The sequence below is a fragment of the Rhinopithecus roxellana genome, chromosome 7, assembly GCF_007565055.1.
Source record: "Rhinopithecus roxellana isolate Shanxi Qingling chromosome 7, ASM756505v1, whole genome shotgun sequence".
Taxonomy (NCBI): domain Eukaryota; kingdom Metazoa; phylum Chordata; class Mammalia; order Primates; family Cercopithecidae; genus Rhinopithecus; species Rhinopithecus roxellana.
In genome coordinates, this window is record NC_044555.1 from 66866454 (window position 1) to 66937181 (window position 70728).

At 46.1% G+C, this 70728-nt stretch overlaps 2 protein-coding genes and 1 long non-coding RNA gene across 4 annotated transcripts; all 3 read left to right on the top strand.

Annotated features, from left to right (window-relative positions):
* Positions 1 to 1215: 1215 nt before the first annotated feature.
* DDX3X (DEAD-box helicase 3 X-linked) lies at positions 1216 to 19106 on the top strand. 2 transcript variants are annotated; one of them, XM_030933565.1, is made up of 17 exons: positions 1216 to 1986; positions 5051 to 5108; positions 6890 to 6937; positions 9411 to 9543; positions 10402 to 10560; positions 10639 to 10738; positions 11422 to 11557; positions 11936 to 12021; positions 12232 to 12330; positions 12440 to 12600; positions 13354 to 13498; positions 13578 to 13722; positions 15065 to 15246; positions 15338 to 15455; positions 15691 to 15844; positions 16142 to 16278; positions 16466 to 19047. In XM_030933565.1, exons 1-17 carry the CDS (start codon positions 1942 to 1944, stop codon positions 16543 to 16545), a joined length of 1986 nt encoding a protein of 661 aa, XP_030789425.1. In that variant the 5' UTR covers positions 1216 to 1941; the 3' UTR covers positions 16546 to 19047. The 2 variants fall into 2 exon arrangements, with proteins under 2 accessions (XP_030789425.1, XP_030789424.1); XM_030933564.1 differs by having other exon boundaries at positions 1632 to 1986; positions 16139 to 16278; positions 16466 to 19106.
* LOC115898602 lies at positions 1993 to 4444 on the top strand. Its single transcript, XM_030933566.1, has one exon. The coding sequence runs from the start codon at positions 2282 to 2284 to the stop codon at positions 3032 to 3034; it is 753 nt and encodes a 250-aa protein (XP_030789426.1). The 5' UTR covers positions 1993 to 2281; the 3' UTR covers positions 3035 to 4444.
* Positions 19107 to 27263: 8157 nt separating the features above from the next.
* Positions 27264 to 38130, top strand: LOC115898603. Its single transcript, XR_004058281.1, has 3 exons — positions 27264 to 27626; positions 29754 to 29800; positions 37936 to 38130. It is a non-coding gene; the product is annotated as an uncharacterized LOC115898603 (long non-coding RNA).
* Positions 38131 to 70728: the final 32598 nt, after the last annotated feature.

Here is a 70728-nt window from a genome sequence, read left to right on the forward strand (position 1 = left end):
TGCTTCCGTTTGTTAATAGGTCATGTTTTTTGAAATTGTGTTTGTAGGTTTACATAGTATTACCTATGATTTGTTATTTCAGTATACGTAAAAGGGGCGTTAGAAAATACTAGTTATGAAAAGGAGTTGGGTTTTTCACAGGGTTATGGAATGTAGCAGACTCCTTTTATAGATGAGGAAATTGAGACCCAAAGCCGTTAAACCACTTGCCCCCGACAGTGTGATATTCTCTCCCTATCTCGTTCGAATTTCCATTTCGATTTTAAAAATTGGGAAGGGAGAGAAGTTTTGTGTATGGTAAATTATGTGATGAGCACGAACTATTTGAATCCTGGCAGCAGAAGACCCTTTGGGGGGTGGTGGAAACCACTGCGTTTTATTTAATTCCGTTGGGCTGAGGGTCAGGAGAGAGGGGAAAGCGGTCATAAGAAACCACGGATGTGCGTGCGCCTGCTCAAAGCCAGGAATCCACTAGTAAACACATCTTCTTGTATTTAAGGGCCTGCGGCACCGAAGCCGGGACTTGGGGTGGCCTGCCTGGGAGGGGGCCACAGGAAGAGGTTCCTCCGACGGCAGAAACCTGGTTCCTCCCGTTTCTCATCCACTGCAGCGGCCTGAGGGTCACCCCGAGCCCAGGCCGGTAACCCCGCTGCAGCCACTCCGGCAGGCCCAGGTTGCACCGGCTACAAACATTCCCGACACCCTCGGGCCCCAGAAGAGCCGTTCGCCACCCGCGGGCTCCCCGCAACGCCGGTGTTCACCTGCCCTAAGCAGCTGGGTGCCCCGCGGGAAGAAGCTAGGGGCAAATGCAGCCCGCATTCCTGCGGAGGGCAGGGGTCCCGGGAGGGCGCGCCAGCGGCGGCTCTGGATCAGCGCGTGACTGTCTCATTGTTCCCTCACCGCGGGGGGCGGGGACGCGCGCGCACACGTCGGGGGGTTGGCCGGGAGGGGCCATTGTGTGTTTCTAGGCGGCGCCCCCGCTGCCTAGGCAACCGCGCAGGGAGGTGTCGGGCCACCAACGCGCCGCGGGCTCCCCTCCATTTCCCCCCGACTCCCGTCCCGGTCGCCATCCTACCCTCCTCCCTCCTCCTTTCCCCTTCCTCCGCTCCCCTCTTTTCCCTCCCCCTCCTCCCCTTCCCTCTGTTCTCTCCTCCTCTTCCCCGCCCCCCCGTCCCGAGCACTCTATATTCAAGCCACCGTCTCCTGCTTCACAAAATGGCCACCGCACGCGACACCTGCGGTCACGTGGCCTGCCGCCCTCTCGGTTTCGGGACTGTCTGCCTAGCTCCGACTTCGGGGAGGCAACACGCGAAAGACCGAGGGCAGATTAGACCGGAGAAATCCCACCACATCTCCAAGCCCGGGAACTGAGAGGGGAAGAAGAGTGAAGGCCAGTGTTGGAAAAAAAAAAAAAAACACAAAAAACAAAAAAAGCCCAAGAAAAAAAAACGAAAAACGAAAGCTGAGTGCATAGGGTTGGAAAGGGGAGCGAAGAGGCCTAGGTTAACATTTCCAGGCCTCTTAGCTGGTGGTAAGCGGGAGACGTAAGTTCTCGCGAGATCTCGAGACCTCCGAGGCTGAGACTAGGGTTTTAGCGGAGAGCACGGGAAGTGTAGCTCGGGAGAACTGGGACAGCATTTGGCGCCCTAAGCTCCAAGGCAGGACTGCTAGGGGCGACGGGACTAAGTAGGAAATCCCGTGAGGTTAGACCTGAGGGAGCGCGCAGTAGCCGGGCATTTGTCGCCGCGACGGGGGATTGCGGTGTGAGAGGGAGGGCACACGTTGTACGTGCTGACGTAGCGGGCTTTCAAGCGGGTATATTAGATCCGTGGCCGCGCGGTGCGCTCCAGAGCCGCAGTTCTCCCGTGAGAGGGCCTTCGCGGTGGAACAGACACACTCGCTTAGCAGCGGAAGACTCCGAGTTCTCGGTACTCTTCAGGGATGAGTCATGTGGCGGTGGAAAATGCGCTCGGGCTGGACCAGCAGGTGAGCCGCAAGGACCCCACCGGGCTGGCTGCTGCGTGAATCCCTCCTCTGACCTAACCTGGCTAATGGCGCAGCGCTAACCGGGACCCTTACTTTTCATTTCCTGGGTGCCCCGGGCTGGCGGGTGTGAGTGCCCCGGGGCTATGGAGGGACAGGAACGTTGGTTGGGGCTGTCGCCCGGGCCCGGTCTCGGCCCGCTGTATTGTCCCCGGGACGAGCACAATGGCGGCTTTTGTGTGTGCGTGCGCAGGCGGGCGGAGGGGGAGGGAGTGCGCGCGCTCTCGCGGGGACGCGCATGCGCGAACCCCGACTGATTAGTGACGGGGGCGGGGGGAGTTTTGCGGGAGTGCGCAGCGCGGCGGGACGCGACTGGAGACCCTTTTGGCCTGGAGGGTTTCGGCCTTCACGGCTGGCGCAGCCTGGATTCCCGTCTGGAGGACCCGGCGGCATCTGGTGTTTGCGTGCCTGCGAGCAAGGGGTGGAACGCGGCCCAGGAATGTGGGAGGGGGCGGCGCGGCGGGGAGGGGGTGGCCTTCGCTCGGGGTTATGGCGGCGGCCTCTTTTGTGTGGTGCGGGGAGGCGCTGTGGCTCACTCCCGGGAGACGGCGGGTCCGGGGCGGGCGAGGGCCTGGAAAGGAGGATGGAATGGGCGTCTTGTTTTTCTCCGGTTCCTTCCGCAGACCTTTTCGCTTCAGCCCAGGGTCCGCAGGGTCCGCAGGCCCGGCGCCGCGGCCGGGGAGGCTGCGTTTCCGGAGTGGAAAGTTTTGTGACGCAGAAGATTGGGGAGGAGTGGGGGTGGGGAGGGGAGGCAGGAATGGGTCGCTGGGCTCTGGAGATAGAGGTTAGACGCGGCGGGGAGGTTAGGGAGCCAGCGAGGCCCTTTCTCCTACTTGCTTGGCCCAGGTTGTCCCTGTGTGGCGAGTTAGCCGGGAGCCCCGCGTTTTTCTGGAGTAGAGGGGTCATCGCGGGTTGTGGGAGTGTCTTCATGTTAGTGACTTTGATCCAGGAATCCGCCATTGGAAAAACACCCAGCTTGGGGGGGAAGTAAACAGTTTTGTTGTTGACTTGTTGCTGCCTGTGGAGTAGAATCTCGCAATGGGTCCGAGGCCCCCGAGTCTTTTAGACAGAATCCCCTTCTAAGGGTTTAGGGGCAGAGGAGAGGAGAACGTGTGATCTGAGAGATGGTTTTGGGCTTTGGTGGCAGGAAGTCTGCATCCCGCCGCAACAGTGGCACCACGTTTCAGATAAGCTCTTGTGTGGGTTATGCGGAGCCTTTAAATACACTTACGATTAGGAGTTGATTTCACAACTCCGGAATAATCCTGAGACGAAGTTTAGTGGCACAAATTAATTGAATACATATTTTAATGTAGTCATATGTAATATTTTTTAGGAATTGATCTGTTCCTTTGGGAGCATTTTCCTTGTTAATGAACCAATTATATTAAATCCTCTAATTGCTGACACTTCATATGTTGAATTGAACACAGACATTTTAACAATCTACCAGCAGCACAGAGTATTCCCAGTTTTACCATTTTCCATTTAGCTATAGTGTCCTTTTAAGGATTCTAGGCAGCAGTGAACCTTATTTAAAAAGCAAAATTGTACTATAACAAGTGCAAAAGGAAAGTTTGTGGTTCTGCCGTGCTTTAAAGTATTAACGGTAGCAAGAGAAAGCGCGGTGGTGTTTTTGCTCATAGAAATTCTGGAAATTGGGTGCCTGAAGTCTTACACTCCCCATCTGCTTCCAGTTTTCAGTGACTCCATTGATGATGCATGCAGTTTGGCAGTATCATACTGAGCTTTAAGCACAAGATTTGTAAACATGGTATATAGTGTATCTTTTGCAAACAGGTTGGCAACGGTACTGTGTGACTTGGTCTTTTGTGGCTTTTTTGAGAAAAATGAAACACTTCGCATGTACAGTTTTTTTCCACCAACTACTTGTGAGTAGTTTCTGGTTATACAACGTTACGAAGGTAGCATATAACCCTTTTCTAGAATGTTGAGGCTTATGAGATACCAGTGTAAGGGGGATGGGTAGAAATAGAGATGAAAGGCACTAAAATGTCCTACTCTCTAAGAGCATTGAATGCCAGTTGTACCATTTATTCAAAGTCATTTTTGAACTTCTGTTAAAATGGGGTAATAAACAGGTAACTACTTCAAGCCGGGCTAATGCTTGTAATCCCAGCGCTTTGGGAGGCCAAGGCAGGTGGATCACCTGACCTGAGGTCAGGAGGCCAGCCTGGCCAACATGGCGAAACCCCGTCTCTACTAAAAATACAAAAAGCCTAGCGTGGTGGCGCACCCCTGTAATACCAGCTACTAGAGGAGGCGGAGATTGCAGTGAGCCGAGATCACACCACTGAATTCCAGCCTGGGTGACAGAGGGAGACTCAAAAAAAAAAAACCAAACGAATTATCAGTCAAACTACTTCAGAGTTGTGCTTAACATAGTGTTCTGTAAGTGGTTGGTATATTGCTTTTTTGTTGTTGTTCTTAAGAGTACTACCCGACTAAAAAATACGTGGGCAATATTTGGGGATGAAGGAACTAAAGAACGGCCAATTCAAAATTTGTCCTGACATTTTTCAGGTGTGCTTTTTAGGTTTAAAATACCAGGTATTACAGAAAGTTGGCGTTGGAAATGTTTATGACTGGCGCTAAAACGAATCCCTTATCTGACATTGAAGAATAGTTTTGAGAGATTCAGTGTAAGCTTTAGTTTGGTGATTAGGGAGCCTGTGCTATGGAACATGTTGCAGTGAAAATTTGTTTTGAATGAATGAATGAAATTTGGACAGTTTCTAAATAGCACAAGCATCTTGGTGTGTCGTCTTCTGTAGTATATACAATAGTAATATTTTGCATTTGCTTTGAGCATTACAGACTTGAAAGCATTCTTAGTCACTTTCTCATTAAGAGTTGGTATCAGCCCTGTGAGGTGGACTGGCCAACTATTTGAATGCAGTGCTAGCAAATGCTAGAGGGCAGGACTAGTTTTCTCTTAATACAGTATTTAAGCACATGGGGTGCTAACCATCTCACTCTCTTCTAGTTTGCTGGCCTAGACCTGAACTCTTCAGATAATCAGAGTGGAGGAAGTACAGCCAGCAGTAAGTAAAACATCTTATGAATTTATTGAATATTAGAGCTTAATGTCTTAAGATTTCATTGGGCTTATTTAAAATTTAAGAAATTTGCTTTTCAGTTTTTACTGCTTAAAGAATTATGTAGTCTTTGTGTTACAGAATTATGTAGTACTTAGTGGTCAATCTAAAGCATTGTTGCTTTTTTTTTTTTTTTTTTTTTTTTTTTTTTTTTTTTGAGATGGAGCTTCGCTCTTGTTGCCCAGGTTGGAGTGCAATGGTGTGATCTCGGCTCACTGCAGTCTCTGCCTCCGGGTTCAAGCGATTCTCCTGCCTCAGCCTCCCGAGTAGCTGAGATTACAGGCATGCACCACCACACCTAGCTCATTTTGTATTTTTAGTGGAGATGGGGTTTCTCCATGTTGGTCAGGCTGGTCTCGAACTCCCTACCTCAGGTGATCTGCCTGCCTTGGCCTCCCAAAGTGCTGGGATTACAGGCATGAGCCACCGCGCCTGGCCAGTGTTGTTGCCTTTCTAGCTGGCTCTCTTGAGTAAAAGCAGTTAACCATTGAAAGGAACCTTATTATATCAAATTATCTCTAGAAGAGTTTTCGTCCATTATAAATCCTGAGCCCAGTTTAGAGGTGATGGGGATGTGTCCCTGTTAACTGACTATATTTATTAAATTGAAATAAGGGAACATGCACTTCATCGGTTATAGCTGCTCCTTTCTCCTGAAGAACAGAAGACTATACTGAATTCTGGATTGGTGGTTAGGTTAGATTTTCAAATGTGTCATTTCTTTTAAAAAGGCATTAGAAAAGTTGCTTTTCTTCTTTAAGGGGGGTTGTTTAGAGACTTGTTAGAGGTTAGTGTTAAGGTAGGGGATCTTGTTGGTTTATTATAAGGTAATAAGGCAATAGACCCTTATTTAGCTCAGATCTCTTTCTACTTATTAAAACAAACGTGGGTATGGGCTGTGATGTGTCCTCATTTTTAGGCAAGAACAACCTCACTGGGCACAAAATTGGTGTTTGCTTTAACTTTCACCTTATTTGTCATACTAAGAATCTTTTAGGAACTGATTGTCCTAATGGAGATTTTTAAAAACGTTTAATTCAGTCTAGAAAAAGAAAGTTAAATGACATGTTTACTAGTTATAAAGCAAATTGACTTTATTTGGGTTTATATTATTTGCTTTTTTTGCTTATCCATAGTTCAGGCTGTATTCCTGCCTGCATACAGAGCAGCCATCAACTTAAACTCAGCAAGCCCCAAATTAAAACCTGCAATTCCTTGAAATTAACTCCCCTTTGCAGCTTTTCCTTGTATGTTTATTGTATGTTTTGCAACTTACTGGCATAGAAACAAAAGATTGTGAGATTTATTACATGAGTAATCTTAAATTGTTACAGTAATGCTTAATGCTGTAAGGGATCCTCTTAGTTTTTATGACAGTTCTCTTAAATCTAGTAGGCCTTTAAAAAAAAATCACATTAAATGACCACTAGTGACTAAATGTGCTCAATTTGTGGATTTCAACTATTAGGTTCCAAATCAGCTTTTTTTTTAATCAAACTCAGAGTTCTTATGAAGCAATAACCCATTTAAAATTAGATTCTTTTTTCCTCCCCTCTCAATGTCCAGGTAGGTAATCAGACTGGAAGGCTGGAGATTTTAATTTCCCAGAATCAGTTTTTAGTAACAGAAATTTAAATGGAAGGGTTTTTGGCATTTAATTATATATATATATATATATATATATATATATATATATATTTTTTTTTTTTTTTTTTTTTTTTTTTTAGAAGGGCGCTATATTCCTCCTCATTTAAGGAACCGAGAAGCTACTAAAGGTAGGTCCCCACAAGTAACTTCGTTGGTCTAATTTTTTGCCTCCTTTAGAAGTTAGTCAAAGCCTAAGGAAAATGAGGCATTTGGGGGAAGTCTAAACATTGTGTTCTTCTATGCTTCTGTCAACCTTGGTTCAAATATTAGAGCTTAATAACGTTGGAAAAACTCATCTAATGTTACACAGTGGGAAATTCGGCATTCCTGTGTCAAACTGTTCTGACGCCAAGGGCATGGTTTTGTACAGTTTCGCTAGTCTTGTGCTGAATCTGTTTGTAATCATTCACAGCATGGTTTTAGTTTGGAAGAGGTGGGTGCCCCTACTGTGTAAACCAAGCTGCATAATGATAACAACCTGGTTATTTCTGTCTTGGCACAGTTGCCAGAAATGAAGATGGGCTTATCATAGAATAGTTAACAAGTTACAGCGTTGGGAGTGATTCTCTGGTTTCATCTCCTTGCCTTGCTGCTTTTGAAGGGTTTTGTCCAAAATGTATTACACTATCTGGCGTCTTTCCCATTGCGGTTGTAATGTAGCGATAGATAACAGCTAGTGTATGTTTCATATTATGAGACAGCTGTTCGGGTGCTTTATATTCTGTAAAATTAGACCATCCAAAATTTGGAGGAAAAGGGGAAAGTCAGGAAAACTAAAGATGAGGAGGGAAGATACTGTATGAAGAAGGCAGATAGGAAGAGTGGAGAGTCCACAGGGGAGCACATGGTTTGCTGCTGTTCCTCCATCTCCATATGTAGTCTGTTACCTTCACTGTCCTGGCGATGCATGTATATAAAGTCTGTGTTATTTCTATGGGAAGATCACTTTGGCATTATATTCTTTATTATTATTATTATTATTATTTATTTATTTATTTATTTATTTATTTATTTTTGAGACAGAGCCTCGCTCTGTTGCCCAGGCTGGAGTGCAGTGGCGTGGGCTCACTGCAATCTCCACCTCCTGGATTCAGGTGATTCTCCTGCCTCAGCCTCCCAAGTAGCTGGGATCACAGGCATGCGCCACCACGCCTGGCTAATTTTTGTGTTTTAGTATTTAGGGGTTTTGCCTTGTTGCCCAGGCTTGTCTGGAACTCCTGACCTCGAGTGATCCGCCCGCCTCAGCCTCCCAAAGTGCTGCGATTACAGGCGTGAGCCCCTGTGCCAGCTGGCATTACATTCTTTTTAGGGGAGGTTACTGTGGAATTTGTCTTTATCATCATGGATGTTTTCAGTATTCCTAGTATACTAGCTAGAATTGACCCTCGTGTATATGGCAGTATCATAGAGGTTTTAGAGCTGGAAGAGATCTCACACTCTAACTCAACTATTTCTTGTTAGCAAAGGCTGTTGGTCACCTGACTGGCCTAACAGTAGGAGGTAGAAGGCAGAAGGAAAGTAACTGAATTCAGAAACTGTTTCTGACTAATAAGGTGTTGCTGAAGCTAGTTAAACACTCTACTTGTGTTTAAACCCTCTATCTGTCTTTGGGCTAATTTACATGTTTGTCATCCCCTTACCTGGATATTTATAGCTGTACCCAGGAACCTTGTCTATACTGAGAATATATAGTGATGAGGGTTTTTCTTTTTCCCAGGTATTCCTGCTTGTCATCAAGCTTATAGTAGATGAACCACTAAAATGATAGTACCATTTGACAGTAGTGTTCTTGTGCTTTATGCTATTGAAACTGAAAAATACTGTATTAAACCAAGTAATCTGACAGCCTAAGAATGTTCTAAATGAATACCACCTCCAAGAAACATGGAAACAATAGTAACTCTTTCCTAGTATACCCATTCACACCTATAAAATGAATGGAAATTAAATTGTGATGGTCATACAACAGTATCATAATCAATGTGTTATAGGCAAAGCTATTGACCACTTAGAGGTAGTATTCATTCAAAAAAACAAGTCAGATTGCTTGATTTAGTGTAGAGTAAAATTTTTTTTTTTTTTTTTGAGACAAGAGTTTCACTCGTTTCCCGTGCTGGAGTGCAATGGCGCGATCTTGGCTCACTGCAAGCTCCGCCTCCCGGGTTCAAGTGATTCTCCTGCCTCATCCTCCTGAGTGGCTGGGATTGCAGACATGTGCCACTACACCCGGCTAATTTTGTATTTTTAGAGAGAGGGGATTTCTCCACGTTGGTCAGGCTAGTCTCGAACTCCTGACCTCAAGTGACCTGCCCGCCTTGGCCTCCCAAAGTGCTGGGATTACAGGCGTGAGCCACCATTCCTGGCCAGTGGACAATATTTTCTGGTGGGGAAAATTAAAGAAAAACTTTGTCCTGGTGTAAGCCAGCTCTAAATCTTGGTTCTCTTATAGGGCCATGGTGGGAATATCTTGAGATTGAACCTCGAGCCCACAGAGATAAGATAGTCAGTGGAGGCCTTCAAATTGAGAAAGATTGATAATACCTTAACATGGTTCCTATTTCTAATTAATAATAAAATGGATTTGTGCTCTTTTAATCAAAGGTTTCTACGATAAAGACAGTTCAGGGTGGAGTTCTAGCAAAGATAAGGATGCGTATAGCAGTTTTGGATCTCGTAGTGATTCAAGAGGGAAGTCTAGCTTCTTCAGTGATCGTGGAAGTGGATCAAGGGGAAGGTAAGTGATTTCTTGTCTTACCACCTTATGTGTATGTGTAATAACAGTTTAGTAAGTCCTTATCCTGACCACCCATTTGGATGTCAAGCATTATGTCTGTTTAGTCATTGTATTTGCTTAGCTGTAAGAGGCTTTTACTAAATTGAACCTCCTCTTAGAAATTAGATGAAAATAGGAACATACTTATTGGCATAATGAAATGAGTTATTCCTTTTCTCGAGTTTTATATGTTCCACTTAAAACACAACCTAATTTGGTTGGGATTTTTGTGGACTCTATAACAATTTCTAAATACCTTGTATTTTTGATTACACAAGTATGGTGAACTGACCCCATGTGCCTAATGGCTGTCGTTAGTCCTGTGTCCTGATTTTTCGCAAACAGGCCTAACATTCTAATAACATCTTAGTTCAGGTAAGGATTATTTTTTACCTTTTATCCAAAGTCACACAGGTGAATTGTCCTTTAAGTGACATCCTATTATAACTAGGACGATTGATATTTGGTGTGCTATTTTTTTCTTTTCCCTACCATTAAATATATTTGGATGAGCACTTTAAATGAAGGTTGTGAGCTGTTTGCCAGTTTCAAATAAAATCTTCATTCTTAATTTTGTCATCTGTGAGGCTTTTTAGGCTATACGACTTTATAGAAATACAAAAATTACTGATTTTAGAAAATGAGGTTATGTAAATGATGCTGGTTAGAGAGCCTTATTTGTCAAATAACTCAGAATTGGATTGTTGACATCCTTATAGTTAGCCATAACTTAAGTCTCCAGATACAGTTCTAGAGTAGGGATAAGAATCTGATAATGGTTAAATGATATGATTCTGATTAATTGCTTGTGCCGTTCAGGTTTGATGATCGTGGACGGAGTGATTATGACGGCATTGGCAGCCGTGGTGACAGAAGTGGCTTTGGCAAATTTGAACGTGGTGGAAACAGTCGTTGGTGTGACAAATCAGATGAAGATGATTGGTCAAAACCACTCCCACCAAGTGAACGCTTGGAACAGTAAGTTTTTGAAGTGTATGTTACTTGTGATGAAGCATTATAGTATAACAAATGAACTTATCCATCTTTTGATTTGAGGGAACTCTTTTCTGGAGGCAACACTGGGATTAATTTTGAGAAATATGATGACATTCCAGTTGAGGCAACAGGCAACAACTGTCCTCCACATATTGAAAGTGTAAGTATTTTTACTTGACTTTTCAAGACACAGGGAGGTGTAAATGTTTTCATGGTACATTAGAATGTGAGATGAGCTTCATAAAGTCATGTAGACCAGAGGCTTCATGGATTTGTGGAAAAGGAGTTGAGTTCAGTGTCACCATTATCAATAATTTATTACCTAAAATAGAAAATGGGTCAAACATAGGAACAACCCAAAGTCTTCTCCAATGTGCAGTAAGCCTGGGGGTTGTTTTTTCTCAAAATATAATATGGTAATTTTCTTAAACTATAAGCTGAGTTACAAATCAGCTGTTGGTTGTTTCCATTATTAGTATAAAACAGAAATAGCTTTAGATAGCATTTCTTTTTTTTTTTTTTTTGAGACGGAGTCTTGCTCTGCCACCCAGACTGGAGTGCAGTGGCCGGCTCTCAGCTCACTGCAAGCTCCGCCTCCCGGGTTCACGCCATTCTCCTGTCTCAGCCTCCCGAGTAGCTGGGACTACAGGCGCCCGCCTCGTCGCCCGGCTAGTTTTTTGTATTTTTTAGTAGAGACGGGGTTTCACCGTATTAGCCAGGATGGTCTCGATCTCCTGACCTCGTGATCCGCCCGTCTCGGCCTCCCAAAGTGCTGGGATTACAGGCTTGAGCCACCGCGCCCGGCCTAGATAGCATTTCTAACTCCATTGAATTTCTTCACAGTTCAGTGATGTTGAGATGGGAGAAATTATCATGGGAAACATTGAGCTTACTCGTTATACTCGCCCAACTCCAGTGCAAAAGCATGCTATTCCTATTATCAAAGAGAAAAGAGACTTGATGGCTTGTGCCCAAACAGGTAAGCTCAGCTCGTAAGAGTAAAACATCATATTTCTTCTGTAAAGGACTAGACAATGTATTGTTTTTTTATGGGCCATGCAGTTTTGCAGCTGCTCAGCGCTGCTATTGGACTATGAGAGAAGCCATAAATGATACATAAATTATTGGGTATGGCTGTATTCCGTAAGAGCTTTATTTATAAAAATAGCAGGCTTTATTTACAAAAATAGTCTCAGGTTGCTGACTCCTCTTAGAGATGGACCAAAGAAGCCACTTTTTGGAAAACTTAATCATAAACTAAAAGTACTAATTACTAGTAATAGGGCAGTTAAAAAACACTGTCATCTACCACTGTCTGTTTAAAATTAATGAGCAGGATTTGTTTGTTTTTGAACAGGGTCTGGAAAAACTGCAGCATTTCTCTTGCCCATCTTGAGTCAGATTTATTCAGATGGTCCAGGCGAGGCTTTGAGGGCCATGAAGGTAGATGTTTCTTTATAAAATGGGAAATTATTGTAGAACTTTTTAGGGGGCCATTGAGAGGGCTTTCTAAATGATGCTAAGACTTAAGTTGAATGAAAAACAGTTTTCAAGTGTAATCTGTAATCTATAAATTACGCAAGGGAATTATGTTGTGATGAACTTTTCAAATAGGGTAGGTAGAGTTAACTTAAAAATTAATTTATTTCTTAGGAAAATGGAAGGTATGGGCGCCGCAAACAGTACCCAATCTCCTTGGTATTAGCACCAACGAGAGAGTTGGCAGTACAGATCTACGAGGAAGCCAGAAAAGTAAGTATGAGTTCCAGTGATTATTAGCTTTTTCATTGATTCTAATTAAATGTTTTATGAACATGTAAAAATTTTGATCTTGAAGTTCATAACGTTTTTTTGCTTACAGTTTTCATACCGATCTAGAGTTCGTCCTTGCGTGGTTTATGGTGGTGCCGATATTGGTCAGCAGATTCGAGACTTGGAACGTGGATGCCATTTGTTAGTAGCCACTCCAGGACGTCTAGTGGATATGATGGAAAGAGGAAAGATTGGATTAGACTTTTGCAAGTATGTTTTTTTTGTTTTGTTTTGTTTCGTTTTTTTTGGCGGAGTTTCACTCTTGTTGCCCAGGCTTGGAGTGCCATGGCGCGATCTTGGCTCACTGCAACCTCACCTCCCGGGTTCAAGTGGCTCTCCTGTCTCAGCCTCCCAAGTAGCTGGGATTACAGGCATGTGCCACCATGCCCAACTAATTTTTGTATTTTTAGTAGTGACGGGGTTTCTCCATGTTGGTCAGGCTGGTCACAAACTCCCAACCTCAGGTGATCCACCTGCCTTGGCCTCCCAAAGTGCTGGGATTACAGGCATGAGCCATTAGCGCTTGGCTAACTACGTTAATTTTTAAATGTATGGGATGCAGTATTAAAGTTACTGGCCATTAGGTTTGTGGTGGTGTTAACATTGTCTAAATTTTAAGATTGAGAAGTGATGTATTTCAGACATCTAACTTTCACAAAAAGCTTGTTCATGGTAATTTTAATGTTGAAAAATCAGTAGTAACATCTTGGTGTGGAGGCTTAGAATGATCAGCTCGTGGGACAATCAACTAGGATGGGCTAATTTGGCTGTGTAATTTTGAATGACTTATGTAGTGACAAGAATCCTGTGCTGTGTCTAAAATTACGCAGTGTGAGGCACCACCTTAATGAATATATAATTGTAATAACATACAATTGTAATTATACTAACAGCCATACTAAAACCATGTTGATTTCTCCTCATTCTAAACTCAAGTTTGTTTTTTTTTTCATGACATGACAGATACTTGGTGTTAGATGAAGCTGATCGGATGTTGGATATGGGGTTTGAGCCTCAGATTCGTAGAATAGTTGAACAAGATACTATGCCTCCAAAGGGTGTCCGCCACACTATGATGTTTAGTGCTACTTTTCCTAAGGAAATACAGGTACTGTTGGATGTTGCAAATTTTATTTATTTAGAAATTTGTTTATCTCAGGTAATAAAAAAAATTTTTTTTCTTTCAGATGCTGGCTCGTGATTTCTTAGATGAATATATCTTCTTGGCTGTAGGAAGAGTTGGCTCTACCTCTGAAAACATCACACAGAAAGTAGTTTGGGTGGAAGAATCAGACAAACGGTCATTTCTGCTTGACCTCCTAAATGCAACAGGTAACATCATGATTTTTTGTTTTGTTTTTTTTTTTTTTTGAGACGGAGTCTCGCTCCGTTGCCCAGGCTGGAGTGCAGTGGCGCAATCTCGGCTCACTGCAAGCTCCACCTCCTGGGTTCACGCCATTCTCCTGCCTCAGCCTCCCATGCTCCCGTGTAGCTGGGACTACAGGTGCCCACTACTGCACCCGGCTAATTTTTTGTATTTTTAGTAGAGACAGGGTTTCACCATGTTAGCCAGGATGGTCTCGATCTCCTGACCTCGTGATCTGCCCGTCTCGGCCTCCCAAAGTGCTGGGATTACAGGCGTGAGCCGCCGCGCCCGGCCAACATTATGAATTTATTTTTTTTAGAGATGGGGGTTTCTCTGTGTTGCCCAGGCTGGAGTGCAGGGTTTATTCACAGGCGCGATTCCATTACTGATTAGCATGGGAGTATTGACCTGCTCTGTTTCTGACCTGGGCTGGTTCACCCCTCCTTAGACAACCTGGTGCTCCCTTGCTTCCGGGAGGTTATCATGTTGAAGCCAAACTTAATGTGGACACCTGATAGGCATAGTACACTACAGCCCAGAACTTGTAGACTTAGACAATCCTCTTGCCTCAGCCTCCAGAGTAGCTGGGACTACAGGCACGTACCACTGCACCCAGCTAAAATTATGAATAATTTTCATTGCTCTGGTGGTGATCTATTTGACCTGGGTGCAGTGGTACATGCAAGTAGTCCCAGCTACTTGGCAGGCTGAGGCTGTAGTATGCCATGATTGCACCTGTGAATGGCCAGTGTACTCCCAGCCTGGGCAATATAGTGAGACTCCCATCTCTTAAATGTATTTGGATTGCCTTTATTATTTTTCCTCTTCAATTCAAAACATGCTGTTAAAAGCCCATTTTTAAAAAGATATAGGCCGGGCGCGGTGGCTCAAGCCTGTAATCCCAGCACTTTGGGAGGCCGAGACGGGCGGATCATGAGGTCAGGAGATCGAGACCATCCTGGCTAATACGGTGAAACCCCGTCTCTACTAAAAAATACAAAAAACTAGCCGGGCGATGAGGCGGGCGCCTGTAGTCCCAGCTACTCGGGAGGCTGAGACAGGAGAATGGCGTGAACCCGGGAGGCGGAGCTTGCAGTGAGCTGAGATCCGGCCACTGCACTCCAGCCTGGGTGGCAGAGCAAGACTCCGTCTCAAAAAAAAAAAAAAAAAAAAAAAAAAAAAAAAAAAAAAAAAAAAAAAAAAAAAGATATATATGTATTTTAATTGACACATGAAAATTGTGCATACATAAGTGCAAAGAGAACTAAGCCATATTAGTGACAAAAACCTGTAATTTTTCAACGACAGGCAAGGATTCACTGACCTTAGTGTTTGTGGAGACCAAAAAGGGTGCAGATTCTCTGGAGGATTTCTTATACCATGAAGGATACGCATGTACCAGTATCCATGGAGACCGTTCTCAGAGGGATAGGGAAGAGGCCCTTCACCAGTTCCGCTCAGGAAAAAGCCCAATTCTAGTGGCTACAGCAGTATGTATAAACATCTTTCTTTTATTCAAGTTGAGCATGTTCAAGTATTTTTCTTTTAAGTGGGCCATATCTCATATAAGTTATTTTCCAGGTAGCAGCAAGAGGACTGGACATTTCAAATGTGAAACATGTTATCAATTTTGACTTGCCAAGTGATATTGAAGAATACGTACATCGCATTGGTCGTACAGGACGTGTAGGAAACCTTGGTAAGTATTTGATTACTTGATGGTTTCATGTTTTTAGCTGTGACGCGTGCAGCAAAGAACTTGCTAGGATCTAAAATACATTTTTTAACAATGAAAGTGACAAAGATTTTGCTCTAAGCACTTGTTTAAATACTAGATTGTAATATTTTAAATATTTCTGCATAGGAAAGTAAGAACGGTAGCAAGTTACTTTGTGGAAGACTTTGTTTATATATTGTTTTGGGAACTCTTTTAGGCCTGGCAACCTCATTCTTTAACGAGAGGAACATAAATATTACTAAGGATTTGTTGGATCTTCTTGTTGAAGCTAAACAGGAAGTGCCATCTTGGTTAGAAAACATGGCTTATGAACACCACTACAAGGGTAGCAGTCGTGGACGTTCTAAGAGGTGAGGTATAGATGGTATAATAGGTGTTCACTTACAATTTCTGGTGTTTGCATGCATAATGTCCACGGTTAACTTCAGTATTTAAAAAGCTTAATCATCTTAGGCTTTCTAGATTCTTTGGTAAGGGGTTATGTTAGAATGGATGACACTCCATTCTAATGTTGGAAAATATGGCTGGATGGGGAATTGTTTGAATGGAAAAATCAGAAATTGGTCATTGGGAAGTATGTAAGAGTTAGGTTACTTCAGTGGAATTTCATCTTCATGTGAACCAACATAAATTTTTTCTTATAGTAGCAGATTTAGTGGAGGGTTTGGTGCCAGAGACTACCGACAAAGTAGTGGTGCCAGCAGTTCCAGCTTCAGCAGCAGCCGCGCAAGCAGCAGCCGCAGTGGCGGAGGTGGCCACGGTAGCAGCAGAGGATTCGGTGGAGGTAGTGTTAATCTGTAACTTCATAGCTTTGGGAAGGGTTTTTTTCTGTTTAGTCATCTTTTTCAAAGCCTAATTAAACCATTTAAGATCAGCACTATAGAAACTTGATGGCAAAGTACTTAAGGGAAGGATTGTATTTAATGATGGATAACCTCATTAATTTATCTCTCTTTTAAATCTCTCATTAGGTGGCTATGGAGGCTTTTACAACAGTGATGGATATGGAGGAAATTATAACTCCCAGGGGGTTGACTGGTGGGGTAACTGAGCCTGCTTTGCAGTAGGTCACCCTGCCAAACAAGCTAATATGGAAACCACATGTAACTTAGCCAGACTATACCTTGTGTAGCTTCAAGAACTCGCAGTACATTACCAGCTGTGATTCTCCACTGAAATTTTTTTTTTAAGGGAGCTCAAGGTCACAAGAAGAAATGAAAGTAACAATCAGCAGCCCTGTTCAGAAGGTGGTTTGAAGACTTCATTGCTGTAGTTTGGATTAACTCCCCTCCCGCCTACCCCCATCCCAAACTGCATTTATAATTTTGTGACTGAGGATCATTTGTTTGTTAATGTACTGTGCCTTTAACTTTAGACAACTTTTTATTTTGATGTCCTGTTGGCTCAGTAATGCTCAAGATACCAATTGTTTTGACAAAATAAATTTACTGAACTTGGGCTAAAATCAAACCTTGGCACACAGGTGTGATACAACTTAACAGGAATCATCGATTCATCCATAAATAATATAAGGAAAAACTTATGCGGTAGCCTGCATTAGGGCTTTTTTTGATACTTGCAGATTGGGGGAAAACAAACAACAAATGTCTTGAAGCATATTAATGGAATTAGTTTCTAATGTGGCAAACTGTATTAAGTTAAAGTTCTGATTTGCTCACTCTATCCTGGATAGGTATTTAGAACCTGATAGTCTTTAAGCCATTCCAGTCATGATAAGGTGATGTATGAATACATGCATACATTCAAAGCACTGTTTTCAAAGTTAATGCAAGTAAATACAGCAATTCCTCTTTCAACGTTTAGGCAGATCATTAATTAATGAGCTAGCCAAATGTGGGCATACTATTACAGGGAAAGTTTAAAGGTCTGATAACTTGAAATAGGTTTTTAGGAGAATTCATCTACTTAGACTTTTTAAATGCCTGCCATAAATGAAATTGAAATGGTAGAATGGCTGACCACAGCAATGACCAGCCCTCATTAGGGCCTTGGATGATTTTTGGTCTAATAACGCATGCTAGTGTTGATGTTTTTTGGTCAAGAGGGTATGAACAGGAAGAATTAAATGCAGCAGGCTTTATTTTAAATGCCGATTCACATTACTCTGTTCAAGCTGCGTTGAGATGTTAAACTGGCTTACTATAGACTTTGTAAAATGGCTCCAGAAGAGTAACAAACTGAAATCTTTGAGATCACACAGGTTGGAAATATGTACATAACTGCACAAGGTGTCAATTCTGCTCTACAGTGCAGTTTTAGTCAGTTTTAGTTGCATAGGTTTCCATTGTATTTATAGTCTGTTTATGCTAAATCTGGCCAAAGATGAGCATTGTCCACCACTAAAATGCCTCTGCCACTTTGAATTCTGTGCTAATTTTGTGGCCAGAATGCAGTGATGAAAACCCTCCATCTTTTTACAGTGGCATAGGAAGACGGCAAAAATTTCCTAAAGTGCAATAGATTTTCAAGTGTATTGTGCCTTGTTCTAAAACTTTTATTAAGTAGGTGCACTTGACAGTATTGAGGTCATTTGTTATGGTGCTATTTCAATTAGTCTAGGTTTAGGCCCTTGTACATTTTGCCCATAACTTTTTACAAAGTACTTCTTTTATTGCACATTCAGAGAATTTTATATATATGTCTTGTGTGCGTGTCCTTAAACTTCCAATCTTACTTTGTCTCTTGGAGATTGTTGAACGCAGCTTGTCTAGGAAGGGGATGGGACTAGATTCTAAAATTTATTTGGGACCATGGGAATGATAGTTGAGAAGAAAACTATTTGCACACGACAGATTTCTAGATACTTTTTGCTGCTAGTTTTATGTAATATTTATTGAACATTTTGACAAATATTTATTTTTGTAAGCCTAAAAGTGATTCTTTGAAAGTTTAAAGAAACTTGACCAAAAGACAGTACAAAAACACTGGCACTTGAATGTTGAATGTCACCGTATGCGTGAAATTATATATTTCGGGGTAGTGTGAGCTTTTAATGTTAAGTCATATTAAACTCTTAAGTCAAATTAAGCAGACCCGGCGTTGGCAGTGTAGCCATAACTTTCTGATGTTAGTAAAAACAAAATTGGCGACTTGAAATTAAATCATGCCAAGGTTTTGATACACTTGTCTTAAGATATTAATGAAACACTTCAAAACACTGATGTGAAGTGTCCAGATTCTCAGATGTTTGTTGCGTGAATTTTGTTTAGTTGTGTGTTTTTTTTGTTTGTTTGTTTTTTTTCAGTGAATGTCTGGCACATTGCAATCCTCAAACATGTGGTTATCTTTGTTGTATTGGCATAATCAGTGACTTGTACATTCAGCAATAGCATTTGAGCAAGTTTTATCAGCAAGCAATATTTTCAGTTCATAAGGTTTCAAAAATGTAAGGATTTAAACTTGCTGAATGTAAAGATTGAACCTCAAGTCACTGTAGCTTTAGTAATTGCTTATTGTATTAGTTTAGATGCTAGCACTGCATGTGCTGTGCATATTCTGATTTTATTAAAATAAAAAGTTGAACTGCACAGTCTCCTTTGTTGTTGTCAATTGTGGTTTATTTTCAGAGGTGAAAATAAAGTGCTCTTGCCTGAAAAATTGTAAAATGTTATTTTTTTGGTTGTCATCCAGTGCTGTTTTTTTGAGATGCCTCTTAGATACAGAATGACTCTCATAAGTATTTGCAATGAAAGATGAAGATGGTGTTAGCTTGAAATACAGTGAAACAGGATTTTTGTAATAGATGGAAATCTAAAAGGCCCTTACTGATGTACAGCATGTACTAGAAATTGGCTTATACTTTCAACAATTTTACATGGGTGAGAGTCTCGCCGTTCGTCAAGTATCCGATATGAAGGATGGTTGAACAGTGAAAGAATGAGCACGATAAAAGTCAAGTGTGTCAGTAGTCCAAGTGATGGTAAGTATGTACTTAGGGAAGGAATCAAGGATGTATTTGGGCCAGGTGTGATGATGGCATGGTCCTATAGTGAGTGCTAGCTTACTTGGAACCTGAGGGGCAGGAGGATTGCTTGAACCCAGGAGTTCAAGTCCAGCCTGGACAACATATAGCAAGACCTTACCTCTAAAAAAAGAAAAAACAAGTAATAGACATTTATGCTTACCATACACAATGCTGCAATAGGCTGCCACCTCAATTGCGTAGGTGTTTGATTAGATTGTCGTACTAGCAGTTTGGTATGTTTCAACCTAAGGAATACATGTATTCAGCTTTTGTTTCACTGTAGTTGAAGGTTTGCAGTATGATTAAGAATTTTTTGCATTGTAAGGAAATACGGTTCCGGATGGTTAACCTTTTTCTGGTCATGAACTCAAGCCTAAGTTTTTGGAGCAGAATTTTGAGATATGGCCATGTGTATTTTGAAGATAGAAAAGATGATCATACTTGGGTCTCAATTTAGTCAAACATGGAAAGGTTTAGGATGGCTCTATTGAATAGTCAATGGCTGAAAGTGACTCGTGGAGTGAAATTGGATGCTAAAGAAGAGTTCAAGTTCCCCTTTATGATGTGAATGATGGAGTGAACATGACAATCTGCTTTGGGGGAACTGCCAAAATTTGAGATTATTTCTAGTCTAGCATGGTTAGGATTATGGTGACACATCAGTACGTTTACATACTACATTAATCTGGTTTAATTTTAATTACACTTAAATGCAGTTGTCACTCCTGTGCACTGTTTGTGTTTTCTGGATTCTTGGCTGAATTTCAAGATTTTTAAAATGGCTTTGTAGGAGCTATGTCTAACCTTCATGCTTAAAATGTTTCCCTTGCACCTATGCTCTAAGTGACCTGCTTGAATGGCCACAGGCTTGCTCTTTGGAGCGCAGTGACTAATACATTGTTGATAGGGCCTCACTACTCCCAGAATGCAGAGGTATCTACTTACTGTAGGTACAGGGCATTGAAAGTTACAAGACTAGGGCCGGGCGCGGTGGCTCAAGCCTGTAATCCCAGCACTTTGGGAGGCCGAGACGGGCGGATCACGAGGTCAGGAGATCGAGACCATCCTGGCTAATACGCTGAAACCCCGTCTCTACTAAAAAATACAAAAAAACTAGTCGGGCGACGAGGCGGGCGCCTGTAGTCCCAGCTACTCGGGAGGCTGAGACAGGAGAATGGCGTGAACCCGGGAGGCGGAGCTTGCAGTGAGCTGAGAGCCGGCCACAGCACTCCAGCCTGGGCGGCAGAGCAAGACTCCGTCTCAAAAAAAAAAAAAAAAAAAAAAAAAAAAAAAAAAAAAAAAGAAAGTTACAAGACTAAGGCCGGGCGCGGTGGCTCAAGACTGTCATCCCAGCGCTTTGGGAGGCCGAGACGGGCGGATCACGGGGTCAGGAGATCGAGACCATCCTGGCTAACCCGGTGAAACCCCGTCTCTACTAAAAAATACAAAAAACTAGCCGGGCGAGGTGGCGGGCGCCTGTAGTCCCAGCTGCTCGGGAGGCCGAGGCAGGAGAGTGGCGTAAACCTGGGAGGCGGAGCTTGCAGTGAGCGGAGATCTGGCCACTGCACTCCAGCCTGGGTGACAGAGCAAGACTCCGTCTCAAAAAAAAAAAAGTTATAAGACTATTTTTGGGTTTTGCTTTCTTCTGTTCTATTCTACTTTTAATACAATTATGGGTATATTTAAACCTGCTTTGCTTTATGTCTTCATTTCAGTTTATGATCTATTTTTCAGCATGTTTAGTGTCATTGTTTCCAATGTGGCTGTCCCTTCTATAATGACTACTTTTTAATTTCCTCTTTTGTTTTTTTTTGAGATGGAGTCTTGCTCTGTTGCCCAGGCTGGAGTGCAGTGGCACGATCCCAGCTCACTGCAAGCTCCGCCTCCCGGGTTCACGCCATTCTCCTGCCTCAGCCTCCCGAGTAGCTGGGACTACAGGGGCCTGCCACCACACTTGGCTAATTTTTTGTATTTTTAGTAGAGACAGGGTTTCATCGTGTTAGCCAGGATGGTCTCGATCTCCTGACCTCATGATCTGCCCGCCTTGGCCTCCCAAAGTGCTGGGATTACAGGTGTGAGCCACCGCGTCCAGCCTAATTTCCTCATTCTTCATTGATTTCTTTTTCCTCTGAGTTTTCTCTACATACACTTGACTGGGTTTTCTTTAGGATAATTCTGAGAAACGACTTTTTTGACAAAGCACTGTTTAATTATATTATGAAAGGGTATTTTGTGACTTGGAAAGATGTTTATTATGGGAGAAAACAAAACGGACCAATACGATTTAAGAGCAGGAAATAGGTGTCTCAAAACGAGATAAAGTCCGCAATTCCACTCTTAGGAGGATTCTATCCAGGAAAAATGAAAATGCTAAGTATGTGAATGTTTTGTAGCATTATTCATGGTAACCAAAAAGTGGAAACAAAAATGTCCATCAACTGGCAAATGGACAAACTAAATACATAAAATGAGGCACTGGTAATATCTCCTCTCTAGGGGACCAGCCACATCTCCAATTGCCTCCCCCGCCTTCAAAGGATCATTAGGCAAGCTATCAGTACTGTGGCACATCTATATTCTAAGGCATTCTGTGGATGTATATCTAGTTTTTGTCCTTATTTTACTGTGTGAAGCAGATAAATCATGGTTTATTGGATATTTACTGTCTTCCTTGTTACATTGAAGATGTTTCATTTTTGGAGAGAAGTAAAGCGCCTCCTATCTTTCGCTGGAAACCCTCCATTCACTTCCTTTTCCGCTCATTCTATTCACAACAGCCCATCTCATTTACCTAACAGTCAACATTAGTGGTATGCAGAATGGTCCCTGAACCTCTCCTCCAGACCTCAATCACCTGATGGGATCTTTTAGTGCAAGGCGAGGGTTGACTTAGGGTGCAATCAAAACCTGATTTGGTGTCTGCGTTTTGGCACTGGGAGATGTAGTGATTAATTTAGATTAGTCTTTCCTCTCTTGGAACCTAGCCATTTTCCTTTTGTGTTTCTCCAACTTGGTGTTGCAACATAAAGTACCTGGGAAATGATTCTAGGGCAACTCTTCTAACAGGATCCTCCACCTCTGGGGTTTTCTCAGGAATCTGTGGTTTTGGTTTTGGTTTTTGCCTGTGTTTTTATTCCTAAAGCTCCCCAGACAATTCTGATACAGCAGGCTTAGGTGTGGAGTCCACTGTTCTCTCACCTTCTTTTTGTCATCTGTTTCAAACTTAGCATTGCCGTGATCATGTTTCTGGTTCTTCATGGTGGAAGCATCTCTATATTCCAAATTAAAATATTGCAAACAAATTAATGGCATTCTATTACGTGGCCCCTATGGTGTGGTTCTAATCTACCATTGCAGCTTTAACTTGCTTCCCAGATCTTATCCTGTAGCTGAATGTCATGCTACTGTCTATACAAATCCTGTGCTTCTGCCTCTGCCTTAGTTTTCGCTCACCATGTTCCTTTTAACTAGAATTGGAGCTAAATTAATGTTTTAAAATATTATATTGTATTCAGAATATTAAGCTGCTGGCTGGACATGGTGGCTCACACCTGTGACCCCAGCACTTTGGGAGGTGGGTGGATTGCCTGAGGTCAGGAGTTCAAGACCAGCCTGGCCAACATGGTGAAACTCCGTCTCTACTAAAAATACAAAAAAAAAATTAGCTGGGCATGGTGGCAAGCGCTTATAGTCTCAGCTATTTGGGAGGCTGAGGCAGGAGAATCACTTGAACCTGGGATGTGGAGGTTGCAGTGAGCCAAGTTTGTGCCACTGTACTCCAGTGTGAGCAACAGAGTGAGGTTCCATCTCAAAAAAAAAAAAAAGTCTCTATACACACACACACACACACACACACACACACACACACATATATATATATAAAGCTGCCATTTACAATTACTAGTGACAGAAAATACTTGCTCTGGTGGGTAGAGAAAAAAGTAGGTTACATCTCAGTGCTCAGAATGATCTTAAGTATTTTGAAAATACGTAGAAGACCAGAAGGAAACCTGCTAAAATATTAATAATTTTTGCTTCTAGTTGAAATTATAAAGATTTTCTGCTGCTTTATCCTTTCCTGAGCAAATTTTATACAATTAAAATTATTTTCTAATAAAACTGTATAGATTCACAGGAAGTTTCAAAAACAGCACAGAGAGGTTCCACTGTACCCTTCACCCAGTTTCCCCCAATGGTAACATCTGGCATACTGTAGTACGAAACCAGGAAATTGCCATTGATAGAATTCACAGACACTGTTCCAATTTCACCAGTTTTACTCATTTGTATGCACTCGTGTATGTAGTTCTGTGCAGTTTTATCATATGTGTAGATTTGTGTAACCTCCACAGAACGGTTCCATCATGACAATGATCTCCCTTGTGCTACTTCTTTTTTTTTTTTTTTTGAGACAGGGTTGCCCAGGCTGGTTTGATCATGGCTCACAGCAGCCTCAACCTCCCGGGTTCAAGTAATCCTCCCACCTCAGCCTCCTGAGTAGCTGGGACTACAGGTGTGTGCCACCACCCCTGCCTAATTTTTAAATTATTTGTAGAGATGGGATCCCACTATATTGCCCAGGCTGGTCTTGAACTGAACTCCTCAAGTGATCCTCCTGCCTCGGCCTCCCAAAATGCTGGGATTACATGCATGAGCCACAGTGCTCAGCCTGCTACCTCTTTTTAAATCCTATCAGCCCCCTTCCTGCTTCCCTAACCTGTCCCTAACCCCTGACAACTACTTGTCTGTTTAACATCTCTAAAATGTAATTTAAAAATTGTTACATAAGGCCGGGCGCGGTGGCTCAAGCCTGTAATCCCAGCACTTTGGGAGGCCGAGACGGGCGGATCACGAGGTCAGGAGATCGAGACCATCCTGGCTAACATGGTGAAACCCCGTCTCTACTAAAAAATACAAAAAACTAGCCGGGCGAGGTGGCGGGCGCCTGTAGTCCCAGCTGCTCCGGAGGCTGAGGCAGGAGAATGGCGTAAACCCGGGAGGCAGAGCTTGCAGTGAGCTGAGATCCGGCCACTGCACTCCAGCCCGGGCGACAGAGCGAGACTCCGTCTCAAAAAAAAAAAAAAATTGTTACATAAATGCAGTATGTGACCTTTTGAGACTAGGTTATTTTGACTCTGATAAAAAAAAATGTTTTTTTTGAGATGGAGTCTCACTCTGTCACCCAGACTGGAGTGCAGTGGCACGATATCGGCTTGCTGCAACCTCTACCTCCAGGGTTCAAGCAATTCTCCCCAAGTAGCTGGGATTACAGGTGCACGACACCACACCCAGCTAATTTTTGTATTTTTAGTAGAGGCAGGGTTTCACCATGTTGGCCAGGCTGATCTCGAACTCCTGACCTCGGGTGATCCGTCCACCTCGGCCTCCCAAAGTGCTGGGATTATAGGTGTGAGCCACCATGCCCACCCAGTTTGTTCTTTTTTATTGCTGAATAGTATAGATATTCCGTAGTTTATCCCTTCAGCCATTGAAGGAGATTTGACTTGTTTCCAGTCTGTGACTTACAAATAAAGCTGCTATGAACATTCAGCTACATATGAACCTATATACAGGTTTTCATGTAGACATAAGTTTTCATTTATCTGGCATAAATGCCCAGGAGTACAATTTCTGGGTCCTATGTTAAGTATGTGTTAGTTTAAAATGCTGCCAAACCATTTTTCAGAGTGGCTGTACCATTTTACATTCCTACCAGCAATGCAGGGCAGATCCAATTTCTCTGCATGCTCACTAGCATTTAGTATTGTATTATTATTACTATTATTATTTTTTGAGACAGGATCCCACTCTGTTGCCCAGACTGGAGTGCAGTGGCCTTATCATGGCTCACTGCAGCCTTGATCTCCCAAGCTCAAGCCATCCTCCCACCCCAGCCTCCTGAGTAATTGGGACCACAGGTGTGTACCAACATGCCCGGCTAATTTTTTTTTTTTTTTAGAGATGTGGTCTCACTATGTTGCCCAGGCCAGTCTTGAATTTCTGGGCTCAAGTGATCCTCCCATCTCACCCAGCACTCTCAAAGTGCTGGGATTACAGGTATGAGCCACCACACCAGGACTGTCATTATTTTTAAATTTTGGCCGTTCTAATTGGTGTAAAGTAATATCTCATTGTCTTAACTTGCATTTCTCTAATGGCTGGTGATGTTGAATATCTTTTCATATGCTTATTTGCCATCCTTGTATTCTCTTTGGTAAAATATATATCTATGTCTTTTGCTCATTTTAAAATTGATAGTTTTTTACTGTTGAGTTTTGAGAGTTCTTTATTCTAAGTACAAGTCTTTGTCAATTTGCAAATATTTTCTCTCAATCTAACTTGTCTTTTCATCTTAACAAGGTCTTTTGCAGAGCAAATACTTTTAATTGCTCTCAAACCTTTAAAAGTTTGATGTAGGCCGGGCGCGGTGGCTCAAGCCTGTAATCCCAGCACTTTGGGAGGCCGAGATGGGCGGATCATGAGGTCAGGAGATCGAGACCATCCTGGCTAACACTGTGAAACCCCGTCTCTACTAAAAAATACAAAAAACTAGCCGGGCGAGGTGGCGGGCGCCTGTAGTCCCAGCTACTCGGGAGGCTGAGGCAGAAGAATGGTGTAAACCAAGGAGGCGGAGCTTGCAGTGAGCTGAGATCCGGCCACTGCACTCCAGCCCGGGCGACAGAGCGAGACTCCGTCTCAAAAAAAAAAAGAAAAAAAAAGTTTGATGTAGTCCAATTTGTCAGTTTTTTTTTTTTTTTTTTTTTTTTTTTTTGAGACAATGTCTCATTCTGTCACCCAGGCTGAAGTGCAGTAGTGTGATCTTGGCTCACTGCAACCTCTGCCTCCCAGGTTCAAGCCATTCTCGTGCCTCAGCCTCCCAAATATCTGGGATTACAGGTGCCCACCAGCACGCCCGGCTAATGGCTAATTTTTGTATTTTTAGTAGAGATGGGTTTTCACCATGTTGACCAGGTTGGTCTCAAACTTCTGACCTCAGGTAATCCACCTGCCTTGGCCTCCCAAAGTGCTGGGATTACAGGTATGAGCCACCTCGCCTGGCCAGTATTTCTTTCTTTCTTTTTTTTTTTTGAGACGGAGTCTTGCTCTGTCGCCCAGGCTGGAGTGTAGTGGCACAATCTTGGCTCACTGCAACCTGTACCTCCTGAGTTCAAGCGATTCCCCTGCCTCAGCCTCCCAAGTAGCTTGGATTACAGTTGCGCACCACCACACCCAGATAATTTTTATATTTTTAGTAGAGACAGGGTTTCACCATGTGGGCCAGGCTGGTCTTGAACCCCTGACCTCAGGTGATCCATCCACCTCGGCCTCCCAAAGTGCTGGGATTATAAGCGTGAGTCACTGCGTCTGGCCTCAATTATTTTTATCTATATAGTAAGTCTTAAAGTTGGGTAGGAGTGATTCCTCTCACTTTATTATAGTTTTGCAAAAGTGATTTAGCTCTTCTAGTTCCTTTGCCTTTCCACATAAATTTTAGAATAAGCTTTTTTTCTATCTACAAAAAAACTTGCTGGGATTCTGATGGTAATGCTGCTAAACCTATAGATCAGTTTTGAGGAGAATCGACGTCTTTACTATGTTGGGTTCAAAACTTTTTGTTTTTTATTTATTTTTATTTTTTTGAGACAGTGTCCAGTCTTGCTCTGTCACTGGGCTCAAGCAATCCTCCTGCATTAGCCTCCTGCATAGCTGGGACTACAGGCACACACTACCACGCCTGGCTAATTTTTGTATTTTTCTTTTTAGCAGAGACAAGGTCTCGCTATGTTGCCCAGGCTGGTCTCCAATGCCTGAGCTCAGGCGATCCTACAACCTCAGCCTCCCAAAGTGCTGGGATTACAGGCATGAGCCACCACGTCCAGCCTAAACTGATTTTTATGTTGTGAACTTAGAATATCCAACCAACAGTAAAGATTACCTAGTGCTTTCTAACATGAGATTCTCCTATTTGTTCATCCTAGGATCGTGCTCCTCTGTGGAGCAAGTGCCTCTATGAAAAGCCACATTTTGTGAAGAAAGTGCATGCAGGAATATTCAGGAGTCCAGCGTGTAGTCATGGCAGCCTTAGGTATTTGAGAACGACCAACCCTCCTGCTGAAGACAACCATAACTCATGCAGGCATGAGTCTGTAAGCATTCTTAGTCTGTAAGCACCTTTTGGAAGGTTTCCTATCTGGGACAGAGATAGACGCTTTCTAGTAGTCAAGTAAGTTAATAACTGGGCAGAAAATGCAGTATTCAGCTAATCTCAAACTTGGAAGGAATTTTCTACCTTTTCAGTTTCATCTTCTTAAAACTCATTTTGAGAGTACTTTGGAGTTACTTGAATATTAATTCTCAGCATGCATTCAACTTAATTACTTTAATGTCCCAGGATTTTAATAACGCTTAAAATTTCCATGTCAATTTTCATCAGGGAACCTTGTCCTTGAATGCTGCTGCTGTGACTTCCTGTAGAAATTCTTTAATTGGAACACACTTGGGCAGAGTCTTCCCTTTCATATGGAGCACAGAAGCAGCTGCCATGCTCAATTTGCAGTCCTCTTTATTGTACAGGGATTTTTTTTTTTTTTTTTGAGATGGAGTTTGCCTCTTGTCGCCCAGGCTGGAGTACAATGGCGCCATCTTGGCTCACTGCAACCTCCGCCTCCCGGGTTCAAGCGATTCTCCTGCCTCAGCCTCCTGAGTTGCTGGGATTACAGGTGCCCAACACCACTCCTGGCTAATTTTTGCATTTTTAGTAGAGACGGGGTTTCACCATGTTGGCCAGGATGGTCTCGAACTGACCTCAAGTAATACACCCACCTCAGCCTTCCAAAGTGCTAGGATTACAGGCGTGAGCAACTGTGCCCAGCCTATACAGGAATTTTGAAGAAATCTACAGTGTTAACAGAACCCGTGGTATAAATTTATCCCAGGTATCAGTGTCACAAATATGCTTTGCGTCTAAGAAACATGTTTTCTTGGAAGCAACACTGGGAAAACTATGTGATTTCACTTTTGCCCACCACAGGAATGAAGTCTTACTGCATTTATTAGCAATACCCATGGTTGAATCTTTTTTACTTCTTTTCTTTTTTCCAACCTTTTCATTTTCTTGCATGGACATCTGAAAGTTACCTCCAGGCCGAGCGTGGTGGCTCATGCCTGTAATCCTAGCACTTTGGGAGGTGGGCATATTACCTGAGGTCAGGAGCTTAAGACCAGTCTGGCCAACATGATAGAAACGTCTACCAAAAATACAAAAATTAGTAGGGCCTGGTGGTGCACACCTGTAATTCCAGCTACTTGGGAAGCTGAGGCAGGAGAATTGCTTGAACCCGGGAGGCGGAGGTTGCAGTGAGCCAAGATGGTGCCATTGCACTTCAGCCTGGGCGACAGAGTAAGACTCCGTCTCAAATAAAAAAAAAAAAAAAAAAAAGTTGCCTCCAAATTTTGTAGTGAGATAAGGTATAAGTATATCAAATGAAACGCTAAAGCTATTTTTTAAAAAGTGGGCCAGGTACGGTGGTACATGCCTGTAATCCCAGCACTTTGGGAGGCCGAGGTGGGTGGATCACCTGAGGTCAGGAGTTTGAGACCAAGCTGGCCAACATGGTGAAACCCTGTCTCTACAAAAATACAAAAATTAGCCGGGCATGATGGTGGGTGCCTGTAATCCCAGCTACTCGGGAGGCTGAGGCAGGAGAATCACTTGAACCCGGGAGGCAGAGGTTGCAGTGAGCCAAGATCGTGCCATCGAGACAGAGCACCTGGGCGACACAGCGAGTCTCCATCTCTCTCTTTTTTTTTTTTTTCAGGCGGAGTCTCACTCTGTTGCCCAGGCTGGAGTGCAGTGGCGTAATTTGGGCTCACTGCACCCTCTGCCTCCTGGGTTCAAGTGATTCTCCCGCCTCAGCCTCCTGAGTAGCTGGGATTACAGACACACACCACCATGCCTGGCTAATTGAGACTCCATCTCAAAAAAAAAAAAAAAAAAAGAAAGAAAGAAAAAGTGTACTGTTTTGGTTTTTTACCAAGCAAGAAGGAATATTTTGAGACAGGAGAATTTAGATTTAACGGTGATAATAAAAAGAAGAATGGGAGGAGGGTGAGTCTTACCTAAAGTTTGGCAGCAGAGTAACCCAGGTCATCCTATTCATTTCCTGCTTCGGAGGAGTTGGGATACAACTCTTAGGTTTTATCTCATTCTACAGGGAGGTAGGGTTTTATCTTTCTGAATTGTTTTAGAAACAATTGTTTTATCTTCCTTACAGAAGCGCATCAAGACTGGATGGTTCCTATGACTGTATTCTCTACTAAGGTAGATAAAATAACTAATAGTAGTGTCAATAGAGTGGACACAGCTATAGACTTACTATGTCTTAATGATTAAGCAGTCAAAATAAATGTGTTGCAAGATGTGTTAAGTACTAGAAGACAAGTATGTATTTTGGAAATAGCTCTGTTTAAAACCCCAAGAGAGGAAGTAGTGTCACTCCAGCCATATGTGTGCCTTTTCTTCCCTTAGAAGCTTTCAATTTTCAGCTGGGCATGGTGGCTCACGCCTGTAATCCCAACACTTTGGGAGGCCGAGGTGGGCAGATCACCTGAGGTCAGGAGTTCAAGATCAGCCTGGCCAATATGGTGAAATCCCCATCTCTACTGAAAATACAAAAATTAGCTGGGCATGGTGGTGCATGCCTGTAATCCCAGCTACTTGGGAGGCTGAGGCAGGAGAATCACTTGAACCTGGAAGGCAGAGGTTGCGGTGAGCTGAGACCATGCCATTGTATTCCAGCCTGGGCAGCAGAGTAAAACTCTGTCTCAAAAAAAAAAAAAAAAAAAAAAAAAAAAAAAAAAAAAAAGAAGCTTTCCGTTTCTTCCTAGTGGAGGAGGTATGGAGTGTTCCTGCAGTGGCATGGTCTCGGCTCACTGAAACCTTTGTCTCCCAGGTTCAAGTGATTCTCCTGCTGCAGCCTCCCAAGTAGCTGGGATTACAAGTATGCGCCACCACGCTCAGCTAATTTTTGTATTTTTAGTAGAGACAGGGGTTTCACCCTGTTGGCCAGACTGATCTTGCACTCCTGGCCTCAAGTGATCTACCTGCCTTGGCCTCCCAAAGTGCTAGGATTACAGGCATGAGCCACCACGCCCAGCCTAGTGCCTCTGTTTAAGGCCAAATCTTCTATTTGTTTCTCAGGAAACTAGCGCTTGTGGTTGTCTGTCATCTATTCATGCATCATCTATATTTCCCACTCTCCTGGCTCACTCCCTTAATATCATCCATCTTTTTTTTTGGTGGGGGGCACAGTTGAGGCACAGGGTCTCACTCTGTCACCCAGGCTGGAGTGCGGTAGCACCATCACAGCTCACTGTAGCCTTGACCTCCTGGGCTCAAACAATCCTCCCACCTCAGCCTCCCAAACTGTTGGAATTACAGGCATGAGCCACGGTGCTCAGCCCAATATCATCCATCAAGCCCTCTTGATCTCATGTCCCTCTGCAGCTTGCTGCTCTGTTTTTTTTTTTTTTTGTACTTCCCCCTGCTTCCTGCAAGACCTCAAATCCACTGTGTCTACTTCCTTGCCTTATTTTTATTCTATTATTATTATTATTATTATTATTATTTTTTTTTTTTTGAGACGGAGTCTCGCTCTGCCGCCCAGGCTGGAGTGCTGTGGCCGGATGTCAGCTCACTGCAAGCTCCGCCTCCCGGGTTCACGCCATTCTCCTGCCTCAGCCTCCCGAGTAGCTGGGACTACAGGCGCCCGCCACCTCGCCCGGCTAATTTTTTTGTATTTTTTAGTAGACACGGGGTTTCACCGTGTTAGCCGGGATGGTCTCGATCTCCTGACCTCGTGATCCGCCCGTCTCGGCCTCCCAAAGTGCTGGGATTACAGGCTTGAGCCACCGCGCCCGGGCTATTTTTATTCTATTATAATCAGCTTTTGTCATCCCAATGAAGTGGCTTTTTTTTTTATTCTATTATAATCAGCTTTTGTCATCCCAATGAAGTCAGCTGGGCATGGTGGCTCATGCCTGTAATCTCAGCACTTTGGGAGGCCAATGTGGGTGGGTCACGAGGTCAGGAGATCAAGAATATCCTGGCCAACATGGTGAAACCCTGTCTCTATTAAAAATACAAAAAATTAACTGGGCTTGGTGGCTGGCATCTATAATCCCAGCTGCTCGGGAGGCTGAGGCAGGAGAATGGCTTGAACTCGGGAGGTGGAGGTTGCGGTGAGCTGAGATCGTGCCACTGCACTCCAGCCTGGCAACAGAGTGAGATTCTGTCTCAAAAAAATAAAATAAAAAAAAGTCATAGTCACCTATTCTTTGTCGTTTTACTAGGTCTTTCAGCAGCACTGTACACTTAGTACATCCTCATGGACACGCTTTAGTCCCTAGGTTTCCATGCGCGCGCACTTCTTGGTTCTCCTCCTCTTTGGCCTCTCATGCCTGGCCCTCTTCTTCCTCACAACCCAAATATTAGACAATATATCACAAATATTAGAGACCCTCGGGGTTCAGTTACTGACCAGCCTCTCTGACTCCAGTCTCTCCCTAAGTGCCTTCACACCCATCTTTGTGGCTTTGGATATCATCTCTTTTAATGATTTAATGTTTTTTTTTCTTTTTTTCTTTTTTTAATTTTTTTTTTTGGAGACGGAGTCTTGCTCTGTTGCCCAGGCTGGAGTGCAGTGGTGAGATCTCGGCTCACTGCAACCTCCGCCTTCCAGGTTCAAGAGATTCTCCTGCCTCAGCCTCCTGAGTAGTGGAGATTATAGGCATGAGCCACCATGCCCAGCTAATTTTGTATTTTTAGTAGAGATGGGATTTCACCATGTTAGCCAGGCTGGTGTTGAACTCCTGACCTCGTGATCCACCCACCTCAGGCTCCCAAAGTGTTGGAATTACAGGCATGAGCCACCACACCCGTCCAGATGCATATTTCATGTGGAGTTTATTCCTAGGTATTTTATTTTTTATTTTTATTTTTGAGACAGAGTCTCGCTCTGTTGCCAGGCTGGAGTGCAGTGGCATGATCTTGGCTCACTGTAACCTCCACCTCCCAGGTTCAAGCGATTCTCCTGTCTCAGCCTCCCGAGTAGCTGGGACTACAGGCATACACCACCATGCCCAGCTAGGTCTTTTGTATTTTTAGTAGAGATGGGGTTTCACCATGTTGGTCAGGCTGGTCTTGAACTCCTGACCTCAGGTGATCCACTTGCATCGGCCTCCCAAAGTGCTGGGATTACAGGCATGAGCCACCGTGCCTGGCCTTTCCTAGGTATTTTATCTTATTCGTTGTGATTATAAATGAAGTACATTCCATTGTATTTTCTAACTGGTAATTGTATATATGAAAATAATTGATTTCTGGTGTATTTTATTTTCTGCTACCTTACTGTAAGAATTTTCATATTAGGCCGGGTGTGGTGGCTCATGCCTGTAATCCCAGAACTTTGGGAGGCTGAGGCGGGTGGATCACGAGGTCAGGAGATCGAGACCAGCCTGGCCAATATGGTGAAACCCCATCTCTACTAAAAAAAAAAAAAAAAAAAAAAAATACAAAAATTAGCCAGGCATAGTGGTGCGCACCTGTAGTCCCAGCTACTCAGGAGGCTGAGGCAGAAGAATTGCTTGAACCCAGAGGCAGAGGTTGCAGTGAGCCAAGATCGTGCCACTGCACTCCAGCCTGGACAACAGAGTGAGACACCATCTCAAAAGTAAATAAATAAATAGATAAATAATATTCATATTGTTTATAGTAGTTTCTCAGTTATTTCTCTTGGCTTTTCCAGGTTCACAATTATATCACCTGCAAATAATGATAGTTTTACTTACTCCTTTTCAATTCTTAGACTGCTACTTTATTTTCTTTCATCTAATTGTTTTGGTTAGTATCACCAGTACAATGTTAAATAATAATGGTGAATTCTTCTGGTGTTTCCCCATTTGGACATGATGCTGGAATAATGTTAAAAATGTTAAGAGGAGGCCAGGCAAGGTAGCTCATGCCTGTAATCCCAGCACTTTGGGAGGCCAAGGTGGGCAGATCACTTGAGGTCAGGAGTTCAAGGCCTGGCCAACATGGTGAAACTCTGTCTCTACTAAAATTACAAAAATTAGCCAGGTATGGCGGCTTGCACCTGTAATCCCAGTTACTTGGGAGGCTGAGGTGGGAAGATCTCTTGAACCCAGGAGGCGGAGGCTGCAGTGAGCTGAAATTGTGCCACTGCACTCCAGCCAGGACAACAGAGAGAGACTCCATCTCAAAAAAAGAAAAAATCTTATGAGTATCAATCTATTCATGTTTTTAGTTTTTATTAAGAATAGGAATTGGGCTGGGCTTGGTGGCTCATGAGTGTAATCCCAGCACTTTGGGAGGCTGAGGGGGGCAGATCACTTGAGGTCGGGAGTTCGAGACCAGCCTGATCAACATGGAGAAACCTGGTCTCTACTAAAAATACAAAATTAGCTAGGCGTGGTGGCGCATGCCTGTAATCCCAGCTATTTGGGAGTCTGAGCCAGGAGAATTGCTTGAACCTGGGAGGTGGAGATTGTAGTGAGCCAAGATCACGCCATTGCAGTCCAGCCTGGGCAACAAGAGCAAAACTCCGTCGCAAAAAAAAAAAAGGAATTTAGGCCAGGTGCAGTAGCTCATGCCTGTAATCCCAACACTTTTCAAGGCCAAGGTGGGCAGAACACTTGAGGTCAGGAGTTTGAGACAATCCTGGCTAACATGGTGAAACCCTGTCTCTACTAAAAATATAAAAATTAGCCGGGTGGCCGGGCGCGGTGGCTCAAGCCTGTAATCCCAGCACTTTGGGAGGCCGAGACGGGCGGATCACGAGGTCAGGAGATCGAGACCATCCTGGCTAACACGGTGAAACCCCGTCTCTACTAAAAAATACAAAAACTAGCCGGGCGAGGTGGCGGGCGCCTGTAGTCCCAGCTACTTGGGAGGCTGAGGCAGGAGAATGGCGTAAACCCGGGGGGCGGAGCTTGCAGTGAGCTGCGATCCGGCCACTGCACTCCAGCCTGGGCGACACAGCAAGACTCCGTCTCAAAAAAAAAAAAAAAAAAATTAGCCGGGTGTGGTGGTGCACACTTGTAATCCCAGCTACTTGGGAGGCTGAGATGGGAGGATCTCTTGAACCCGGGAGGTGGAGGCTGCTATGAGCCAAGATCCAGACACTGCACTCCAGCCTGGGTGACAGAGTGAGACTCTGTCTCAAAACAAGACAAAACAAAGCAAAAGCAAGCAAACAAATAATAGGAATTTAATTTGTCACATGTCTTTCAGTCTTTATGGAGATAGTTTTATTTTTTTCCTTTCTACATTTATTAATATACTTAAGTATTTTCTTTTTCTTTTTTCTTTTTCTTCAGACAGAGTCTTACTCTGTTGCTCAGGCTGGAGTGCAGTGGCGTGATCTCGGCTCACTGCAACCTCTGCCTTCCAGGTTCAAGTGATTCTCCTGCCTAAGCCTCTCGAGTAGCTGGGACTACAGGTGCGCGCCACCACACCCAGCTAATTTTTTATTTGTAGTAGAGATGGGGTTTCACCATGTTGGCCAGGCTGGTGTTGAACTCCTGACCTCAGGTGATCTGCCCACCTCGGCCTCCCAACGTGCTGGGATTACAGGCATGAGCCACTATGCTGGGCCTACTTAAGTATTTTCATAGATGATCTAATGTTCAAATAATGCAATATTCCTCAGCATCTGAACAAAAGCATGGAATGGATGGTGGATAGCAAGAGATACTTGTACTTTCTTCTTCCCTTTCCCTGCCTTCTCCAGGGTCCCCCCACATCTCATTAAATGTCATCTTCTTTCACCGAGTCACTCAGGTCAATGCTGATATAAGTCATTCCTTTTTTCTTTATCATACAACTTGTCATTGAATCTCCTAAGTTCTATCTCCACACCTGCCCACTGCATCATCACCACTGCTAAAATCCTGAGCCAAGTTAACTTCTTTTTTTTTTTTTTTTGAGACAGAGTTTTGCTCTTGTTGCCCAGACTGGAGTGCAATGGCGCAATCTCGGCTCACTGCAACCTCCGCCTCCTGGATTCAAGCAATTCTCCTGCCTCAGCCTCCTGAGTAGCTGGGATTACAGGCGCGTGCCACCACGCTCAGCTAATTTTTGCATTGTTAGTAGAGATGAGGTTTTGCCATGTTGGCCATGCTGGTCTCAAACTCTTGACCTCAGGTGATCGGCCCGCCTTGGTCCCCCAAAGTGCTGGGATTACAGGTGTGAGCCACCACGCCCGGCCGAGCCAAGTTAACTTCTTTCCTCATCTGAACTACTGGAACAGCCTGTTTACCTGGTCTCCCTGCCTCCATCATGACTTACTATACAAGACTCCTGCCAACCTTCCCTCATCCACTGTGCTCCTATCATACCAGCCACCTTTCAATCCTTAACCGCGCCAAATTCATCCTTTCTGCTGGAACCTCCTTTCTTCACATGGCTGTCTCCTCCTCATTCAGAACTCAACTCAAGTGTCACTTCTCCAGAGAGACCCTCCCTGACATCCCTAGCGAACTACTCTAATTATAGAGTTCCAAGGAAGCGCTACAGAAAAGACATCCATCCCCTGACAGGGCTCTGGGCTAGTCTCTTCCCTATGGGAGGTGGGGCAGGAGCTGCTGAGGCTCATGATTCTTCTTTGGCCACCTCACTCCCAGCTGATGAGGGACAGGTCAAGGACAGTCTGTGCTTCCACTGGCTCCTGGTCACTACATGTAGCGCACTCCAGGTAGACACGTTATTCCTGGCTCCCATATCATGAGCTCATCAGACAGCCTCCCCTGCTGTCTTCCTGCCTTGAAAGGATCTAACATGAAAGCACTTTTACTTTCTAAAAGTAAAATGCTCTCTATTCATGGGCAAGAGATTACCACCTCACTGACTGGGACCTTCAGTTAATGTCTTTATGTCTGGGCATTGCTTTCTTTGCTATGAAGTAAGAAGAACCATACTTGCTGTATGCAATTAAGAAGTGATCTATTCAGGCCGGGTGTGGTGGCTCACGCCTATGATCCCAGCACTTTGGGAAGCCGAGATGGGTGGATCACGAGGTCAGGAGATCGAGACCATCCTGGCTAACATGGTGAAACTCCGTCTCTACTGAAAATACAAAAAAAATTAGCCGGGCATGGTGGCGGGTGACCTGTAGTCCCAGCTACTCAGGAGGCTGAGGCAGGAGAATGGCGTGAACCCAGGAGGCGGAGTTCTCAGTGAGCCGAGATGGTGCCACTGCACTCCCGTCTTAAAAAAAAAACAGACGTGATCTATTCAAAGAGTCACTTGATGACTGAGTGCAGTGGCTCACACCTGTAATCCTAGCACTTTGGGAGGCCAAGGCCGGTGGATCACTTGAGGTCAGGAGTTTGAGACCAGCCTGGCCAGCATGGTGAAACCTTGTCTCTACTAAAAATACAAAAATTAGCCAGGCATGGTGGCAGGTGCCTGTAGTCCCAGCTACATGGGAGGCCGAGGCAGGAGAATCACTTGAACCCGGGAGGTGGAGGTTGCAGTGAGCCAAGATTGCACCACTGCACTCTAGCCCGGGCAACAGAGAGAAACTCCATCTCACAAAAAATAGAAGAGTTGATGATTCCATGGTTCCTATGGACATACAATAGTTGACTGTCACAAAAAATATAACCCTGGCCAGGTGCGGTGGCTCAAGCCTGTAATCCCAACACTTTGAGGCCAAGGCGGGCAGATCACCTGAGGTCAGGAGTTTGAGACCAGCCTGACCAACATGGAGAAACCCCGTCTCTACTAAAAATACAAAATTAGCCAGGCGTGGTGGCACATGCCTGTAATCCCAGCTACTTGGAAGGCTGAGGCAGGAGAATCACTTGAACCCGGGAGGCAAAGGTTGCAGTAAGCCGAGATCGCACCATTGCACTCCAGCCTGGGCAACAAGAGCGAAACTCTGTCTCAAAACAAAACAAACAAACAACCCAAACCCTGCCCCAATCCTTCCACTACTCTCCCATGGGAGGAAGCTTAGAGCCACCCTGACTGCTCTTCATTTCACCACCTCTTTCTATTAGTCAGTGACCTACGGCTGCCTCATTGTTTCTGAGCACTGCTCATGTCAGCTGCTCTTCCATGCTTCCTTCAGCCTAGACTCCAGAAACAGCTGCCCCTCCGCCTTCATTCTCTCACCCTTCTGTAACAGATATTCCCTTCCACTCCTTCCTTCCTAACAGAACCCCAACTTGGCTCGGGATGGCAATGTTCCTCTCTAAGAATACTTTGCTCCTCAGCCTCACACCCCAGGAGAGACCTGCCTCCCAGTTCTGGTCAATGTAATAATGGGAGTAGGGGGGAGTAGTAGGTGGGAGTCCATGGGGCAGGTGCCCCTTCCCAAACAAAGTCTCACAAAAAGAAAGAGGCTTTTGGTTCTGTTCTTTTTTCTCTCCTAGAACTTGGGGTGTGATGCCCAAAAGTGTGTGAACCGGTCTGTGACCACAAAGATGAGAACCGCATGCTGAGATTGGTGGAATGGAGACTTCAGTGAATCTACATGCAGATGACACGGTGACACCAGTGCCCAGCCTGAGCTGTTTTCTTCTGGCTGTCTTATTACATGAGAAAAATAAACCCCTATGCACCTTGGCTTCATCCCCTGGGCTGTCTATTCTTGCAACTTTGGGGCAGGTTTAATTTTTTTTCTAAATTAAAAATTGAGGCCAGGTGCAGTGGCTCGTGCCTGTAATCCCAGCACTTTGGGAGGCCGAGGCAGGGGGATCGCTTGAGCCCAGGAGTTACCAACGAAATGGAATGATGTCTGTGATTTGCTTCCAAATAGAGGGGAAGTGGGTCAGGGTACAGATGAAACAGGATTGATCATAGTTGACAGTTGTTGGAGTTGGGTAATTGGTAAGTCTTTAAAAAAATATTCTCTTTTTTTTTTTTTGTGAGAGGGAGTCTCGCTCTGTCGCCCAGGCTGGAATGTAGCGGCGCGATCTCGGCTCACTGCAAGCTCCGCCTCCCGGGTTCACGCCATTCTCCTGCCTCAGCCTCCCGAGTAGCTGGGACTATAGGCGCCTGCCACCTCGCCCGGCTAATTTTTTGTATTTTTAGTAGAGACAGGGTTTCACTGTGTTAGCCAGGATGGTCTCGACCTCCTGACCTCGTGATCCGCCCGCCTCGGCCTCCCAAAGTGCTGGGATTACAAGCGTGAGCCACCGCGCCTGGCCTTCTCTTTGGATAAATTCCCAAGCATGTTGTGCGAACACTTGTGAGCTTGGCATTGTGTTATGAATTGATTTTTTTTTTCTTTTTCTTTTTTTTTTTTTTGAGAGACAGAGTCTTGTTCTGTCACCCAGGCTGGAGTGCAGTGGCTTGATGTTGGCTCACTACAACCTCCGCCTCTGGGGTTCAATGGATTCTCCTGTCTCACCTTCCCAAGTAGCTGTGACTACAGGTGTGTGCCAACACGCCCAGCTAATTTTTGTATTTTTTAGTAGAGACAGGGTTTCACTCTATGTTGGTCAGGCTGGTCTCGAACTCCTGACCTCAGGTGATCCACCTGCTTCGGCCTCCCAAAGTGCTGGGGTTACAAGTGTGAGCCACCATACCTGGCCTTTTTTTTTGAGACAGTGTCTCGCTCTGTCACCAAGCTGGAGTGGACTGGCATGATCTTGGCTCACTGACAACCTTCACCTCCTGGGTTCAAGCAATCCTTTCCCCTCAGCCTCCTCAGTAGCTGGGACTACAAGCGCCCACCACCATGCCTGGCTAATTTTTGTATTTTTTGTGAAGGCAGGGTCTCACTATGTTGACCAGGCTGGTCTCAAACTTCTGGGCTCAAGGGATCCTCCCACCTTTGCCTTCCAAAGTGTTGGGATTACAGGCCTGAGCCACCTGGCCTGGCCTGGATCAGTTCTTCTCCACACTGCTAATGGTGCATAATTGCTATCTGCTTAAACCCCATGGTTTGTGGTTCCTGAAGCACATTTGTCTTCTCCTAATGTAAATGATTTGAAAAGGAGGTAAAAGGTATGTTGGTTCCAGCCCCCTGCATAGACTAAAAGGACACAAAAGGAAAAGGATGATGTTAGTAAGAAAAGGATTACACAGCTCAAAAAAGCTGAGTCCAGGCTCCCTTGACTTCCTGCATGGCCCCTATGCCCTCATTAACACCCCAAAATGCTAACTCCAGTTGGCTCCATTGTCCAAGCTCCCCTCAGATGCCTGCTTCTCCTATACTGCCTGCTGCCACCCTGGTTGAGGCCCCCATCGATGCCTTCACCTTACTTGCTGCAGCAGCCTCAGAATTGGTCCAGCTGTCCTGAGGGCTCTCATATTCCATCTGTTCTCTACCCAGAAGTCAGAGCCACCTTCCCAAAGGGCAAATCAGATTTATTATTCTTCTGCTAAAATAAACCCTGCAGTGTCAGGTTTTTTTTAAAATGCAGAAAAAGGCATATCACATAATTTATTTTATTATTATTTTTTTGAGACAGAGTCTCCCTCTGTTGCCAGGCTGGAGTGCAGTGGCGTGATCTCGGCTCACTGTAACCTCTGTCTCCAGGGTTCCAGCAATTCTCCTGCCTCAGCCTTCTGAGTAGCTGGGACTACAGGTGCGCACCAACACGTCAGACTAATTTTTGTATTTTTAGTAGAGACAGGGTTTCACCATGTTGCCCAGGCTGGTCTCGAACTCCTGAGCTCAGGCAATCCGCCCGCCTCGGCCTCTCAAAGTGCTGGGATTACAGGAGTGAGCCACCACGCCTGGCCTAAAAAAAAAAATTTTTTTTTGAGACAGAGTCTGGCTCTGTTGCCCATGCTGGAGTGCAGTGGTGTGATCTCAGCTCACTGCAGCCTCGATCTCCCAGGCTCAAGTGATTCTCCCACCTCAGCTTTCCAAGTAGCTGGGACTACAGGTGTGCACCACCACACTCCACTAATTTTTTTATTTTTATTTTTAGTATTAATAGAAACTAGGTCTTGCTGTGTTGCCCAGGCTAGTTTTGAACTCCTGGGCTCAAGTGATCCTCCTACCTCAGCCTCCCAAAGTGCTGGGATTACAGGCGTCAGCCACGGTGCCAAGCTGATCATATAACTTATAACACAAATGCCAGCCTATTAATAACTGTCTCCCAGGCCAAGAAGCAGAGCTTTGCCAGCATCCCAGAGGCCCATCAGCGAGACTTTCCTGGCTGAACACGGTGGCTAACACCTGTAATCCCACCACTTTGGGAGGCCGAGGCAGGTGGATCATTTGAGATCAGGAGTTCGAGACCAGCATGGGCAACATGGCGAAACCCAATCTCTGCTAAAAATACAAAAATTGGCTGGGTGTTGTGATGCACGCCTGTAATCCCAGCTACTTGGGAGGCTGAGGCAGGAGAACCGCCTGAACCTGGGAGACAGAGGTTGCAGTGAGCTGAGATCGGGCCACTGCATTCCAGCCTGGGCTACAGAGAAGGACTCCATCTCAAAAAAAAAAAAAAAAAAAAAAAAAAAGATACACTTTTCTAATCTTAACCCCTTCTTCCTAGGGGCAGCCATACTCCTTCCTTGCTTTAGTTTAATCACCCAGATACACAGCCCTAAATTTTGCTTTGCCTGTTTTTGAGCTTTCTTTGTTGTATAATATTCCATTTCATGAACACCACAATTTATTTGTTTGTTTGTTTTTGAGACAGAGTCTTGCTCTGTCACCCAGGCTGGAGTGCAATGGTGCAGTCTCGTCTCACTGCAACCTCCGCCTTGAATTGGGTTCAAGCAATTCTCCTGCCTCAGCCTCCTAGGTAGCTGACACCATGCCCGGCTAATTTTTGTATTCTTAGTAGAGACAGGGTTTCACCCTGTTGGCCATGCTGATCTCAAACTCCTGACCTCAGGAGAGCCGCCCGCCTCGGCCTGCCAAAGTGCTGGAATTACAGGCATGAGCCACTGTGGCCAGCCAACCACAATATGTTTAATCCATTTTATTATTGCTGGACATTTGAGTTGTTTCCAATATTTTGCTACTGAGAACAATTGCAAAGCAAGATTGGGGGTTACAGAATTTTCAAATCGACACGAAAGTAGAGAAGGAATGGCACAATTAACCCCCATAGCGCTGTCTGCAGCTTCAACAATTAACACTGCAATGCAATTGTTTGTAATGAGGGATGCACATCAGAATCTCTGGAGGTGCCTTTGCCAAACACATAGGCTCCAGCTCAATCTCTGGAGATTCTGAGTTGTTGGCTTGGCTTGTGGGTTGGGAATGTGTAGTTTGCAAGCATTCCCCATGTGACTTTGGGGCACACCTCTGGGTAGGAATCATTGTTTCAGTGGCTCCCTGTTGCCCTTATTCTTTAATGTGACTGATATGGCCTGGCTCCTGCTTTAGCTTTCCTACGTTTTTGCCTGCCTTTCATTTATTTATTTATGAAAGAGTCTAGCTCTGTCACCCAGGCTGGAGTGCAGTGGCACGATCTCAGCTCACTGCAACCTCCGCCTCCGGGGTTCAGCGATTCTCCTGCCTCAGCCTCCCGAGTAGCTGGGACTACAGGTGTGCGCCACCATGCCCAGCTAATTTTTGTATTTTCAGTAGAGATGGGGTTTTGCCATGTTGACCAGGCTTGTCTTGAACTCCTAACCTCAGGTGATCCGCCTGCCTCGGCCTCCCAAAGTGCTGGGATTAAAGGCGTGAGCCACTGCACCTGGCCTATTTATTTATTTATTAGAGGCAGGGTCTTGTCATATTGCCCAGGCTGGTCTCAAACTCCTGGGCTCAAGCAATGATCTTACCTTGGCCTTTATTCCTAAAGTCGGATTATAGGTGTGAGCCACCATGACCAGCCCCTACCTTTTTTTAAACTGCTCCCTCCTTTACACTCTCACTCTAGTCACACTAAGCCACGTTTATTCTTCTGATGTTTTTCTCCCTTCCTGACTTGCACATGTGGTTTCTTTCTTTCTTTTTTTTTTTTTGGAGGCGGAGTCTTGCTCTGTCACCCAGGCTGGAGTGCAGTGGTGGGATCTCACAGCCTCCGCCTCCCAGGTTCAAGTGATTCTTGTGCCTCAGCCTCCTGAATAGCTGGGATTACAGGCATGAGCTACCACACCCGGCTAATTTTTGTAGTTTTAGTAGAGATGGGGTTTCACCATGTTGGCCAGGCTGGCCTTGAACTCCTGATCTCAGGTGATCCGTCCAGCTGGGCCTCCCAAAGTGCTGGGATTACAGGCGTGAGCCACCTTGCCTGGCCTGCACATGCAATTTCTGTCAAAGACATGCTTTCCTTTCCCCTTCTTCTGCCTATTTTCTCCTTTAAATCTCCTTATAGTGACTGGATCAGTCAGGAGCCTGAGAGAAAGCAGAAGCACACCTGGCAAGATTTTTTTTTTTACTTGTATTTTTTAAAGTTTACATAGAGTAAAACTGAATTTTTGAGGATGTGCAGTTCTGATTTTAACACATACACAGACTGTGTAATCACCACCACAGTCAGGACACAGACCATCTCCATCATCTCTAAAATCTCCCTCTTGCTGTTTCTATCACACCCTCCCCTGACAACCAATGATCTGTTCTCCATCACTGTGGTTTTGCCTTTTCCAGAGTATCATATAAATGGAATCATATCGCATGTAACCTTTTGGACTGGCTTCTTTCACTCTGCATTCTTAGAGATTCAACCATGTCGTTGTGAGCATTAGTACACCTTTCCTTTTATCTTGGAGTAAATACAGTATTTCATTGAATTGACGTACCACAATTAGTTTAACCATTGACATGTCAAAGGACATTTTGATGACTTCCAGTTTTTGGTGATTATGAATAATGATGCCATAAGCATTCATGTACAAGTTTTTCTGTGAAAATAGTTTTTATTTCTGTAGGAATAAATACCTACAAATAGGATTATTGGATCACATGGTAAGTGGATATTTAACTTTATAATAAACTGCCAAATTGGTTTTTATTTATTTATTTGTTTGTTTATTTATTTATCTATTTATTGCAACAGAGTTTTGCTCTGTCACCCAGGCTAGAGTGCAGTGGCACGATCTCGGGTCACTGCAACCTCCACCTCTCAGGTTCAAGCAATTCTCCTGCCTCAGCCTCCCGAGTAGCTGGGATTACAGGCACCTGCCACCACGTCTGGCTAATTTTTGTATTTTTAGTAGAGATAGGGTTTCACCATGTTGGCCAGGCTGGTCTCGAACTCCCGACCTCAGGTGATCCACCCACCTTGGCCTCCCGAAGTGCTGGGATTACAGGCATGAGCCACTGTGCCCGCCCCCAAACTGTTTTCCAGAGTGGCTGTACGATTTTGAACTCCCACCAGCAGTGTATGAGAGTTCCAGGGGCTCTTCTGTCTCACCAGCTGGTGTTGTCAGGGTGTTTTTTATTCCAGCCATTCTAACATTTAAGTTAATATCTCATTGTGATTTTGTTTTGCATTTCCCTAACAGCCAACGATGTTGAGCATCTGTTCATGTGCTTATTTGCCATCCATATTATTTTGGTGGAATATCCATTCAAATCTTTTGCCCATTTAAAAAACTGGCTTGCTGGCCGGGTGCGGTGGCTCACGCCTGTAATCCCAGCACTTTGGGAGGCTGAGACGGGCCGACCACGAGGTCAGGAGATCGAGACCATCCTGGCTAATATGGTGAAAACCCGTCTCTACTAAAAATACAAAAAAATTAGCCGGGCGTAGTGGCAGGCGCCTGTAGTCCCAGCTACTCGGGAGGCTGAGGCAGGAGAATGGCGTGAACCCGGGAGGCGGAGCTTGCAGTGAGCCGAGATCGCGCCACTGCACTCCAGCCTGGGCGACTAAGCAAGACTCCGTCTCAAAAAAAAAAAAAAAAAAAAAAAAATTGGCTTGCTTTCTTATTGTTGAGTAAGAGTTCTTCATATAGTCTGGGTATAGGTCCCTTGCCAGATATGTGATTTGCAAATATTTCCTTTCTGGAGCTTTTCTTTCCATTCTTCTGTGTCTTTGTTGTTGTTGTTGTTGTTGTTGTTGTTGTTGTTGTTGTTGTTGTTTTGAGATGGAGTCTCGCTCTGTCGCCCAGGCTGGAGTGCAGTGGCGATCTCGGCCCACTGCAAGCTTGCCTCCTAGGTTCACGCCATTCTTCTGCCTCAGCCTCCCGAGTAGCTGGGACTACAGGCGCCCACCACCACGCTCGGCTAATTTTTTGTATTTTTAGTAGAGATGGGGTTTCACTGTGTTAGCCAGGCTGGTCTTGATCTCCTGACCTCATGATCCGCCTGCCTCGGCCTCCCAAAGTGCTAGAATTACAGGTGCGAGCCACCACACCTGGCCCGTTGTTTTTTGAGACAGGGTCTCGCTCTGTTGCCCAGGCTGGAGTGCAGTGGTGTAATCTTAGCTTACTGTAGCCTCAGCCTCCCTGGCTCCAGCAATCCTCATACCTCAGCCTCTTGAGTAGCTGGGACTACATGCATGTGGCACCACACTTGGCTAATTTTAAAGTTTTTTGTAGAGACAGGCCTCGCTATGTTGCCCAGGCTGGTTTTGACCTCCTGGGCTCAAGTGATCCTCCTGCCTCCGCCTCCCAAAGTGCTGGGATTACAGGCATAAGCCATGGTGTCTGACCCTAATAGTCTCTTTTGAGGACCAAAATATTTTTAAGTTTGGTGATGCCCAGTTTACTGATTTTATCCTGTATGGATCAACTTTTGGACTCATGTCTAAGAACTTTTTTTTTTTTTTTTGAGATGGAGTCTTGCTCTGTCACCCAGGCTGGAGTGCAGTGGTGTGATCATGGTTCACTGCAGCCTTGATCTCCCAGCTGAAGTGATCCTCCCACCTCAGCCTCCTAGGTAGCCAGGACTACAGATGTGCGCCACCACAGTCAGCTAATTTTTGTATTTTTTGTAGATGGGGTTTCACCATGTTGCCCAGGCTGGTCTTGAACTCCTGGGCTCAAGCAATCCTCCTGCCTTAGCCTCCCTAAGTGCTGGGATTACAGGCATGAGCCACCACGCCCGGCTAGTTGGAAGGTTTTTAACTACAAATTCAATTTCTTTATTAGACATGGGACTATTCCACTATGTATTTTCTCTTGAGTAGTTATGTCTTTCAAGAAATTGGTTCATTTAATCTAAGTTGTCAAATTTATGTAAATAGAGTTATTTATAGTATGCCCTTATCTTTTTAATATCTATGGGATTTATTGTGATACCCATTATTTTATTCCTGACATTGGTAATTTGTGTCTTTCTTTGTTTCTTTGTCAGTCTGGTTAGAGGTTTATCAATTTTACTGATTTTTTTTTCCAAAAAACTAGCTTTCAGTTTCATTGATTTTCTTTCTTTTCCTTCCTTCCTTCCTTCCTTCCTTCCTTCCTTCCTTCCTTCCTTCCTTCCTTCCTTCCTTCCTTCCTTCCTTCCTTCCTTCCCTCCCTCCCTCCCTCCCTTCTTTCTTTCTCTCTCTCTCTCTCTTCTTTTCTTTTCTTTTTGAGACAGAGTTTCACTCCTGTTGCCCAGGCTGGAGTGCAGTGGCATTATCTCAGCTCACTGCAACCTTTGCCTCCCGGGTTCAAGCGATTCTCCTGCCTCAGTCTCCCGAGTAGCTGGGATTATAGGTGCCCACCACTACGCCTGGCTAATTTTGTTTTTTTGTTTTTTGTGTTTTTTTTGAGATGGAGTCTCGCTCTGTTGCCCAGGCTGGAGTGCAGTGGCTGGATCTCAGCTCACTGCAAGCTCTGCCTCCCAGGTTTACGCCATTCTCCTGCCTCAGCCTCCCGAGTAGCTGGGACTACAGGCGCCCGCCACCTCGCCCGGCTAGTTTTTTGTATTTTTTAGTAGAGACGGGTTTCACCATGTTAGCCAGGATAGTCTCGATCTCCTGACCTCGTGATCCGCCCGTCTCGGCCTCCCAAAGTGCTGGGATTACAGGCTTGAGCCACCGCGCCCGGCCCTAATTTTGTATTTTTAGGAGAGACAGGGTTTCGCCATGTTGGCCAGGCTGGTCTGGAACTCCTGTCCTCAAGTGATCCGCCTGCCTCGGCCTCCCAAAGTGTTGGGATTACAGGTGTGAGCCACAGCGCCTGGCCCGTCTCTCATAAAAATACAAAAATTAGCCAGGCATCATGGTGCACATCTGTAGTCCCAGCAACTTGGGAGGCTGAGGCAGGAGAATCGCTTAAACCTAGGAGGCGGAGATTGCAGTGAGCTGAGATTGTGCCACTGCACTCCAACCTGGGCGACAGAGAGATACTCTGTCTCAAAAAAAAAAAAAAAAAAAAAAAAAAAATCAAAGTAGACTTCAGAGAAAGAAAATACCAGGGTTAAAAAGGGACATTACAAAATGATAAAAGGGCTAATTCACCAAGGAGACAGAATAATCCTAAATGTGTACAGGTATCCAAATTCAAAATATAGGGAGCAAAAACTGAGATAATTGAAAAGAGAAATGGACGAACCTACAATTATAGAGACTTTAACACTCGTCTGTCATTAACTAATAGAACAAGTAGAAGGAGAATCAGCAAGGATATAAAAGAATGGAGCTGGGGCGGAGAGCGGTGGCTCACACCTGTAATCCCAGCACTTTGGGAGGCCGAGGCGGGGAGATCACGAGGTCAGGAGTTTGAGACCAGCCTGGCCAACATGGTGAAACCCTGTCTCAACTAAAAATACAAAAATTAACTGGGTATGGTGGTGGGTGCCTGTAATCCCAGCTACTCTACTCCAGAGGCTGAGGCAGGAGAATCGCTTGAAACTGGAAGGCAGTGGGTGCAGTGAGCACCGTTGCACTCTAGCCTGGGCGACAGAGCAAGACTCCGTCTCAAAGAAAAAAAAAAAAAAAGAATTGAGCAACACCATCAACCAACTGGATTTAATCAATGAATGTAGAACATTCCATCCAACGACAGCAGAATATACGTTGTTTTGAAGTGCACATGAAATGTTTACCAAAGTAGACCGTATCTTGTGTCATAAAACAAACTTTAACAAACTTAGGAGAATTGAAATAATATAGAATGTGTTCTTTGTCCACAATAGAATTAAACTAGAGATACCTTAAAAATCCCCAAATACTTAGAAATTAAATAGCACATGCTTAAATAGCTCATAGGTCAAATAAAAAGCCTAAAGAGAAATTAGAAATTATTTTGAACTGAATGGTAATGCAAATACATCATACCAAAATCCGTGGCATGCAGCTAAAGTGCAGTGCTTAAAGGAAAATGTCTCGCATTAAATGCTTATGCTAGGAAAATCAGCGGGCGAGGTGGCTCACGCCTCTAATCCTACCACTTTGGGAGGCCGAGGTGGGCGGATCACCTGAGGTCAGGAGTTCGAGACCAGCCTGGCCAACATGACGAAACCCCGTCTCTACTAAAAATAACAAAAATTAGCTGGGCATGGTGGTGGGCAACTGCAATCCCAGCTACTCTACTCCAGAGGCTGAGGCAGGAGAATCGCTTGAACCCAGGACGCAGAGGTTGCAATGAGCCGAGATCATGCCACTGCACTCCAGCCTGGGCAAAAAGAGTGAGACTCTGTCTCGAAAAAAAAAAAAAAAAAAGAAGAAGAGAAAAGTAGTCTATCCTATTTACTCAGATATTTACCATTCTTATTGCTTTTCCTTTATCCCTAAAGTTCCAAATTTCTTTCTGGTCTCATTTCCCTTCTGTCTGAAGAACCTCCTTTAGCTTTTGTTTTAGAGCAGGTCTGCTGGTGGCATACTCTCTCAGCTTTCGTTTGTCTGAGAATGTCTTTATTTTGCCTACATTTCTGAAGGATATTTTCACTGGATATGAAATTATGGTTGACAGTTTTTTTCACTTACAGCACTTTAAAAATATAATTTTAAAACTTGACTTTGGCTGGGTGCAGTGGCTTGTGCCTATAATCCCAGCACTTTGGGCGGACAAGATGGGTGGATCACCTGAGATCAGTCAGGAGTTCGAAATCAGCCTGGCCAACATGGTAAAACCTTGTCTCCACTAAAAATACAAAAATTAGCTGAGCATGGTGGTGGGCGCCTGTAATCCCAGTAACTTGGGAGGCTAAGGCAGGAGAATCACTTGAACCTGGGATGTGGAGGTTGCAGTGAGCTGAGGTGGTGTCACTGCACTCCAGCCTGAGTGACAGAGCATGACTCCATCTCAAAACAAACAAACAAACAAACAAACAAACAATCAAAAAACAGTATATATGAAGCACATACTGCATGCCAGACCCTTTGCTTATAGATACTACGGGGATACAGTGGTGAGCCAGCCAGCCAGTGATGGAAGGAAGGAACAGCCCTTCCTCCCACTGGAAGTCCCTCCAACTGCCCTGTGTCCTGCCCAGGCCAAGTTCAGGCCCCTCTGGCATCCTTTTTATCTCCTCCAGAACTCTGACCCAGCACACAAATATTTTTGTTTTTTAATTATTTTAAATTTATTTATTTATTTATTTTTGGAGACAAGGTCTCACTCTGTTGCCCAGGCTGGAGTGTAGTGACAATATCATAGCTCACTGCAGCCTGGAACTCCTGGGCTCAAGCAATCCTCCTGCCTCAGCCTCCCAAGTAGTTGGGACTACAGGTGCGCACCACCATGTCCAGCTAATTTTTAAACTTTTTGTAGAGACAGGGTCTTGCTATGTTGCCCAGGCTGGTCTTAAACTCTTGGCCTCAAGCAATCCTCCCACCTCTGCTTCCCAAAGTGCTGGGATTACAGGCATGAGCCATTGTGCCTGGCTGTGCACACAAAGTTTTCTTGCCCTTTCCTGTGAACTAAGTTGTGTCCCCCAAAATTCATATGTTGAAGCCCTTACCCCCAGTGGGATTGTATTTGGAGAAAGGGACTTTGGGAGGTGATCAGGTTTGGATGAGGTCATGAGGGTGGGGCCCTCATGATGAGGTCAGTGTCCTTACAAGAAGAGACACCAGAGAGCTTCCTCTGTCTATGTGCACACACTGAGGAAAGGCCATGTGAGAACATAGCGAGAAGGTGGCCATCTGCAAGTCATAAAGAGAGCCCTCCCCAGAGCCTGATCATGCTGGCACCTTGATCTCAGACTTCCAGCTTCCAGAACTATAAGAAATAAAAGCCTGATGCTTAAGTCACCCAGTCTATAGCATTTGGTTATGGCAGCCTGAGCTAAGACAACCCTTGAGGTGACAAATGCCCCACACCCTGCCCCAGTTCTAGGGGTATGGCTCATGATCCTTGGCTTCAGAGGCTGCTGATGGACATGAGTCCTGGGAACTGTGGTAACGGCTCAAGATGCTGGGGTCCTAGGGTGAAGTGCCCAACCCATAGAACTGGGGCACATGTGGGCCTGGCTCAGGGGATTGGTGGGGAGGGTGCTCTGCAACCGACCTAGCACAGCAGGACCCCAGCCTGAAGCGCATTTGGGGTTCTTTGTAGCTTCTCGAGTGAAGTTTAAGTCCAGCGCACCCGCAGCCGTGCACCACTCTCGCCCCTTACCATGTTGCAGGTTCGGCTCCTTTAACAAGCAGGCTGGTTACCGAGAAGCAAGGATACGTGGCACAGAGCATCCCCAGGGTCTTCAAGGGTGACACCCCCAGTGCTTAGGGCTTGCCCTGTGCCCTCTGGGTGGAGCTGGCCGGCCTCCCTTGGCCAACAGCCTCTCGGCACTCTGCAGCACAGTCAGGCTGGCCTGGGGTTGGGCAGGCGGCATCCTGTGGTCTCACCTCCACCCTCCTTCCCAGCTGGCTGTGTCACACTCACTCTTTTTTTTTTTTTTTTTTTTTTGAGACGGAGTCTTGCTCTGTCTCCCAGGCTGGAGTCCACCGGCGCGATCTCGGCTCACTGCAACCTCCGCCTCCCAGGTTCAAGCGATTATCTTGCCTCAGCCTCCCAAGTAGATGGGATTACAGGCACGTGCTACCGTACCCGGCTAATTTTTGTATTTTTAGTAGAGATGGGGTTTCACCATGTTGGCCAGGCTGGTCTGGAACTCCTGACCTCAGGTGATCTGCCCATCTTGGCCTCCCAAAGTGCTGGGATTACAAACATGAGCCACCGCTCCTGGCCCACAGTCACCCTTTTAAGGTCAGGTTGGTTCCTGGCAAAAGTTTCCTTTCCTATATTTCCTTCCAAATATAGGATTCGGAAGACAGGAATAGAGCACGCAGATGACCAAGTTAGCAGAGCAGCCACACTCAAATGATGCCTTCTCCATTACTTGAAGCTTCTTTTTGTTCAACCATTAAAGAAGAAACTTGACAAAATAGGAACAAGGTGATATTTCTCAATTGCAAACCTTTGTAAAGGGACTATTGGCCTCTAAAGGCTTTTTTTTTTTTTTTTTTTTTTTTTTTTTTAATTTTTAGTAGAGATGGGATTTTACCATGTGGCCCAGACTGGTCTCAAACTCCTGAGCTCAAGTGATCCACCTGCCTCAGCCTCCCAAAACGCTGGGATTGCAGGCGTGAGCCACCACGCCTGGCCACTTTTTGTTTTTTGTTTTTTTTTTGAGACAGAGTCTCACTCTGTCACCCAAGCTGGAGTGCAGTGGCATGATCTTGGCTCACTGCAACCTCTGCCTCCTGGGTTCAAGCGATTTTCCTGCCTCAGCCTCCCAAGTAGCTAGGATTATAGGCACCCACCACCACACCTGGCTAATTTTTGTATTTTTAGTAGAGACAGGGTTTCGCCATGTTGTTCAAGCTGGTCTCAAACTCCTGACCTCAGGTGATCCACCTGCCTCGGCCTCCCAAAGTGCTGGGATCACCGTGCCCAGCCAAAGTATACTTACTTTTGAGAACAAGCTTTGCGGTTGCCAAATATGTACACAGATGTTGATGCCTGTCCTGTGAGCAGCATCGCAGGACCCCACACCTGCCCCAGCTCTTGTCCTCATCCTCACTACCTTGGCCAGCTGTTGTCGACGTGAACAGCCACTGCCATGGGCAGCCTGTTCCACTGTCCCTTCTTCCCGGCTTGCCCTCTGGGTCCTGTGGGGGGCTTGGCATGTGGGGAAGGTTCTGATGCAGCTTCCTCCCTGGTCATTACGTGTGTGCTTTTCTTTATGTCCTGACCCTTCTTCATTGCACCTAAACGTGGTGTCTGGGCGCAGGTGTAACCAATGGTGGATCCAGAAATAAGAGCTTTGTGTGATAAGATTCTTACAACTGTCCCTGTCTTACACCTGGTCAGTGACTGAACCCTTGGTTTTTTCAGGAGCTGGGATGTCTAAACCTGTTGAAAATGAAACTGGAATTCCTGACATGGGAATTCAGTGTTTTCTCCTCACTCCACCAAAACACTCACTTCTAGCATAGGGATTCGGGAAATTGGCATGTGGCTTCCAGAGTCATTTTGGAATGTCACAATATAGACATTTTTTTTTTTTCTGTGATAGAGTCTCGCTCTGTTGCCCAGGCTAGAGTGCAGTGGCGCAATCTTCACTTACTGCAACCTCTGCCTCCCGGGTTTAAGCGATTCTTCTGCCTCAACCTCCCAAGTAGCTGGGACTACAGACATGCGCCACCATGCCCAGCTAATCTTTGTATTTTTAGTAGAGATGGGGTTTCACCATGTTGGCCAGGCTGATCTCGAACTCCTGACCTCAGGTGATCCACCTGCCTCAGCCTCCTAAAGTGCTGGGATTACAGGCATGAGCCACCGTGCCCGGCCTTTTTTTTTTTTTTTTTAATGAAAGGCACCCATCAGTGGTCCTCACTGTGGCTCCCGGAACGTGGTCAGGGGGCAGGTTCTGTCTTCATGCATCCCTTAGGGGTCCTGGGGCTGACTCCGCCTGTGAGCCCCGTCCTGGGGTCATGTTAAGCACTTTTTGTAGACATTGTATTTTTTTTTTTTTTTTTTTTTTTTTGAGGCAGAGTCTTTCTCTGTCGCCCAGGCTGGAGTGCAGTGGCGCGATCTCGGCTCACTGCAAGCTCCACCTCCCGGGTTCACGCCATTCTCCTGCCTCAGCCTCCCGAGTAGCTGGAACTACAGGCACCCGCCGCCACGCCCGGCTAATTTTTTTGTATTTTTAGTAGAGACGGGGTTTCACCATGTTAGCCAGGATGGTCTCGATCTCTTGACCTCGTGATCCGCCCGCCTCGGCCTCCCAAAGTGCTGGGATTACAGGCATGAGCCACCGCGTCCGGCCTTGTATTTTTATTAAAATGTAAAATCTGACCGGTCACGGTGGCTCACGCCTGTAATCCCAGCACTTTGGGAGGCCGAGGCAGGTGGCTCAAGAAGTCAGGAGTTCAAGACCAGCCTGGCCAACATAGTGAAACCCCGTCTCTACTGAAAATATGAAAATTAGCCGGGCATGGTGGTGTGGGCCGGTAATCCCAGCTACTCAGGAGACTGAGGCAAGAGAATCACTTGAACCTGGGAGGTGGAGGTTGCAGTGAGCTGAGACTGTGCCACTGCACTCCAGCTTGGGCAACAGAGTGAGACTTCATTTAAAAAAAAAAAAAAGTCTAATCTGTGTTCTTGTAACAGTGCAGAGTAATATATCTGAACCATTTGACATATGAGTCAGAATGGAAACTGTGAGCATTGTCTGTGTGTTTGCGTGGGCTGCAGTCTGGGTCCTGGGGAGCCCCCCAGTGACGTGTGCAGCTGCAAGACCCATACCAGAAGGAGCCTTGCCATCCTCTGGGGGTTTGAGTGCTGGGCCCCCTTCCATGGGCTCAACCCTTAGCTCCAGGCCTCCTGCCTTGTAGGACAGGTCTACAGGGTTGGGACACCCATGTTGCCTGATTTTGTGACAGCATGGGGTGCTCATGGAGTGGAGTGTAGGAACCCTGCTGCTCAGGTGTCACGCTGCGCCAGGCTGACCAGGGCTATGATGGTGACCAGCTACATGGCTGTGGTTTCTAAGTACACCATTTGATATGAGGAGATGATTTAATAAAGCATTGTCTTAAAAAAGAAAAAAAAAAAAACGGGCAGATGAAAAAAGTTTTCATTCTTATTGAACAGGGTATACTGGGTATCCTTCAACTGCAGCAGTAGAGATGTAGGCTAGACAAGGAAATCATGCTGCTGGCAAAAATGCTGAGCTCCAGAATGGTGCTGGGTGGAATGTGACCATTTCCTGTTTTTGTTTTTTGTGTTTTGTTTTTGAGATGGAGTCTTGCTCTGTTGCCCAGGCTGGAGTGCAGTGGTGCGATCTTGGCTCACTGCAACTTCCGCCTTCCAGGTTCAAGAGATTCTCCTGCCTCAGCCTCCCGAGTAGCTGAGATTACAGGTGTGCACGACCGCACTTGGCTAATTTTTGTATTTTTAACAGAGGCGGGATTTTACCATGTTGGCCAGGCTGGTCTCCAACACCCGACCTCAAGCACCTTGGCCTCCCAAAGTGCTGGGATTACCGGTGCGAGCCACCGCACCTGGCTGAATGTGACCATTTTCTACATGAAATTGCCACATGAGCTCATTTCGAGCTTTGTATATTTATTTTGGTAATGAGAACTCTGTGGGATTATCCTTTAGAAACTAACAATATATCTATTAAAACTGAACATGCACATTCCCTGACCCAGAAACTCCACTCCTAGGTAGATAGCCAAAGGAAATGCAAATATTTGATTACCCAAAGGCAAAAACGTTCAGAGCGGTGCTCTTTGTAATAGCCCCAACTGAAAACTACCCAAATGCCTACCACCTACAGGGAATGGAGAAATAAATGGTGTATTCACCCAGTGGAATACTATACAGCACCAAGAATCAGTAAACTCTTGAGAAGACATGGAGGAACCTCATGCATGTAATGTTGCACAAGAATGCCAACAAATATAGGAGTCCATACTGTATGATTCCATTCATATTCCAAAACAGGCCAAATGAGTCCAGATACAACTCAGGAGAGTTGTTATAGTTTACTAAGTTTTGTTTGTTTGTTTGTTTGTTTGGTTTTTTCTCGAGATGGAGTCTTGCTCTGTTGCCCAGGCTGGAGTGCAATGGCACGATCTTGGCTCACTGCAACCTCTGCCTCCTGGGTTCAACCGATTCTCCTGCCTCAACCTCCTGAGTAGCTGGGACTACAGGTGCGCACCACAGCACCCGGCTAATTTTTGTATTTTTAGTAGAGATGGTGTTTCCACCACGTTGGCCAGATTGGTCTCAAACTCCTGACCTCGTGATCCACCTGCCTCAGCCTCCCTAAGTGCTGGGATTACAGGCATGGGCCACTGTGCCCAGCCATAGTTCACTAAGTTTTTAAAAATCTGTGTTAGCAAATGGTTTACAGGGTACAAAGTGCCTTTGCAAATGTGTTATCTCACGTTTTGCTCATTTTCATGCCAAGTGGACTTTATTGAGATACTATTTACATATAACAAAGTGCATAAATTTTAAGTGATGACCCTAATGAATTTTACCACACATATACACCCAGGTAACCCACACCAAGATCAAACTACAGAACATTCCAGAACTCCTGAGAGTTCCTTCACATGATCTCTTTGATCATCATGACAATCTCAGGGCAGTAGAGCCACCAGCTGCCCATGTCACCTCTGAGGAACATCAGCCTGAGAGGCCAAGACCTGCCATGGTCCCAGTGCCCCCTCTGGGTTGGGATGGTGCTGCCCTCATGGCAGAGAAATGGCTGAGAGGCTCTCAGCAGCCTTCTCAGAACCCTCGGACTTGAGCTGGCATCATTAGCCTATGAATTCACTTTCTGGAAAATGAGGTTCTGTCCCCTTGCTACACAGCTGGGCAGGGAGCTGGGGAGGTGGGGTGGGTGGCACTAGCTAGTTATATTTTCTTTTCTTTTTTGAGACAGTCTCTGTTGCCCAGGCTGGAGTGCAGTGGAACGATCTTGGCACACTACAACCTCTACCTCCTGGGTTCAAGCGATTCTCCTGCCTCAGCCTCCTGAGTAGCTGGGACTACAGGCGCGCACCACTGTACCTGGCTAATTTTTTGTATTTTTAGTAGAGATGGGGTTTCACCATGTTGGCCAGACTGGTCTCAAACTCCTGACATTAGGTGATCTGCCTGCCTTGGCCCCCCAAAGTGCTGGGATTACAGGTATGAGCCACTGCGCCTGGCCCTGGCTAGTTATTTTTAAACTCCAGTTATTTTCCAGAACTATCTCCCAACTATCACCATTCCGGACAATGCCCTGGAGTCTGAGGGTTGGCAGTGCCAGGTGAGGGATGCTAGTGTCTGTGAGAAACTGCCCTTGGAGAGGGAGTGACCACCAACCAGCCCAACTGGGTGGGCAGGGCTCCTGTGAGGAACAGGCAGATGCTGCACGGGAATGAGGCCTGTGTGGGCCTCATGCTGAAGCTTCAGGGGCGGCTCAGTGTGAGTGCACTCGGAGTTCGATTCTCATCGCCCCCAGTCCCGGCCTGGACCTGGGTGAGGTTTGAGGGCTGACCCGAGGCAAGCCCAGAGCAAATACAAGGTGCACATTGGGCTTTCCTGAGGTCTTCTCCCTCCATTTCCAAGCCCTTTCTCAAACTGACTGCATCCCCAGGACATGGCCCTGGGGGCGAGGCCAGAATCCCTTGTGGTCTCTTTTCTTTCTCTCTCTCTCTTTTTTTTTTTTCCCCGACACGGAGTTTCGCTCTTGTTGCCGAGGCTGGAGTGCAGTGGCACGATCTCGACTCACCACAACCTCCGCCTCCCGGGTTCAAGCGATTGTCCTGCTTCAGCCTCCCGAGTAGCTGGGATTACAGGAATGAGCCACCATGCCCGGCTACTTTCGTATTTTTAGTAGAGATGAGGTTTCTCTATGTTAGTCAGGCTGGTCTCGAACTCCCGACCTCAGGTGATCTGCCCGTCTTGGCCTCCCAATGTGTTGGGATTACAGGCGTGAGCCACCGTCCCGGGCCTTTTTTTTTTTTTTTTTGAGACGGAGTCTCACTATGTTGCCCTGGCTGGAGTGCACTGGCGTGATCTCGGCTCACTGCAACCTCTGCCTCCCGAGTTCAAGGAATTCTCCTGCCTCCGCCTCCCGAGCAGCTGGGGTTACAGGCGCCCACCACTACGCTCAGCTAATTTTTTGTAGTTTTAGTAGGGCCGGGGTTACACCATGTTGGCCAGGTTGGTCTCAAACTCCTGACCTTGTGATTTGCCCTCCTCTGCCTCCCAAAGAGCTGGAATTACAGGCTTGAGCCACCACGTCCGGCCGCGTGGCCTTTTTTCTGTAGGGGCGACCTGATGGGTTCATCTGGAGCAAGGATGCCCTTCCTCACTTTGCTCAGAGCTCTGGGAAATTTCTGGGCCCTCTTAGGAAGTTCACTTGACTCTCCCAGCCATGAACAAAGGCCCCCATCCCCCACTGGGACTGGAAGTCCTTGTTCTGGAAAGCTGAGTACTACAGGGCTGGCCTGGGTCAGAGGCCACTGCCTGGTGTTCCCTCGGGGCAGAGTCCCCTCTAGCCACACTCTCACTGGCTTCTGAAAGAGGAAGGCTGACCAACTGGGTGACTCATCCCATTTCTGGAAAAGAGAGGATCAGAAGTTCAGATGGGCGTGTTTATGACTGAGGTCTGGATGAGATGACACGATAAACATAAGGGCTTAACAAAATTTAGCAAAGACTTGGGCAGCAGCCCATGAAGAAGCCTTTAGTTTTTCTATTAAAAACAAAAAATACCTGGGCGCCGTGGCTCACGCCTGTAATCCCAGCACTTTGCGAGGCTGAGGTGGGCAGATCACGAGGTCAGGAGATCGAGACCATCCTGGCTAACATGATGAAACCCCGTCTCTACTAAAAATACAAAAAATTGCCGGGCGCGGTGGCTCAAGCCTGTAATCCCAGCACTTTGGGAGGCCGAGACGGGCGGATCACAAGGTCAGGAGATCGAGACCATCCTGGCTAATATGGTGAAACCCCGTCTCTACTAAAAAAATACAAAAAACTAGCCGGGCGAGGTGGCGGGCGCCTGTAGTCCCGGCTACTCGGGAGGCTGAGGCAGGAGAATGGTGTAAACCCGGGAGGCGGAGCTTGCAGTGAGCTGAGATCCGGCCACTGCACTCCAGCCTGGGCAACAGAGCGAGACTCTGTCTCAAAAAAAAAAAAAAAAAAAAAAAAAAAAAAAAATTAGCCGGGCATGGTGGTGGGCGCCTGTAGTCCCAGCTACTCGGGAGGCTGAGGCAGGAGAATGGCGTGAACCTGGGAGGCGGAGCTTGCAGTGAGCAGAGATCCGGCCACTGCACTCCAGCCTGGGCCACAGAGTGAGACTCCTTCTCAAAACAAAAACAAAAACATAAAAACCCAAAAAACCAAAAAACAAACAAACAAAAAGCCGGCCAAGCGGCTCACACCTCTAATCCCAGCACGTTGGGAGGCCAAAGTGGGCAGATCACCTGAGGTCAGGAGTTTGAGACCAGCCTGGCCAAAATGGTGAAACCTCGTCTCTACTAAAAATACAAAAATTAGCCGGGTGTGGTGGCGTGCACCTGTAATCCCAGCTGCTCTGGAGGCTGAGGCAGGAGAATCGCTTGAACCCGGGAGGTTGAGGGAGCCAAGATCACGCCATTGAACTCCAGCCTGGGCGGCAAGAGTGAAGCTCTGTCTCAAAAGAAAAAAAGCCTTAATTCCAAAGCCACAAATGAGCCTATACCATTGGCTCGTCTCTCAGCCTAAGAGTCCAATTCCAGGACGTAGGAGAGGGTGACCTGCGGTGGCCGAGAAGGATGTGACGGCTCTCCAAGGTGAATGGCTGTTTATTCTCAATGAATAGTTCCACATGGACCCATAGACCCATTTCGGGGATTTGCTGTTCTTTAAAACATGGCAGAAAAAAACCCCAAACAGAAATTCCTATGTACACCAGTCACCCTCTTCTCTCTTCTGCTTTTTGGCTAACATTAGGCCAGGGACACATGGTGGCCCTAGCTCAGTCTTTGCTGGGACTCGGTGACAAGCCCAGGGACAAAGAAAACCAGTCTCTGCGGCCGGGTGCGGTGGCTCACACAGGTAATCCCAGCACTTTGGGAGGCCGAGATGGGTGGATCACGAGGTCAGGAATTGAAGACCAGCCAGGCCAAGATGGTGAAACCCCATCTCTACTAAAAATACAAAAATTAGCCAGGCATGGTGGCGGGTGCCTGTAATCCCAGCTACTCAGGAGGCTGAGGCAGGGAATTGCTTGAACCCAGGAGGCAGAGGTTGCAGTGAGCCGAGATCAACCACTGCACTCCAACCTGGGCCACAGAACGACTCTGTCTCAAAAAAAAAAAAAAAGAAAGAAAACCAGTCTCTATTCTGACCTACCCCCAAAGGGTGCCCGTTAGGGACAGGGCAAATAAACAAGCTTTGCGATTTTTACATGGAAATCTCAAGGGACTAAGATTTCACGCACTCTGGTAAAACAAAAACAAAAAAAACCCTCCTTCTGTTGCCCGGAACTGAGCTTCTGAGCAACAACTGTCGGCTTCTGCCCACACACACAGCTCAGTCTCGATTTGCAACAAGATCCTGGATGCTGGGCTTTGATATGAATTCTAACCCTTTGATTTCAGCACCTGTCTGTCCCTGCGGTGTTGTGAAAGTGGGGTGGGGGTGGGAAGCTATAACCACTTCTAGACAGGAAGTTATTTAGGCAAAAAAAAAAAAAAAAAAGACAGGTGAAGCATTGCACCGAGTACAAAGATAGCCACACCTCAGGCTGAAAGGTTCCTTCCAGAGAGATAAGATACCGGACAGCAAAAGTCACACAGCTACATGTGATCTGGGTGAAATGGAAACTTCCTGTTTATTTTAGTCCCTTCAGCCTGGGGGTGGAGAGGGAGCAGAGATGGAAGCCGTGGCTGTTACTTTCGTTAAGAATCAAAAGTGCCGGATCAGTACAGAAGATTGCGGCATCGCCTGTCCCATCAACCATGCCCTCCCGCTCCCACCAAGGACAAGAGATAATACCATGAGAATATATGAGTTGCCCACAACTGACACCAGATGCTGTCAGCAGGCTCATTTTAACTTCACAGCATCCTTCTGGGGATGGGAATAGGAGGGAGTAGATACAATCGTCTTTTTTTTTGAGGTCGAGTCTTGCTCTGTCGCCCTGGCTGGAGTGCAGTGGCACGATCTCGGCTCACTGCAAACTCCATCTCCCAGGTTCAAGTGATTTTCTTGCCTCAGCCTCCTAAGTAGCTGGGATTACCGGTACACGCCACTTTGCCCGGCAAATTTTCTTATTTTTAGTAGAGAAAGAGTTTCACCACGTTGGTCCGTCTGGTCTCGAACTCCCGATCTCAGGTGATCCACCTGCCTCGGCCTCCCAAAGTGTTGGGTTTACAGGCGTGAACCACTGTTTGGCTTTTTTTTTTTTTTTTTTTTTTTTTTTTTTTTTTTTTTACCATATCAGAGTTGCGCTGGGGAGGGTAAATGACGCAATCACAGTCAAGTAGGAGCTCAGAGGCTGAGTCAGGACCTGGCTTGCTCTCAGGCCCTGCCCCCACTCCAGCTACTTCCTCCTAAATATCTCTAATCACTCAGTTTCTTGGACCTTTAATTTTAGCACTGGGACTGCCCTGATTAATTCCTTCAGCAATGTTCACACCCATAAGTATGCCATTTCCACCCTCCCCACCCTAGGGCTCTCTGGGGAAGATGATCTAATCCAGGGCCACCTAACATCTCAGAGCAGTCCCAGGTAATTCTCAAGATGGTAGACAGGGCTTCTGAGCTTGGCACAGGGATGCTTGATCTTGTTCACACCTGTAAAGAAAGGCAGAAATACACACGCCAAAGACGTGGAGAGACTGGATCCCTCATGCATTGTGGGAGGGATTGCTAAATGTTGCAGCCGCTTTGAAAAACAGTTTGGTGGTTCCTCAAAAGGTTAAACATAGAGTTACCATACGCCCCAGCAATTCCACTTTTAGTGTAAATCAAAAATGACTGCTGATGGCAGGCCTTGGTGACTCACGCCTGTAATCCCAGCACTTTGGGAGGCTGAGGTGGGCAGATCACTTGAGGCCAGGAGACCAGTCTGGGCAACATGGTGAAACCCCATCTCTACTAAAAATACAAAATTAGCTGGGTATGGTGGCGCACACGTGCAATTCCAGCAATTTGTGAGGCTGAGGCAAGAGAATTCCTTGAGCCCGGGGGGCAGAGGCTGCAGTGAGCCAAGATGGTGTTACTGCACTACAGCCGGTGACAGAATGAGACTCTCAAAAACAAGAACAAACAACTGAGGCAGGTTTCAATGAATTTAGGGGTTTATTTAGTCAAGGTTGAGGACATGTCTGAGGGGGAAAAAAAACACAAGTCACAGTAGAATCTGTGTCCTGTGCTTTTTCCAAAGAACAGCTGGGTGTGGTGGCTCACACCTGTAATCCCAGCACTTTGGGAGGCCAAGGCAGGAGGATCGCTTAAGCCCAGGAGTCCAAGACCAGCCAGGGCAACATGGCGAAACCTCCTCTCTACTAAAAATACAAAAATTGGCCGGGCACGGTGGCTCACGCCTGTAATCCCAGGACTTTGGGAGGCCGAGGAGGGTGGATCATGAGATCAGGAGTTCAAGGTCAGTCTGGCCAAGATGGTGAAACCCTGTCTCTACTAAAAATACAAAAATTAGCTGGGCGTGGGTGCAGGCACCTGTAATCCCAGTTACTTGGGAGGCTGAGGCAGGAGAATCGCTTGAACCGGGGAGGGGGGGCGGAGGTTGCAGTGAGCCAAGACGGTGCCACTGCACTCCAGCCTGGGTGACAGAGTGAGACTCCATCTCAAAAAAAAAAAAAAAAAAAAAAAATTAGCCGGGCATGGTGATGCGTGCCTGTGGTCCCAGCTGCTCAGGAGGCTGAGGTGGGAGGATCACCTGAGCCCAGGTGGTGGAGGTTGCAGTGAGCCAAGATCATGCCACTGCATTCCAGCCTGGGCAACAGAATGAGAGCCTGTCTCAAAATAAATAAATAAACAAATAAAAATAAAAATAAATGAAAAATAAAGGGGAAAGGGCCAGGCGTGGTGGGTGGCTCACACTTGTAATCCCAGCACTTTGGGAAGCCTAGGCCAGCAGATCACTTGAGGTCAGGAGTTCAAGACCAGCCTGGCCAACATGGTCATACCCTGTCTCTACTAAAAATACAAAAATTAGACGGGCATGGTGGTACACGCCTGTAATTCCAGCTACTCGGGAGGCTGAGGTGCGAGAGTTGCTTGAACCCGGGAGGCAGCGGTTGCAGTGAGCCAAGATTGCACTACTGCACTCCAGCCTGGGTGACAGAGGAAGACTCCGTCTCAAAAAATAATAATAACAATAAATAAAATAAAGGGGAAAGAGCAAGCAGGAGGGGAAGAAAAAAAAAAACAAGGTGGGTAGGCAATGAGGCACCTGTTTACATTCTAATGAGACAGTGAATCTACGTTTTACATGTGAAAAGAAAGGGGAAGGGGAGGGAGTCAACTATGCATTCCTCCCCTGCTCAGTAAATCTGCATTTTACATAAGATAAAGTAAGCATGTGAAATTACAGCTATCTGTTTGGGAATGAAAGGAAAGCAGTTTTTGCATGACTCAGTTCCCAAGCTTAACTTTCCCTTTGGCATAGGGAGTTGGAGTTCCGAGTTTCCATTTTTGTTTCACGCTAGGTATCTACCCAAGAGAAATGAGACGTATGTACGCATAAAACTCCTACGAGTGTTCATAGCAGCATTATTCATAATAGCCCCAAACTGGAAACAACCCAATTGTCTACTGAGAAAAGAAAAATAGCTCAGAGCAGGCCCAGAGAGACATGAATACGGGACTTCAGTTATCACCTCCCCAGCCCCCACCACATGCCTGGGGACAATTGTTTAAAGTCACTTTGTTCCTGACTAGCTGGCTCACCTATTATCTTCATGAACCTGGGATTTGTGATATAAAGACAAATGTGTAGCCAACCAACAGCTTTTTTTTTTTTTTTTTTTTTTTTTTTTTGAGATGGAGTCTTACTCTATCGCCCAGGCTGGAGTGCAGTGGCATGATCTCAGCTCCCTGCAACCTCCGCCTCTTGGGTTCAAGCATTTCTCTGTCTCAGCCTCCTGAATAGCTGGGATTGCAGGCATCCACCACCACACTCGGCTAATTTTTTTGTATTTTTAGTAAAGACGGGGTTTCACCATCTTGGCCAGGTTGGTATTGAACTCCCGACCTTGTGATCCACCCGCCTCGGCCTCCCTCCCAAAGTGCTGGGGTTACAGGGGTGAGCCACCGCGCCTGGCCAGTTTATGTTATTTTAATGTACATTCATGGTAAACAACTCATGAACTACCACTTCTTTTACTTTAAAAATCCACTTGTAGGCCTGGTACGGTGGCTCACGCATGTAATCCCAGCAGTTCGGAAGGCCTAGGCAGGCGGATCACTTGAGGCCAGGAGTTCCAGACTAGCCTGGCCAAACATGGCAAAACCCCGTCTCTACTAAAAATACAAAAATTAGCTGGGCATGGTGGCATGTGCCTGTAATCCCAGCTACTCAGGAGGCTGAGTCAAGAGAATCGCTTGAACCTGGGAGGGAGGCGGAGGTTGCAGTGAGCCGAGATCACGCACTGCACTCCAGCCTGGGCAACAGAGCAAAACTTAGTCTCAAAAAAAAAAAAAAAGAAAAAGAAAGAAAATCCACCTATAACTGCTGCTAGGCAGAATGTATGTTCACGGCAACCTGAATCTGTGCTCTCAGATAGCAGTTTTAAAGCTTGACCCAAATAAACTCTACATGTATATTAATTTTGCCCCAGCTTCTTCCTTTTAGGTTGACGCCATCAAGTGACAAATGGATAAACAAATGTGGTATATCCAAACAATAGAATATGATTCATCAATGAAAAGGAATGAAGTACTGATACATGCCATAACACTGGTGAAACTTGAAGACATGTTAAGTTTATGGATACAAAGGTCACATATTGTATATTGTGGGATTCCATTTATATAAAATGTCCAGAATAGGCCAGGCACGGTGGCTCACACCTGCAATCCGAGCTGCTTGGGAGGCTGAGGCAGGAGAATCACTTGAACCCAAGAGGTGGAGGTTGCAGTGAGTCGAGATGGTGCCGTTGCACTCCAGCCTGGGGGACAGAACTAGACTCTGTCTCAAACAAACAAACAAACAAACAAGTCCAGGAGCATTGCGGCAGGGGATATGGAGCCAAAGGCCATTGCAACAACGCGAAGAAAGTGGAGTTTGAGAAGGAATAGCCTGGCATTTATGGAAAAATGTCTCAGAAGCAATGACTAGCAATAAAAGGCTGATTGAGAATCTGGGGCAGGAATCCGGAAATGAAATGATGAGGGTCTAGGCCAAAGGCTTGACAGGGAACTGGAGAGAGAAGATCCAATTTACAGTCTAAAGAGGAAACTGGCACCAGATTACATGGTCACGTTAGTGAACCGAACTAGGGCCCACTCGCCCGGAGCAGCAAAGCCAAACACTGACATCGGGATAGCGGTGAAAGTGAGACATTTATTGCAGGACACCAAGCCAGGAGAATTGGCCAGCTAACGCTTGAGACTGGAACTCCATGATGCCTTACAGGTAAGGGTTTTTAAAGGCAAAGAGGTAGAGATTACAGGCAAAGTCATAAACCAAGGTGGGACATCCTGAAGTCCTGTGATTGTGGGGGTGGGGGCACAAGTCATAGGTGGATTCAGAGTTTTTCTGTTTTTTTTTTTTTTTTGAGACAGAGTCTCCATCTGTTGCACAGGCTAGAGTGCAGTGGCGTGTTCTTAGCTCACTGCAACCTCCGCCTCCCGGGTTCAAGTGATTCTCGTGCCTCAACCTCCCGAGCAGCTGGGATTACAGGTCCGCGCCATCACGCCCGGCTAATTTTTGTATTTTTAGTAGAGACGGGGGTTTCACCATGTTGGCCAGGCTGGTATCAAACTCCTGACCTCAAGTGATCCGCCCACCTTGGCCTTCCACAGTGCTAGGATTACAGGTGTGAGCCACCGGGCCCAGCCAGGATTCAGAGATTTTCTGATTAGCGATTAGTTAAGGAGGTGAAGCTTTGTCGGAAACTTTGAGATCAACAGAAAGGAATGTTAGCTCTTGCTCGTAGGCATGACCTCCTCTGGGCCCCTCAAAAATACATTTAGAACAGAGGTCAGAGTTCAGCCCTCAGTTCCCCGTTATCTGAGGTTTACATGCCAGCTGATCGGTGTGATGGGGGCCGGAGTTTCCGAAAAACAGCTCAGGGATATATATCAAGATGTTATCTTCAGTTTGTTCTTTCTTTCTTTCTTTTTTTTTTTTTTTTTTTTTTTGTGACTAGGTCTCGCTCTACTGCCCAAGCTGGAGTGTGGTGGCGCAATCTCGGGTCACTGCAATCTCTGCCTCCTGGGCTCAAGCCATCCTCCCACCTCAGCCTCCTGAGTAGCTGGCACTACAGGCATGGGCTATGTGACCTTTCTGTACTTTAATCTTCCCAATTGTAAAAATTAAAGAACAGTGGTGAGTACCTCCTAGGTTGTCCTGACAATATCCAAGAAAATCCATGTGGAACAGCAGAAACACTAGGAAGAATGCAAATGTGCTTTCCTTTCTTGTATTTTCTTTTTTTTTTTTTTTGAGACGGAGTCTCGCTCTGTCGCCCAGGCTGGAGTGCAGTGGCCAGATCTCAGCTCACTGCAAGCTCCGCCTCCCGGGTTCACGCTATTCTCCTGCCTCAGCCTCCGCAGTAGCTGGGACTACAGGCGCCCACCACCTCGCCCGGCTAGTTTTCTTGTATTTTTTTAGTAGAGACGGGGTTTCACCGTGTTAGCCAGGATGGTCTCGATCTCCTGACCTCGTGATCCGCCCGTCTCGGCCTCCCAAAGTGCTGGGATTACAGGCTTGAGCCACCGCGCCCGGCCCCTTTCTTGTATTTTCATACAGACCACCTTTTCCCTGGGCAGCCTGTAGCCATCTGCTTGGGAGCAGGGAAGGTTTTTCCAAAGTTCTTGAGCAAATTAAATATAAATCCTAAAGAACTCAGATCACACTGTCTCTTCCATGAGAGAAAGAAGATACCCTTATGCCAACCTCAGTCAGGCCGTGAGACTTGTTGCTTTTTAGTAGGAGGATATGACCTGCAGAAACTGAAAGCCCAAAAGTCATCCCTTCCGGTTCCCAGGACTTGTAGGCAGAAACATGGAGACAGGACCAGGAGAGGTGTGGCAGTGGGTCCCAAGGTCACTTTTCTGGGCTTATGGCCAGAGAAAGAGTAGAAAGTTGAGTAAATTGAAAGAGAAACCAGAAACCAAGGTCTCTGGCTAGATTCAAATCTGGTACCCTGAGAGGAGATTGTGTCCCACACTACCACCCCCGCCAACTCCCCAGCCTGGGGGCCACATGGAGCATCTTGGAGGTGCAGGACAGAGAGAGGAGGGCGGAGGAGCTGCTGTCCAGAGTTGTCCTGTGGTGCTGCGTGGCCTGGACAGAAAGTTCTGTTCTGGCTGGATTTCAGCAAAGAGGGAGTTCAGGCTACAGGTAGATATTGAGGCAGCAATGTCTATTGAACCCCTAGAAAGCTCTGCCCTGGGAAACAGAGAGAGTGGTGCAAGGTTGAATTACAGTTGGAGCTCTCAAGGAATGATCTTTGAAGCCAAGCTTGGTGAGCTCACTGATGAGCAGGGTGGGGAGGGTGTAATTAGGGAAGACTGGGACAGAAGCCTGGGAGCATCCACAGCCGAGGAGAGGATGAGAAACAAGGAGGTGCTTCAGAGACCTGAAGTACAGCAGGAGAACTGGGAAAGTGTCAGAGGCATGTGAACCAGAGCAACTCCATCTTGAATAGGAGCTGGGTAAAATGAAGTTGAGACCTACTGGGCTGCATTCCCAGAAGGTAAGGCATTCTAAGTCACAGGATGAGATAGAAGATCAGCACAAGATACAGGTCATGGACGGGCACGGTGGCTCACGCCTGTAATCCCAGCACTTTGGGAGACCGAGGCGGGCAAATCACAAGGTCAGGAGATCGAGACCATCCTGGCCAACATGGTGAAACCCTGTCTCTACTAAAATACAAAAAATTAGCCGGGCATGGTGGTGTGCGCCTGCAGCCCCAGCTACTCGGGGGTCTGAGGCAGGAGATTCACTTGAACCCGGGAGATGGAGATTGTAGTGAGCCAAGGTTGCACCACTGCACTCTAGCCTGGCAACAGAAAGAGACTCCATCTCAAAATAATAATAATAATAATAATAATAATAATAATAATAAAAGATATAGGTAATAAACACCTTGCTGATAAAACAGGTTGCAGCAAAGAAACTGACTAAAACCCACCAAAACCAAGATGGCGATGAGAGTGACCTCTGGTCCTCCTCACTGCTATACTCCCACCAGCACCATGACAGTTTACAAATGCCATGGCAACATCAGGAAGTTACCCCATATGACCTACAAAGGGGAGACATGAATAATACGCCTCATTTAGCATATCATCAAGAAATAACCATATAAATAGGTAACCAGCAGCCCTCAGGGCTGCTCTGTCTGTGGAATAGCCATTTTTTATTCTTTTACTTTCGTAATAAACTTGCTTTCACTTTAGTCTGTGGACTAGCCTTGAATTCTTTTTTGTTTTTTTTTTTCTCGCTCCGTCACCCAGGCTGGAGTGCAGTGGTGTGATCTTGGCTCACTGAAACCTCCGCCTCCCAGGTTCAAGTGATTCTCCTGCCTCAGCCTCCCGAGTACCTGAGATTACAGCCGCACCACCACACCTGGCTAATTTTTGTATTTTTAGTAGAGACAGGGTTTCACCATGTTGGTCAGGCTGGTCTCAAACTCCTGACCTCGTGATCCGTCCGCCTCGGCCTCCCAAACTGCTGGGATTATAGGCATGAGCCACCATGCCTGGCACCCTGAATTCTTTCTTGTACAAGATCCAAGAACCCTCTCTTGGGGTCTGGATCGGGACCCCAGTCCTGTAACAAAAGTACTGTGTCAAAGCAGCTCCGGGAGGCAAGAGCTTCAAGGATGTTCCCTAAGCACTAGGCTAATCTCCGTGGAAAGGGCTGTGTTCCTCCTATGCTGCCGAGCACCTTGCTCTCCTTACATTTCCGGGTGGGTAAGCAGAATCCCCCAGCACTTAAACATACTCTTTTCTGCAGGCCCTGGAGCAGTCCTGTTGGATCCCAGGCTGACAGGAAAGTAGGTCCCCATTCTGGGAGCCACCCAGGCCCTTACTGGCAGGGTCCCTGCTAAAGCCACACCAGTTGTAGGTAGAGTGGGTGAGCTGGGGGCTTCAGTAGCCCAGGGGAGCTCTCCCTGGTAGCAGGGAGCCCAGGTCCTGACTCTAGGCCAGAGGGCATGGGAGCAACTCAATCTCCTTCCACTTCCATGGCAACCTGGGTGGAGTGGCCCGATCTAGGTGCCAGCATGGCAGAGGCCGTGGGAGTGCTCAGACGGGCACACCCACCGGCCTAAGGGCGGTGGGCAAGTCACTTGCATGGCCAGGCCTGCCCCGTCCAGATTTATGAACTGGGCCGGAAGGGTGTGTTGGGCAATTAAGTGAGGATAGTCGTCGCTGTGCACACAACACCTGATTTCCACATGACCTGTTGCTACTTGTTCTTCCTGCCTGGGGTAACCGTAGTTTTGCCCTGGTTGTTACTTTCAATAGCATTTAGGCTTAAAAAGGAAACTCAAAAGAAACAGCCCCTCTATTTGGACTCACAGGGAAGTTTAGGGACAGATTGAGCTAGCCCCTTGTTGAGAAGAAGATGCTGAGGAAGTCACTTCCTATGGCTCTCGGTGCTACATTCATCCTTGTGACCCGAGGTGGATATGGAACCATCTCATTTACCAAGTTGTTTTGAGACTTATATGATTTGAAACGCCCGTGTTTTCTGTCAATTTCTCTGTGTGAAAGTTCCCCACAAATTATTAAAGTTGACAACTCATTCTGGCATCCAAGCCGCTGCAATTGGATCCTAGTACCCACAAAATCTACCTGCTCTGTCAGTACTCAGTAACAGAAACTCCGGGTTTGTTCATTCATTCATTTATTTATCCATCCATTCATTCATTCAGTAATCTTGGCTCACTGCAACCTCCGCCTCCCGCATTCAAGTGATTCTCCTGCCTCAGCCTCCCGGGTAGCTGGGATTACAGGCATGCACCACTATGCCTGGCTAATTTTGTTTTGTTTTGTTTTGTTTTTTGAGACAGAGTTTCACTCTTGTTGCCCAGGCTAGAGTGCAATGGAAAGATCTCGGCTCACCACAACCTCCGCCTCCCGGGTTCAAGCGATTCTTCTGCCTCAGCCTCCCAAGTAGCTGGGATTACTACAGACATGCGCCACCATGCCTGGCTAACTTTGTATTTTTAGTAGCGATGGGGTTTCTCCATCTTGGCCAAGCTGTTCTCGAACTCCCGGCCTCAGGTGATCCGACCGCCTTAGCCTCCCAAAGTGCTGGGATTATAGACGTGAGCTACCATGCCTGGGATAATTTTGAAGTGTGCTCCACTCAGTCTCCCTAGCTATCCCCAGCAGGGGTTTGCAAACCAGTTGCCCGCAGGGGTTACCAGCTCGTAAGCACCATTGGTTTTCTCATTGGTTTTCTCCTTGACCCGTCTCACCTCCCCTGCTCTCTCACATCTGACTCCTGAGATCGTGTCCCAAATAAACCACCTGCACCCAAGTCCTTGTGTCAGCATTTGCTTTTGGGGGAATGCAACCTAAGACAATCGAGATGTGAATGGGGGCTCTGGGAGCACAGGGGAATGGCCTCCAACCCAGACTGGCTGGATCATGTTTTAGCAAACAAAAAGCTTTTTACCAAACAGAAAGCCTTGAACCAAATCAGATATGACGCCTGAGTTGGTCAGGCACAGAAGAGGGAGGAGGGATTAGGTTCCAGGGGCAGGGACCTACAAAGGGGAAGGGCGTGCGGGTGTGAGAAATGGTGCAGAATAGCACATGGTTCCGAAGGGCCAGACTGCAGGGTATTAATACAACCCCAACCATTGTCAGGGTGGGCAGGGACAGATCTTCCGGGCAGCTAGGTCTGGAGTCCATGCCATATTCCATTTTTTAAATTTATATATATATTTTTTGAGATGGAACGTCACTCCGTCGCCCAGGCTGGAGTGCAGTGGCAAAATCCTGGCTCACTACAACCTCTGCCTTCCTGGTTCAAGTGATCCTTTCACCTCAGCTTCCTGAGTAGCTGGGACTACAGGTACCTGCTACCACACCCAGCTAATTTTTGTATTCTTAGTAGAGATGGGGGGGTTGCCATGTTGGCCAGGTTGGTCTCCAACTCCTGGCCTCAAGTGATCCACCCGCCTCAGCCTCCCAAAGTGGTGGAATTACAGGCATGAGCCACTGCGCCCAGCGCCAGATTCTGTTCTGTTTTTTTTTTTTTTTTTGAGACAGAGTCTTGCTCTGTCGCCTAGGCTGGAATGCAGTGGTGTGATCTCGTCTCACTGCAACCTCTGCCTCCTGGGTTCAAGCGATTCTCCTGCCTCAGCCTCCCTAGTAGCTGGGATTACAGGCGCGCACCGCCACTCCTGGCTAATTTTTGTATTTTTAGGAGATACAGGGTTTCGTCATGCTGGCCAGGCTGTTCTCCTGACCTCAGGTGATCCACCCACCTTGGCCTCCCAAAGTGCTGGGATTACAGGCATGAGCCACTGCTCCTGGCCTGTTGTTTTGAGATAGCGTCTCTTCCTGTTGCCAAAGCTGGAGTACAGGTGGTGTGATCACAGCTCCCTGTAGCCTCGACCTCCCTGGGCCCAAGCAATCCTCCCACCTCATCCTCAAGTAGCTGGGACTATAGGTGTGTGCCACCACGCCTGGCTAATTTTTGCATTTTTTTGTAGAGACGGGGTTTTGCCATGTTGCGCAGGCTGGAAATGCCAACTTATATTTATTTATTTCTGAATCAGAGTCTCGCTCTGTCGCCCAGGCTTGAGTGAAGTGGCGGGATCTCGGCTCATTGCAACCTCCACCTCCCGGGTTCAAGCGATTCTCCTGCCTCAGCCTCCCGAGTAGCTGGGATTACAGGCGCATGCCACCATGCCTGGCTAATGTTTGTATTTTTAGTAGAGACCGTGTTTCACCACGTTGGCCAGGCTGGCCACGAACTCCTGGTCTCAAGTGATCTGCCCACCTTAGTCTCCCAAAGTGCTAGGATTACAGGCGTGAGCCACCATGCCTGGCCTGGAAATGCCAACTTTTAAATGAAAGTTTAGAAATCTTCAACAAACATTAAAAAAAACCCACATTTCCACCCTAACTTGGCAAGGAGAAGAACACGATTGCATCATCAGTCAGTCCTTTGCATAGACAGCAGCAAATATCGATGGGGCACCTAGTGTGCGCCAGGTGGGTGTACAGGCAGCACCAGAAGCCAGCAGGGAGTCGTTCTCACAGGGGGT

Excerpts from the sequence above, each read along its gene's own strand:
- DDX3X (XM_030933564.1), top strand. The coding sequence starts at position 1,942 with ATGAGTCATGTGGCGGTGGAAAATGCGCTCGGGCTGGACCAGCAG. Across the intron at positions 10,739-11,421 it reads GTCCTCCACATATTGAAAGT|TTCAGTGATGTTGAGATGGG; the intron begins GTAAGTATTTTT and ends ATTTCTTCACAG. Across the intron at positions 15,247-15,337 it reads CAATTCTAGTGGCTACAGCA|GTAGCAGCAAGAGGACTGGA; the intron begins GTATGTATAAAC and ends GTTATTTTCCAG.
- LOC115898602 (XM_030933566.1), top strand. The coding sequence starts at position 2,282 with ATGCGCGAACCCCGACTGATTAGTGACGGGGGCGGGGGGAGTTTTGCG.